The sequence below is a fragment of the Helianthus annuus genome, chromosome 8 (genome assembly GCF_002127325.2).
Source record: "Helianthus annuus cultivar XRQ/B chromosome 8, HanXRQr2.0-SUNRISE, whole genome shotgun sequence".
Lineage (NCBI taxonomy): Eukaryota > Viridiplantae > Streptophyta > Magnoliopsida > Asterales > Asteraceae > Helianthus > Helianthus annuus.
Genome location: NC_035440.2, coordinates 153247482 through 153319570, shown reverse-complemented (window position 1 = coordinate 153319570; position 72089 = coordinate 153247482). Strand labels below are relative to the sequence as shown.

At 41.1% G+C, this 72089-nt stretch overlaps 2 protein-coding genes and 1 non-coding gene across 5 annotated transcripts; all 3 read right to left on the bottom strand.

Moving 5' to 3' along the window:
• Positions 1–5813: 5813 nt before the first annotated feature.
• Positions 5814–5919, bottom strand: LOC118481428. Its single transcript, XR_004865637.1, has one exon. It is a non-coding gene; the product is annotated as a small nucleolar RNA R71 (small nucleolar RNA).
• Positions 5920–28302: 22383 nt separating this feature from the next.
• Positions 28303–35234, bottom strand: LOC110873672 (transcriptional corepressor LEUNIG). Of its 3 annotated transcripts, XR_002555321.2 has the most exons (20): positions 34980–35187; positions 34444–34541; positions 34230–34339; positions 33175–33582; positions 32931–33016; positions 32759–32837; positions 32384–32459; positions 32073–32122; positions 31727–32005; positions 31440–31643; positions 30978–31214; positions 30774–30906; positions 30560–30669; positions 30342–30491; positions 30107–30262; positions 29912–30028; positions 29638–29844; positions 29093–29241; positions 28911–28993; positions 28303–28705 (listed from the first exon to the last, which is right to left on the bottom strand). XR_002555321.2 is itself a non-coding variant. In XM_022122665.2 (19 exons), the coding sequence occupies exons 1-18, from the start codon at positions 35009–35011 to the stop codon at positions 29098–29100; spliced, it is 2676 nt and encodes an 891-aa protein (XP_021978357.1). In that variant the 5' UTR covers positions 35012–35187; the 3' UTR covers positions 28807–28993; positions 29093–29097. The 3 variants fall into 3 exon arrangements, 2 of the variants coding, with proteins under 2 accessions (XP_021978357.1, XP_021978356.1); XM_022122665.2 differs by lacking the exon at positions 28303–28705 and having other exon boundaries at positions 28807–28993; XM_022122664.2 differs by lacking the exon at positions 28303–28705 and having other exon boundaries at positions 28942–29241; positions 34980–35234.
• Positions 35235–39144: 3910 nt separating this feature from the next.
• On the bottom strand, positions 39145–54795 carry LOC110870522. The gene is made up of 4 exons (XM_022119700.1): positions 54080–54795; positions 52303–53734; positions 51222–51651; positions 39145–39224 (listed from the first exon to the last, which is right to left on the bottom strand). The coding sequence occupies exons 1-4, from the start codon at positions 54793–54795 to the stop codon at positions 39145–39147; spliced, it is 2658 nt and encodes an 885-aa protein (XP_021975392.1).
• Positions 54796–72089: the final 17294 nt, after the last annotated feature.

Below are 72089 nucleotides of genomic sequence, written 5' to 3'. Positions count from 1 at the left end.
GTGCAATCATTTACATTGTGTGGTTTGACTATAATGTTGCCAACTACATCACGGTAATCCCCCACCGGGCCCACCGGTGAGACACGTGAAAATCGGGGTGTGACACTGTTGAGAACCACTTCTAAAGTTCCCAGCCGATCGGTTAAGCCGGCCGATCGAACGAACCGTTCGATCGATCGACCTGAAAGGAAAGAACACTTTAGTGTTCTCATATACTACAACGAAAACTTCAAAAGTTCAAATCCTTAAACACAAACACACCAGAGGAAGAAACAATCCACTTGAATGGCCCAGCCGATTGAGCCTACCGGCCGATCGAACAGGACTTTTCAACGGACATACCAGCCGATCGAACAGCCCGTTCGATCGAACTTGCCGTTCGATCGACCAGCCTATTCGATCCATTCACACTTGTCTGTTTTTCCACGTTACTCATTGTTGTGCTATCGGACTATTCAGGCTAACCCTACTCTCAGCGCTCCCTTCAATCCATAATTAATCACTGTGAGTATACTCGATCCCTTTTTGCTTTTAGCACTTTTGGGTGTTACATACGTTGCTTATATCAAAATACAATCAATCACACTACTCAAACTATTTGAACGCTAACTAATATGCATGTATTACGCGACTTAATGAATGCTTGTTGATTGTGTTTACACGTGGAATATTGTCTACCTGCCTTAACGACGTAGTACTATAGTTTGGACTCAGCACCCGTTCACACAGGGGTTGTTAAGGACAATTACTTGCATGGATTACGGTGGTAATCATGTATTGCGAACCGTCTCGGACGGTCAACCCGCAGTCATTGGTATCAATAGATCCATGTCGATAATTAACATGCTTCGTTTTCCTCTGTGTACGTGCTAGTTACGCGTAAACTATTCAAACTCTATATGCTATTATCAAACTTGTATGCTCACCTTTACATTATATGTATTGACTTTATTTTAACGTGTGTGATAGGTATTTAGGATGCTTAATTGCTAGGAAAGCGAGGCTAGAATAAGTTTCTAGGAGCCCCCAACAAATGGTTATCTGCCAAGAACAAGCGTCTGGGGCATAGTTGTCTGTAGATCTTGTCCTCCGTCATTATAGCCAGAAAGTCAACAGAATAGGGGTCTAGAAGCAGATAAACAATTGTTGTAATAATATTTGAATCTGAGTTGTCGGAACAGAACTACTTGTTTGGTTGTTATCTGTAATAATATATTTGTTTATTCGGGATACGGTATGGGACGTATCTTTAACTGGATTTTATGAATAGTTGTTATGGAAACTTCTGGACAATCTGTTTCGCTCAGTGTCGCGCCCCGATGATTCCGCCATCGGTTGGGGTGTGACAGATTGGTATCAGAGCCATAACTATAGGGAATTAGGTGAGACACGACCTAGTCTGGGTCGCTGTCTTAGAGACCTAGACTATAGTTAGGAACCAACAGACCAAGTTTATGTGCCTTATTCTGCAATCCTTCGCTATCCCTGCACTCGAATTTTCAATTAAAGTCAGGCGACTCAGTCAGGAATAGGTGTGAAGACCGCAAACTCCCGACTAAATTGGCTGACTTATGATGATTTTATCCATTTACTCATGCTTATCCTAATATTTTCAATTACATATATGGAGAATTATACCAAATCAGGAGTGAAACCCTCATTTTGATGAAAATTCTCCTTAATTTTTCTTAAAACAAGGAAGAAATTGCTAAGCCAAGGGGTGAAACCCTAACCTTGGCAGTTTGTTCTGGACTTTATTTATCTCACCAAGGCCTCGATGGACTCCAACGACCTGAACTCACGAAGTATGACCTAGGGAATACGTGTTCAATGCCCAAGAATCGAGGCAAGGGCACGAGCCCGAGCGTTGAAAGTGACAACAAGTCCGTTGTGAACAGTCGAATCGCTTTGGGTAGTCGATGTCTAGTAGCCGCAGACAATCTACCTCTCGACTTTTATGTGTTTCGATTCTGAGAACCGCAGCCGCGTACTCTGATGACTCGTTGATTTTATGTGTTTCTGTGTACTTTATCTATTTACGCGTTTATATTTTGGGACATTATTCGATTTTGTTGTCATTTCGATCAACACACACAACTCGCGTTTGCTGTTCTATCTCAAATCGACATCCAGTTATCGCAAATATAGATGATATCACACTACGTTATGCTATACGATTAAGTTAGGCTATACTATACGATGCTATTCGATATGCTATCCGAACGACACGTGAGCTTTGAAGGATAGGTTTCTGTTTTCTGACTGCTTCTGTGATTAAATACCTAGGTACTTATGTGCTTCTGTGTTTTGTGCTCTACGTGCTTATGTGCTTTTGTGACCTATGTGCTCTATGTGCTTCTGTGCTCCATGATTATGTGTATCTGTGATCCTGTGCTTATATGTACGTAATTCTACGTGATTCTAAGCTTTAGATAGTAGTAGACGTGTGAGGTGAGATTCGATTTCGTTGTGTTGAGTCTCGTGACGATGTCTAATGCAGATCATGTCGTCGTCTGGATCCCGACACCGTCTGACTCGCCAAGAAAAGAGAGACCGACGCCTCGCTGCTATCATCTCCAAGCAAGTGGCGAAAGCCGTGAGTGAGGTGTATGAAAATGCCAGCAAAACGTCTGAAGAATCCCGAGCTGAAAACCCTAAGGATTCAAGCAAGGTTGCTTTCAGCTTCAAGCAGTTCAAAGCATGCGGACCAAAAGAGTTCACTGGCGAAGATGGTCCTACAGCCATGTTTCACTGGTTCGACTCAGTCGAAGTCACTCTGCGCCAGAGCAGATGTCCTAAACATCTCCGCACTCTAAATGCTACAGGCGTCTTCCAGTCCCGTGCTCTAGACTGGTGGACGGCCGAACGAAACAAGCGCGGAAATGATGCAGCTTATGAGCTAACATGGGAGGAATTGAACGCAATTATGATCGACGAATTCTGCCCTCCTCATGAACGCCAAAAGCTGGAGGACGAGTTCTGGGTAATCAAGCAGAAGGATGGAGACAACGCTGCTCTCACTGCTCGCTTCAAGCAGCTTAGCATCATTTGTCCCGATCAAGTCAAGACCTCAGATCAAGCCATCAAGAAGTACATTCGAGCCCTGCCCGACTGTGTAGCCGACTTTGTTCACGCCGCCAAGCCAGCAACGATCGAAGAAACCTACCTACTCGTCGCTGAGATCAATGACAAGCGAGTGAAGTCTGGTTTTTGGGATAAGCAAGCCAAGTCTCTGCACCAAGCCACCGCAGCATGAGTGGTGGTCCATTGGACAACCCTTTATGATGTTAAACGACAAGTTTATCCCTCATTTATGTGTGTAATTATCTTGAATTAGATAACTACTGTTGTTTATGTCTCAGGTACGGATTGGCGACTTAAATTGAGGAAAAGTGCAGCTTTGGAAGGTTTAAAGTTGAACGGGTTGAGTGCGGAGCAAAAGATGAAACGAAGAAGACAAGTCAGCTGTCCAACGTAATTTACGGTCCCACCGTAAATTACGGTGGACCTGATATTAGCCTGATTCCTACCGTAAAACAGTCTAAACTCACCGTAACATGTTTATGTCCACCGTAACTTACGGTGGAGCCGTAAGTTACGGTGGAGTCTACGATCAAGTTTGTAACTGCCATCATTAAGTCAGTTTATGGGTGTCTTTTCAGCTATTCTCATCATTGGACGTTTGTAGAACACATTGGGGGCGATTTTGGCTATCTTGGCTTGGTTTTAGACAATTCCTAACATTCGGTTTGTGTTTTCGATTTGTATGAACATTGAATTGCTTGTTATGATGATTCACCAAGCTATGTGTGGCTAAAACTTACGGTGATCATCTTAGGTGCAGGTTTCTCTTGAACTTTTGTGTGTTTATTTCTGAATTTCTAGAATGATAACTTGTGTTTGCTTGTTTATCATGGTGTATGCATAATTGTTTGTAGCGTGTTAATTGATAGTGCAATTTCTAGTCTCAATCGTACGTTCTTGGTGCCGTTGGCAATCGAGATATCACGGGAAGGGTTAGGGTTGGTTATTGATTAATTGGTCATCGGGAAACAACCTCGCGTTTATATAATCCGAGTACTTTGTTCCCTTTTATCACTTCAATTATCTATACACGAGTTATGTCTATGTAACTCTTTCTAGTTGGAATTACACACAATTGTTTAAAGAAACTGAATCCTAAGATGGTCATTGTTTTCCCTAATCTGTTAAACAACCAATTTTGATTTGCACTTAGTTATTAATTTAGTTTTCTAAAACAACAATCTAAATCATTGATCTTTATTTTCTGCAAATTAGGTTAATTGTAGTTTAATTGCAAAGCTATATAATCGACATATTTTCCACATACTCCCTGAGTTCGATACCCTCTTACCACTATCTATAGTTGTTTTTGGGATTAAATTTGCGTGTACCTACGACAGCACGTCAAATTTTGGCGCCGTTGCCGGGGAGTAGTGCGCAACGTGTGTCAGTTTGTTAGTTTTGCTTTGTTATTTTCGGGTTTACACTGGTGTGTTTAGTGTTCAGGTTCTACAGGTGCATGCATACTAGAGGCTCTCACAAAGCGTCACCATTGTCATTTGATCCGGAAATCGAAAGAACGCTAAGGCAAAACAGGGTTTTATTGCGAGAAAACCGAATCATTGGTTCACCAACTTCACCAATTACACCAAGAAACATCATGGCCGATTCACAAATTCCACCTACAACGGGTCAAACAACCTCATCATTTATACCTACTTCCACACAACCATCACCAAACACAACCATACCAAATTCCACTACAATTCCCACTCCACCTCATGACACTACGCCAACCAACACCACACAACCCATTACTACCCAAGAAGAACCAACCATTACCTTTAACCCATCCACTATTATACCACCATTGTCCCATTTCTTCCCGGGTGCGGGTCCATCATATTCAAGCCATACCATAGCACCCATTTCGACCATTGTCCATGCTACTTCAACATTTAGACCATCGAACCAAGCGGGTTTTCAATATTCAAACCTTCCATTTGGGCAATCGTCAGGAATTCAAGGAGATGGGTATGATGAAGGATTTGAGGAGTTTGAGGGTTATGATGAGGATGGGTATGCTTACGGGGGTTATGGTGATCAAGGAGAATTCGGATATGTGCAAAGTCAATCTTAAGGGATGGCAAGTGTCGGTGGAATGCAACAACAACAACAACTCGTACCACAACACATTCGGCCAAGACCACAAGGGCCACCAATGCAACATCCTATCCCATTGCAACAAATTCGGCCACAAAATGTACAACCAAATGTTCAACAATTCCAAAGGCCAATTCAACGCCCACCGATGCGACAACAGTTTCAACAACCAATTGCACCACAAGGGCAAGTACCTAGGCCAATGGGTCCTATTCCTCCAAGAGGTAGATTTGGTGTACCAAGGAGACACCTTAGGGAAAATGTGAGGGGCATCGAAGCACATTTTAGGCCGGTAATCACTCAAAACCCTTCACCGGTAGTCATTCCTCATAATGATCAAGGGCGAACATTTGAAGTGAGGACCAACTCTTTGCAAAGTTTGCCAAAGTACAAGGGGTTAGCAACGGAGGAGCCTTACTTTCATTTAGAGGCTTATGATTCGATTTGTAACACTCTTGGGAGTCAAGGGTTCTCGGCTGATGACATCAAATTGGTATTATTCCAATTTTCTTTGGAAGATAAGGCGAAAAAATGGTTCTACACTTTGCCTTTGGCATCCATATATACATGGGGGGAGATGCAACAAACCTTCTTGGATGAGTTTTACACCGCCCAAAAGACCAACGACGCAAGAAAGGGGTTGAGAAGCTTCCAACAACAACATGGTGAGATGTTTCACGAGGCATTTGAGCGTTTCAATATGATGATTAAAAATTGCCCTCACCATGGAATTGAATTGTGGGAGTTGATGAATGCCTTTCACGAGGGGTTGAGTGCCGAAGATGCACGTGATTTGATGTCTATTACCGGTGGGACTTTTGGTACAAATTATGAGAATGATGATTGGGAGTTCTTGGAGAGCATGGCAACTACATCAAAGAGGAAAGCTCAAGCATCACTGAGAGCGCGACCGGCCATTGCCCGACCTCAAGTGCATGCCATAGATGATGGTAATGTTCAAACTACTAACCAAATTTATGATGTTTGTGCTTTGTGTAATGAAATAGGTCATGCGGCTGAAAATTGCCAAGGGATGATGGAAGGGCAATATGAAGAAGTCCATGCGGTTCAAGGTCAAGGTCAAGGTCAAGGATGGGGTGGTAGAAATTATAACAACATGAACTCTAATACCTACCACCCCGGGTTGAGGAACCACCCAAATTTTCGGTATGGGAACCCTTCAAATCAAGCCAACCCGAACTTTCAAGGTAGCCAAGGTAACTTTGGTTCACGCCAACCTTACAATAACCAAGGTGGATACCGAGGCGGGAACAATCAAGGCTATCAAAGACAATATCAAACGGGTCAAGAACAAGGGGGGTCTTCGGGTGGAAACGAGATGATGGAGATGCTAAAGAGCATGCAAATGGAGATGCAAAAACGGAACCAACTCGATGAAGTTCGAATGCAAAAGGATGAGGTTCGCGACAAAAGCATTCAATCACTAACAACCCAAATGGGTCAATTAGCAACCGACGTGGCTGAATTGAAGAAAAACAAGGGTCAACTTCCTAGCGACACTAAGGTAAACCCTTCGCATGGTACGTCACGAGGTAATGTTAATGTTCATCATGTTAGTGTTTTAAGAAGTGGGAAAGAGTTTAAAGCCAATTTGTCACCCGAATTGGTTAAGGGGGTAGTTGAGGACATCACGGGTAATGATAGTGATGATGATGTTTCACCGGTAAAACCAAAAGAATTAAATGTTAACAAACCGGGTGTGGGTGAAAATAAAGAACATGAAAATAATGAAAAAGTTGAGGGTGAACCGAGTCAAGTTCCTTTTCCTTCGGCTTTACTTGACTCGGGAAAGAAAAACTTTATTGTATCGAGAGGTCCCCAAAAAGAGGAAATGTGGGACATGTTTAAACAAGTTAAAATTAACTTACCACTTCTCGATGCAATAAAACAAGTACCCGCTTATGCCAAATTTTTAAAAGAGCTATGTACGCAAAAAAGGCAAAACAAGAAAAAAGTGCCTAAGCGGGTCGATTTAACCGGGCAAGTAAGTGCAGTTTTAAATGGGGAGCTTCCTCCTAAGCTCCAAGATCCGGGCACGCCATTGATTAACATACAAGTGGGTAATTTTCAAATGGCTAAGGCGTTATTAGATCTTGGAGCTGGAGTGAGCATTTTACCGGGGGGCTTATATGACCAATATGATTTTGGTCCGTTAGCAAGAGTGGAGACAACGGTTGTTTTAGCTGATTTGTCTCATAAATTACCCCGGGGGATGGTGCAAAATGTAATTGTTAAAATTGATGAATTTTATTACCCAGTTGACTTTCTAGTCTTGGACTACTCATCCGCGGACCCAAAACAACAACAAAATGTAATTTTGGGTCGGCCATTTTTTAGCACCGCTCATGCCGTGATCGATTGTAGTTTTGGTACGGTCGACATGACTTTTGGGAATAGAAAAATGTGTTTGAATGTTTTTACTAACAATTCTAATGCTAATGGTGTTGATGAGTGTTTCATGGCAGATATAGTTGACGGATGCAACCCGCATGAGTATGGGGAGGATGGTTTGGATGTTTGCCTGTGTGATTTTTCTGAACAGGTACATGCTTATGCACTCCGGGTTGAAGAGGAAAAGCAAGATGCGATGGCGTTGAAAGAAGGTCGACCGCCATGGACCCACCAGTTCGAAGGTCTACCGGCGGAGATTGATTCGGGTACAAAACCATCATTAGAGGAACCGCCAAAGTTGGAGCTCAAAGACTTGCCGAGCCACTTAAATTATGTGTTTTTAGGGGATAATGACACTTTACCGGTCATTATTGCCTCTAACTTGGAGTTGGCACAAGAGCAAGCATTGTTGGAGGTGTTGAAAGAGAACAAGGGAGCTATCGGATGGACGATTGCCGATCTCAAAGGAATTAGTCCATCCATTGTCATGCATAAAATCATTACCACCAAAGATGCAAAGCCGACACGAGAAGCTCAAAGGCGATTGAATCCGAACCTACGAGAGGTAGTTAAAAAAGAGGTAATTAAATGGTTGGATGCGGGAATCATCTATCCGATTTCGGATAGTGCTTGGGTGAGTCCCACCCAAGTTGTGCCTAAGAAGGCCGGCATTCAAGTAGTCAAAGATGAAAGTGGTGACCAAATTGCCACCCGACCGGTTACCGGGTGGCGTGTATGTATTGACTACCTGAAATTGAATGCTGCCACTTCTAAGGATCATTTCCCGCTACCATTCATTGATCAAATTATTGAAAAACTATCGGGTCAAAAATACTATTGTTTTTTGGATGGGTACTCGGGTTACAATCAAATAGCAATACACCCGGATGACCAACACAAGACCACCTTCACTTGTCCATATGGCACCTTTGCCTTTAGGCGAATGCCATTTGGCTTGTGCAATGCTCCGGCAACTTTCCAACGATGTATGATGAGTATTTTCTCGGACATGGTTGGAGAGTCGCTCGAAGTTTTCATGGATGACTTCTCCATTATTGGCACTAGTTTTGATGCTTGTCTCAACGAATTACAAAAAGTGTTGAAAAGATGTGTTGAGAAAAACTTAATGCTAAGTTGGGAGAAAAGTCATTTCATGGTGCAAGAGGGCATTGTGTTGGGTCATGTAATTTCTGAAAGGGGGATGGAGGTGGATAAGGCAAAAATACGGGTAATATCATCTTTGCCACCTCCGAAAAATGTTAAGGGTGTAAGGTCGTTCTTGGGACACGCGGGATTTTATAGACGTTTCATAAAGGGTTTCAGTGTTATCACTAAGCCTCTATGCAACTTGTTGTTAAAAGATGTCCCATTTGATTTTACTAACGAGTGTATGCAAGCTTTCACTGTTTTGAAGGAACACTTGGTCAAAGCTCCTATCTTGCAACCACCGGATTGGTCAAAGCCGTTCGAGATAATGTGTGATGCAAGCGACACCACTATTGGTGCAGTTTTGGGTCAACGGGTTGATAGAAAGCCGGTGGTGATTTACTATGCAAGCAAAACTCTATCCGAAGCGCAACTTAATTACACCACAACCGAGAAAGAATTACTAGCGGTGGTGTATGCTTTGGATAAGTTTCGCTCGTATATTTGGGGGAGCAAGGTGGTGGTTTATTCGGATCATAGCGCGGTCCGATACTTGATGGAGAAAAAAGACGCGAAGCCTCGTTTGATTCGGTGGGTCTTATTGTTACAAGAGTTTGATTTAGAAATCCAAGACAAAAAGGGAAGTGAGAACGTAGTGGCGGATCACTTGTCTCGGATTCCGGTGGAAGGGATCGATGATGTTAGTGAAATCAATGAAAGTTTTCCCGACGAGCAACTCTTAGCCATTTGCACTTTTGTTGCACCGTGGTATGCTCATTATGTCAACTACTTAGCCATAGGTGCTATCCCAAGTCATTGGACCAAGAAGCGTCGACAACAATTCATGGTTCAAGTAAAACAATATATTTGGGATGAACCGGATCTCTTCAAGATTGGACCGGATCAAGTTATACGAAGGTGTGTGCCCGATACAGAAGTGTTGGAAATTTTGACCCATGCCTATTCGTCCGCATGTGGGGGTCATTTTAGTGGGCACAAGACAGGCTATCGGGTGATCTCATGTGGGTTTTATTGGCCCACCATTTTCAAGGATGCTTGTGAATTTGCTAGAAATTGCATAAATTGTCAAAAGATGGGAAGCATATCGAAGAGGGATGAGATGCCATTACAACCAATCTTGGTTGTCGAGATATTTGATGTATGGGGTATAGACTTTATGGGTCCTTTTCCAAATTCGAATGGCTTCCTATACATTTTGGTAGCAGTGGATTATGTCTCGAAGTGGATTGAAGCTATTGCAACACGAACAAACGACCATTCGGTTGTTTGTAAATTTGTTCAATCCAACATTTTCTCTCGTTTTGGCATTCCGCGGGTCATTATAAGTGATGGTGGTTCGCATTTCAAGAATTTCAACTTTGGGAAACTATTGAAGAGGTATAGCGTGAATCACCGAATTACCACACCTTACCATCCGCAAACAAGTGGGCAAGTCGAAGTGTCCAACCGTCAAATCAAAGAGATTCTTATGAAGATGGCAAGAATGGATAGAAAGGATTGGTCGAGTAAGTTAGACGATGCATTGTGGGCATACCGAACGGCCTACAAGACTCCTATTGGCACAACGCCTTACCGGATGGTGTATGGTAAGGGTTGTCACTTGCCAATGGAGTTAGCGCATCGAGCACATTGGGCAATTAAGACGGTAAACGCGGATTATGATGAGGCGGGGAAGTTGAGAAAGTTACAATTGAGCGAGATAGAAGAGATTCGGGATGAGGCGTATGAATGTGCATCGGCTTATAAAGATAAACTCAAGAAGGTGCATGATGCAAAACTGCGGAAGAAAACGTTTGAAGTGGGTCAAAAAGTTTGGTTGTATAACTCAAGACTCAAGATGTTCGCGGGTAAGCTTAAAAGCAAATAGATGGGTCCGTACGTCATTCGGAGAGTTGGAAGGTTTGGTGATGTAGACATCCAAGACGAGCAAACCTTGAAACAACAAACGGTGAACGGTCACCGGTTGAAGCCATACTTGGAGGGGAACGATATCAACAACTTGGAGCTTGACAAAGCGGGCTACATCTTGCGCCCGGTCGATGAGGAAGAACCATGAGAGGCCCAGGTTTGGTAGTGTAAATAGTAGTGTTTTGTTTTGCTTTGTATAGTTTGTACAATTACCGTATTTCCTCGAAATCCGTGTTTGAAACAAGTGTGGGGACGTTCGGGTCACGAATTACTCTAACATTGTGTTGAGGACAACACGGGACTTTTGAGGGGGTAGGGTGATTTTTACACGTTTTTGAAAAAATTAAAAAACATAAAAAAATCGAAAAAACTAAAAAAATATAAAAAAGTCACTCCAAAAATTCAATTTTTGTGAAATCATAAACGCCCAGAAGCTACCGTAAATTACGGTTTTACCGTAACTTACGGTGGAAATGAAAAAGTTGGGGCTTTACGGTATTTCACTACTGTTTTACGGTGAAAAATTGATGTTCAGGTCCTACCGTAACTTACGGTCTGACCGTAAGTTACGGTATGCAGAAAAAACTGGTGGGTCGTTTGGGGTTCCACATTTATCATAAAAAAATAAATAAAAAATAAAAAATAAGAAATCATACATCTGGTCACGTGAGTTATTCCCCAACCACACAATCTCATTCTATCTATCACCATCTCCATCTCTCTCAAGACCCACAAGCCATCTTCTTCCCCAACCTTCAAACCTTCATAACTTCATCAATTCTTGTCCAAACTAAGTGAAATCGGAGTCTATCTTGACTAATTTTTCACGTAGTTTCTGATTTTGACAAGAGATTTACAAGGAAACGCCGTTTTTGGGTCCGAACTTCAAACCCTAGCTTCGAAAATTTTGGGGCTTTGTGAAGTTTTTGCCTCATTTGTGTTTCTTACATCTTCACACAAGGTATGGAAGTTTAATTGTTGTATTTTGATGATACATTGTGAAGATTGAGGTTATTGTTGATGTTTGTTCATACCCACTTGCTTGTTCATAGTGTTACTTGTTAATTGTTCTTGAACATGAGTATGGTTGTAGATGTAGGATGGTTAGTAAAGTAGTGAACTTGTGGGGATCTCTACATTGTAGAGACACCATGCCCAAATTTTTGGAAAATTTATACACTTATAGTTCACTAACATTTACAACCATAGTAACAAGCAAGTGTGGGGATGTTTTGGAGAAAGGAGCCTAATTTTGTTTCGGTTGTTTGTGTTGTTTGTTCTAATGTGTGTAGGAAAATGGTTAAAACGAAAGAAAAAGCGGGATCTAGTTCGTCATCATCGAAAGGAAAAGGCAAACAAGTGGAACAACAACCGCGAAAGAGACAATATTTGGGCCGAGTGGATGAAAGTGAAAGTGAGGAAGAGATGGAGTTGGACCCGACTGAAAAGCCGATGTGGAATTCGGGTCCATTAGATGATCAAGCCGAGGAGTGGCAACCGACACTCTACCATGACAGCATGAATAAGTTGAAGAACAAGGCTGCTGCATTCATTTGTGAAAGAGAAGTTAATGAGGTTCAATTTGGCCAGTTCAGGGTGTTTGATAAATTTCGCGCTCTAGGTTGGGAGGGGGTGCTTAGTTGTTATGATAAAGATAAAAGCAACCTGTTTATGACCGAAATTCAAGAGTGGATGGCAACTCTTAAGGTTAACCAATATGACAGGCCATCGCAAATGAAGCTAACGGGTATTGTGAATGGAATTCCAGTGGAGATGTCTTTTACCACATTGAAGAAATTGGGAAAATGCGACAGTCTACCGGCTAGTGATTATATGATACCGATTCTTGATGACCTCCTGATTAAACCGGAGAAACATGTTCGATGGAATGATATGTTGGCAGCAATATTTTTACCCGGTAAATACAGTGGCATTCTATACCGGAAGAATTTAAAAATAGAAGCTAAATTGTTGTTAGCCATATGTGTTCTCAATGTTATTCCACGAAGAGGAGACAAGGAACAGGTGGGATTTCCCGAAGTACCCGTTCTTTACACGCTAATGCATGGGTCTCCGCGTTTTCCGATACGCTATCTGATCATGAACCACTTATGGATCTGCCGGAATAAGTATGGAAGAGACATCGTCCCGTATTGTCGAATAATTACGGGGTTAATGAAACAACAAAAGGCGATAACATCTGAAGATCGAGGAGCAACAAAAAGGCATCAGCCTTTTACGTTGGATAAGTTGGGGATTGGGTGGTCATATACACAATCGGAGCGTTATCACAAGTTAAAGTCGGAAGGGCAAAGGTGGAGGGCACTAAAGTTGGGTGCCCGAGATTTGTTACCAGGTGAGCCGGACGAGCCAGAAAGTGATGAAGAAGTAGTTCCAAGTGGAGATGAAGACTATGCGGACGAGCCGCATGGTGGTGAAAATGTTGGTCAAGGGGGTTATGGTAGAGGTTATGGTGGCATGTTCTATGATTATACGCAGCAATCTTATGTGCCGGGATGGGCTTATGAAGGCACAATGCAAGAAGTGATTGAGAATCAACGGCCTCAGGCATCCGTGTTTGATACGTGGTCGGGGGCGGAGAGGACGTTGTATGATCAAAACACGAGGAATAGTGCAAGTATTGAGCGTTCTGTGAAGCAAAATTTTGATCGTAATGAGGCATGGAACCGCACCTTTGCGTATTCCCAAGAGGTGGAAACGAATAATCGGTATTATGACGACCAAGAGAGGAGAATGCACGCTGATTATCATGTCGGGCGGCCGGTGGTTGTGGATCCACAACATGTGGATTATGCGTCTCTACCACCGTATGACGGTAGTGTTTCGTATCCAACCCCGCCGATCCACCACTCACAATGGATTGACCCAAGGCAACAAGAAGGAGCACAACAACAACAAGGAGGAAGTAGTAGTAGCAGCTCATTTGCATTTGGAGAATGGAAAGGCATGATGTCTTCCATCTTTGGACCTCCGGGACCGCACTACTATTAGTAAGGTTGTGTTTCTCCTTTGTATATTTTGTGCATATGTGTTAGTTTGTTTTGTTTTGTTTACGGTTGGGCGGTTGGGTGGTGTATGATTGTGTTGTTTTGTTGGGTTGGTGATTGTTGGTGGTGTCATGTTTAAAAAAAAAAGAAGAAAAACATAAAAAAAATTATAAAATGAAAAAAATCCAAAAAGAAATTTGGGGTTTGAGTGAAGAAGCTTTTTGTTGATGTTGAATGATTTTAGTGATCAAAGCCTCCTAAAACCATACATTGGGGTCAATGTATCCCAAGTGTGGGGATGGGGGGAATTTTTGAGGATTTTGAAAAATTTTGAGCCAAGCGAAACGATGTGAAAATTTGAACACCCTAGATTAGCCCCAAATGGTGCACCGGCAACCCTTGAGACCCTTTCATTCTTGGTGAGAATTGAAGCCACATTTGTATATAAATAATGCTTATCTTTGTTGAGAGTGGCTACGGGTGGGGTACATTAGAACTTGTGCTTGAATGCGGTTTGAGTCCTTAGTTAGACATGAATGTGAAAAGGATAAGGGCATCTAGGTAGCCTCGTCTTTAGTGTGTGCGAGTGTGGGATTTGGGGGGTTGGACCTCATAAGTATATATATGAGCATGGTTGCGAGAGGGGCGGGGGTTTGGACATTTAGTTGCCAAGTTTGTGCCTAAAAGCCTATTATTTGTTACCCCTAGCTACTTACTTAAAATTTTACCCAAATTTGACCCGGTCTTTTAGTATTAGTAGTAGTAGTTGTAGTAATGTGATGTAGATATGTTGATGCTTTATTGCATGGTTGTTTATTATGAAAAAAAAAACAGAAAGAAAAAAAAAGAAATGAAAAATGAAAAGAGAAAGGTTGTTTAGTTGTTTTGTATTTAGTAGTTTAGTTTGGTAAAAATTTTACCCAAATTTGACCCGGTCTTTTAGTATTAGTAGTAGTAGTTGTAGTAATGTGATGTAGATATGTTGATGCTTTATTGCATGGTTGTTTATTATGAAAAAAAAACAGAAAGAAAAAAAAAAGAAATGAAAAGAGAAAGGTTGTTTAGTTGTTTTGTATTTAGCAGTTTAGTTTGGTAGTTGTTATTTTGCTTATTTGTGTAATAAAAAAAAGACCGGGCCAAATTTTCGCTACTTCATATATATTCCATTTCCTACCTATACACCTAGCCACGTTACAACCTTGAAAGTCCCTTTGATTTGCATTCATGTTTGGCACTTATAGGAGAAGGATCGATTTAGGTACAAGCCTATGATTGTGCAACCACCCGTTTGCCTATTGTGCGTCTAGCTTATCTTTGCTAGTATTCAATTGTAGCCGAGAGGAGAGATTTAGAGAGGGGTGCATTGTTTTGGGTGTTAAAAAGGGGTTAGTAGAAAGATTGCTTGTTTTGTTTGGTTTACATTGATCACTTGTGTAGAAACTGATTTGATGAGTTGCTTGAGACAAGCAACGGTTAAGTGTGGGGATGTGATGGGTGGTCCATTGGACAACCCTTTACGATGTTAAAAGACAATTTTATCCCTCATTTATGTGTGCAATTATCTTGAATTAGATAACTACTGTTGTTTATGTCTCAGGTACGGATTGCCGGCTTAAATTGAGGAAAAGTGCAGCTTTGGAAGGTTTAAAGTTGAACGGGTTGAGTGCGGAGCAAAAGATGAAACGAAGAAGACAAGTCAGCTGTCCACCGTAATTTACGGTCCCACCGTAAATTATGGTGGACCTGATATTAGCCTGATTCCTACTGTAAAACAGTCTAAACTCACCGTAACATGTTTATGTCCACCGTAACTTACGGTGGAGCCATAAGTTACGGTGGAGTCTGCGATCAAGTTTGTAACTGCCATCATTAAGTCAGTTTATGGGTGTCTTTTCAGCTATTCTCATCATTGGACGTTTGTAGAACACATTGGGGGCGATTTTGGCTATCTTGGCTTGGTTTTAGACAATTCCTAACATTCGGTTTGTGTTTTCGATTTGTATGAACATTGAATTGCTTGTTATGATGATCCACCAAGCTATGTGTGGCTAAAACTTTCGGTGATCATCTTAGGTGCAGGTTTCTCTTGAACTTTTGTGTGTTTATTTCTGAATTTCTAGAATGATAACTTGTGTTTGCTTGTTTATCATGGTGTATGCATAATTGTTTGTAGCGTGTTAATTGATAGTGCAATTTCTAGTCTCAATCGTACGTTCTTGGTGCCGTTGGCAATCGAGATATCACGGGAAGGGTTAGGGTTGGTTATTGATTAATTGGTCATCGGGAAACAACCTCGCGTTTATATAATCCGAGTACTTTGTTCCCTTTTATCACTTCAATTATCTATACACGAGTTATGTCTATGTAACTCTTTCTAGTTGGAATTACACACAATTGTTTAAAGAAACTGAATCCTAAGATGGTCATTGTTTTCCCTAATCTGTTAAACAACCAATTTTGATTTGCACTTAGTTATTAATTTAGTTTTCTAAAACAACAATCTAAATCATTGATCTTTATTTTCAGCAAATTAGGTTAATTGTAGTTTAATTGCAAAGCTATATAATCGACATATTTTCCACATACTCCCTGAGTTCGATACCCTCTTACCACTATCTATAGTTGTTTTTGGGATTAAATTTGCGTGTACCTACGACAGCACGTCACAGCACCCACCGACTCATCTGCCCAACCCTCCAAGTCATCGAGAAGAAAGAAGAAGCACAACAACAGCTCCAGCAACAAGAACTGTGCTGTGACAACCACTGCTGCTCCTCTACAAGCTGTACCAGCTCAACAGCAGCAACAGCACCGCTCAGCTCCAGTGATCAATGCACCGCCAGCGAAGCGTGCATACACAGGCCCTCACCCAATCTGCCCACCGTGTTCGTATCATCACCCGGTGGGTCTAGCCTGTCGTTGTTGCGCTCACTGCAACCTTTACGGTCATTTCACTGCGAACTGTCGCTATGGTCCCCGTCAAGCCCCAGTTCAAGCCACTGTCATCCAAGCTCTACTCCCTGCCCCTCAAGGCCAACAAGCAGCTCAAGCACCAGCAGCCAATGCTCGAGTCTGCTTTGCATGTGGTGACCCTAACCACTTTGCAAACAGGTGCCCGAACAGGGTGGTTAAGCAAGAGCCCCAGCAGCAACAACAGCAACAGCAACAATAGCAGCCTCAGCAACAGCAGCAAGCAGCCCATGCCCGAACCTTCAACATCAATGCCCGTCAGGCTCATGCGGATAACAACGTGGTTAATGGTACGTTCCTTGTGAATGGTATTTATGCATCATGTTTGTTTGATACTGGAGCCGATAACTGCTTTGTGTCGTTTGAATTCAAGAAGCTCCTTAGTCGTAAGCGCTCTTATCTGTCCTCGTCATTCGAAGTCGAAGTCGCTACGGGAAGAACTATTGCCGTTAATTCAGTACTCCGTGATTGTACTCTCGAACTCAACAATCACATCTTTCCAATCGACCTTATTCCAATGCGACTCGTAAGCTTTGATGTCATAATAGGCATGGACTTTCTTCGCGAAAACCATGCTGAAGTTGTGTGCTTCGAAAAGATGATTCGATTCTTGCTCGCGAATGGTGATCTATTGTGTGTGTACGGTGAAACAGCGTCGAAAGGTCTCAAGCTTATGTCATGCGTCCAAGCTAACAAGTATCTCCGCAAGGAATACCGAGCCTTCTTGGCCAACATTGTAGTGGCAGAGAAGGAAAAGAAAAAGAAAGTTGAAGTCAAAGACGTCCCCGTGGTTCGTGAATTTCCTCAGGTGTTCCCTGATGATCTTCCCGGACTACCACCAAGTCGTGATATCGATTTTCGTATTGACCTCATTCCTGGAGCTAACCCCGTTGCCAAAGCCCCTTACCGACTCGCACCATCCGAAATGAGGGAACTCTCGAACCAACTCCAGGAATTACTCAAAAAAGGCTTTATTCGCCCAAGCACCTCTCCTTGGGGCGCGCCAGTCCTTTTCGTCAAAAAGAAGGACGGATCGTTCCGGATGTGCATCGACTATCGGGAATTGAATAAGCTAACCATCAAGAACCGATACCCTTTGCCCCGAATCGACGATTTGTTTGATCAGCTACAAGGCGCATCATGTTTCTCGAAGATCGACTTACGCTCAGGCTACCATCAATTGCGGATTCAAGAGGAAGACATCCCCAAAACCGCTTTTCGAACCCGTTATGGCCATTACGAATTTGTTGTTATGCCCTTTGGTCTAACCAATGCACCCGCGGTTTTCATGGACCTGATGCTTTTAATTTATTATGAGCCCAAACGATGGATATCGCGTGTGTAAGCCTTATCTTGACCGTTTCGTCATCGTGTTCATCGACGATGTCTTGATTTATTCCAAAACGAAAGCCGAACACGCGCAACATCTACGTTTGGTTCTCGAGTTACTCCAGGGGAACCAACTCTATGCCAAGTTCTCCAAGTGCGAATTCTGGTTGGAGGAGGTTCAGTTTCTGGGTCACATCGTGAATAGTCAGGGTATCCATGTCGATCCCGCGAAGATTGAAGCCGTCAAAAGCTGGATTACGCCTAAGAACCCGTCAGAAGTTCGTTCCTTTCTCGGATTAGCGGGCTATTATCGACGATTCATTGAGGCATTCTCCAAAATCGCTGTGCCGCTTACCGCTCTTACTCATAAGGACAAGCCTTTTGTGTGGGGAAACGCACAAGAGACCGCTTTTCAAACCCTCAAGCATATGCTGTGCAACGCTCCGATTCTTACGCTGCCCGACGGAAGCGACAATTTCATTGTCTACTGTGATGCTTCTAACCTTGGTCTCGGCTGTGTCCTCATGCAGCGAGACAAGGTTATAGCTTACGCATCTCGTCAACTCAAGATCCACGAGAAGAACTATACAACCCATGACCTCGAGCTAGGCGCGGTTGTCTTTGCATTGAAGATTTGGCGACACTACCTGTATGGCACTAAGTGTACAATCTACACTGATCACAGGAGTCTACAACACATCTTTAATCAGAGGGAACTTAATATGCGTCAACGCCGATGGGTAGAACTTCTCAACGATTATGACTATGAGATTCGTTATCACCCAGGCAAGGCGAATGTGGTTGCCGACGCGCTCAGCAGAAAGAGTTACGTGCTCAGTACCCGAAACATCCAAGCCCAGCCCAATCTCGAAACCCTTATCTGCGAAGCCCAACATGCTTGCTTTATCGAGCGTACATTGAAGAAAAAGAGGATCTATCACGATGGAGCTCAGTTAGTAAGCAAATCCGATGGGATATTCTATTATCTGGATCGAATTTGGATCCCTAAGCGGACCGAATTGCGAAAGATTATCATGAATGAAGCCCACAAATCCCGGTATTCTATTCATCCCGGTGCAGATAAGATGTACCAGGACCTTCGTTATAAGTACTGGTGGCCGGGCATGAAACGAGTTATCGCCCTCTACGTTGGAAGTTGTCTAACTTGCGCAAGAGTCAAGGCTGAACATCAAAGACCTTCTGGCTTACTCGAACAACCGCCGATACCTATATGGAAGTGGGAGAGTATAGCTATGGATTTCATAACAAAACTCCTGCCCACGCCATCAGGTCACGACAGTATCTGGGTTATAGTCGATCGTCTAACGAAATCAGCCCACTTTTTACTGATACGAGAAGACTATAAGGTGGAACGACTAGCCCAAATCTACACCGACGAGATCATTTGTAATCATGATACGCCTCGTGACATCATTTCAGATCGTGACGCTCGGTTCACTTCGCGATTGTGGGAAACGTTTCAAGCGGCCCTTGGTACGTCGCTTAATCTGAGTACTGCATTCCATCCTCAAACCGACGGACAGACTGAAAGAACGATCCGTACTCTTGAAGACATGCTCCGAGCGTGTGTCATAGATTTTGGTGGTAGTTGGAACAAACACCTGCCATTGGTGGAATTCTCGTACAATAACAGCTATCATGCAAGCATCCAAATGGCACCTTTCGAGGCTTTGTATGGTAGAAGATGTCGATCGCCTATTGTGTGGCACGAGATCGGTCACTCGCAATTAACCGGTCCCGAGATTCTACAAGAAACGACTGACAAAATCCACCAGATTCGAGACAACTTGGTGAAAGCTCGGAACAGACAGAAAAGTTACGCCGATAGAAGACGCAAGCCCCTTGAATTTGACGTTGGCGACTACGTACTCCTAAAGATATCCCCTTGGAAGGGTGTAGTCAGATTCGGCAAGAAAGGGAAACTGGCGCCTCGATATGTTGGACCTTTTAAGATTCTGGAAAGGATCGGAAAAGTCGCCTACAGACTCGATATGTCCACCCGACTTTCCACGTCTCTAACCTCCGAAAATGCCTTGCTGATCATGATCTAATCGTACCACTCGACGATCTTCAGGTCAACGAAACCTTACACTTCGTGGAAAAGCCTGTCGAAATCGTGGATCGCCAAACCAAGCAACTCAGACACTCACGCATCCCTATCGTGAAGGTCCGATGGGAGGGCAAACGAGGCGCGGAGTTCACTTGGGAACTCGAAAGCGACATGAAGGCCAAGTACCCACAACTGTTTGAATAAAGATCTGAAACGTCAAATTGGTAAACGACACACGGTGATGTACAGCTTCGAGCCTAATTTCGGGACGAAATTCCCTAAACAAGGGGAGGCTGTAACACCCCGTGTTTTCGAATGTCAAAGTCAAAGTCAAAGTCCAAGTCAACTTTGACTTCTTTGGCTGTTAATGTTTCTTTTTACTTTTTGTATTATGTGGAGTAAGTGTGGTCTAAATGAAATGATCGAATTTTTAATCAATGCGACCGGCTTACGACTGTGAATAGTAGGAAGTAACAATGCGATAAAGTTAATCAACCAATAATCAAGTTAATCGATTCATCAATCAAACTCGAGACTCGAATTATGTGAACTCTGGTATTGTTATACGTGTGTGTGTCTTATGTGTTACTTGTGCATGTTTACTTATATGTTTGGTGTGGCACTCAAGCGAATCAATTGAAAATCGAATAGAAACTCGAAAAGCAATCGAACTCAATCGAAACTGACAACGAAAACGTCAAATGTAGATGCTTGTATGTAGATATAGTGATTGGGACTGAAAGTAATTTGACTAGGAACTCCATCGTATTCGTATCATCGTCCATCGAAATCGAAACATCGAAAATCGTCGCGAAATACTCAAAGTGGGTCGCGGATCAAACAGGAGGCATCCTGATCGAACAGGGCAGCCGATCGGCTAACATCTTCCTAACCAATCGAGCAGCCCATTCGATCGGAGCTCCTGGCCGATCGGCTGCCAATTTCCTCTTTTGGAGCCTATAAATAGGGCTGTCATTATCACACTTTCTATTTTTGGAAAGCTCTGACCGAACCAGCCTTCTTCTTCACCTTTTCTCAGATTTCTCCCAACTCCGGTAAGTTTTCACTCTAATTCTTGTACGATTTTGATCACTACATGATTCTACACCTTTCTATCGTTCAAAACTCGATTTCTAACCGTGAAATCACCAAGATCTAAGTGTTCTTGGGTGATGTCATCATGGTGTTCTTGAAGAACACCAAACTTTGGCCTCACTCAACCATGAATAGCTTAGATCTGACCGGTTTCCACATAAACAAACTAAGATTTGTAAGAATCTTAACATTTTTATGAATGATTTCCAACTTTCTTCAACCTTTTACACTCGAAACCTTAAAACTGGTAGAAACGGAGCTTGAACTGGCTAACTAATCATTCTAACAGTTAAGAGGTTCAAGATTCGGGTTCTATGTACAAGGTTCACCGATTTCGGGTTAAACGTCAACTTACCGTTCCAAGCAGTTCACTGGCCGGATTCGGGTGATTCCTGTCCGAACCGGTGCAACAAGTAAGAACCCACGTTCTACAATTTGACTCGCCGTCAAGTTACCTTAAAAGCATGACAAATAATCAAACGGCCAAGTGTTAGACGAAAGGCCGACCAGGTCAGAAATGCTGGCTGAACGGCTAGGCTGTTTAAACAGCCCAGCCGATCGGACATACCAGCCGATCGACTGGGCCAGCCGATCGGCTAGCACATGGTCTCACACTTTTCAAACTTTACGAAGTATGCTATTGACGAGGTGATGTTCGATCGAGTATGCTACTCAATTGGTAAACATTACTCTTCAGATCATGAGATACTATGCTTCAACACTCAATTGATTTTACAACTCGTTCGTAGTAGGGAATGCCAGCCGATCGAACAGGCCGTTCGATCGAGCGACATCCTGTTGAGAACCACTTCTAAAGTTCCCAGCCGATCGGTTAAGCCGGCCGATCGAACGGACCATTCGATCGATCGACCTGAAAGGTAAGAACACTTTAGTGTTCTCATATACTACAACGAAAACTTCAAAAGTTCAAATCCTTAAACACAAACACACCAGAGGAAGAAACAATCCACTCGAATGGTGTAGGATCGGAATCTGACCCGAACGAGTCAATCAGAGGAATTCGATCAGATACAGGTGCGGAAAACAAGTACCTGATGTAGAAACAGCTAGAAATCACTTTAACTTCTTGTTTTACTGATATCAAACGTTTACAGCTCAAATCTCGCACCGGCAGCACTTCGGCACGATTTCTACCACCCTTCATTTGGGGACCTCTCATAGGGTATTTATAGGATTTCTGGTCCACTCATACGGCATGTTCGTATAAGCGGTCCAGAGTGATTGACGCTCGAGCGGTCCAGCTAGTTTGCCGCTCGAGCGGACCAGCCTATTTACCGTTCGAGTGGTTCAGCCCATTACTAACCAAATAAGCAATCCAGCAAGCCTAAAATATTTATAGGATTTCTGGTCCACTCATACGGCATGTCCATAAAAGCGGTCCAGGATGATTGACGCTCGAGCGGTCCAGCTAGTTTGCCGCTCGAGCGGACCAGCCTATTTACCGTTCGAGTGGTTCAGCCCATTACTAACCAAATAAGCAATCCAGCAAGCCTAAAACTATACAATCTCACTAATTCTCTTATTACGCGCCCAGATCTAACAATCTAAGACAATGACTCGATACAAGACGGAATCAGCAGATGTAGTGTACCAACAAATGGCCCAGCCGATCGAGCCTACCGGCCGATCGAACAGGACTGTTCAATGGACATACCAGCCAATCGAACAGCCCGTTCGATCGAACCTGCCATTCGATCAACCAGCCTATTCGATCCATTCACACATGTATGTTTTTCCACATTACTCATTGTTGTGCTATCGAACTATTCAGGCTAACCCTACTCTCAGCGCTCCCTTCAATCCATAATTAATCACTGTGAGTATACTCGATCCTTTTTTGCTTTTAGCACTTTTGGGTGTTACATACGTTGCTTATATCAAAATACAATCAATCACACTACTCAAACTATTTGAACGCTAACCAATATGCATGTATTACGTGACTTAATGAATGCTTGTTGATTGTGGTTACACGTGGAATGCTGTCTACCTGCCTTAACGACGTAGTACTATAGTTTGGACTCAGCACCCGTTCACACGGGGGTTGTTAAGGACAATTACTTGCATGGATTACGGTGGTAATCATGTATTGCGAACCGTCTCGGACGGTCAACCCGCAGTCATTGGTATCGATAGATCCATGTCGATAATTAACATGCTTCGTTTTCCTCTGTGTACGTGCTGGTTACGCGTAAACTATTCAAACTCTATATGCTATTATCAAACTTGTATGCTCACCTTTACATTATATGTATTGACTTTATTTTAACGTATGTGACAGGTATTTAGGATGCTTAATTGCTAGGAAAGCGAGGCTAGAATAAGTTTCTAGGAGCCCCCAACAAATGGTTATCTACCAAGAACAAGCGTCTGGGGCATAGTTGTCTGTAGATCTTGTCCTTTGGCATTACAGCCAGAAAGTCAACAGAATAGGGGTCTAGAAGCAGATAAACAATTGTTGTAATAATATTTGAATCTGAGTCAGAACAGAACTACTTGTTTGGTTGTTATCTGTAATAATATATTTGTTTATTCGGGATACGGTATGGGACGTATTTTTAACTGGATTTTATGAATAGTTGTTATGGAAACTTCTGGACAATCTGTTTCGCTCAGTGTCGTGCCCCGATGATTCCGCCATCGGTTGGGGTGTGACATCGAGCTCCTTGAAGTTGATTGAATAGATCATCGATTCTCGGTAGTGGGTACCGATTTTTAATCGTAATCTTATTCAATTCTCTGTAGTCAATACACATGCGCATCGGTCCATCTTTCTTCTTGACGAATAAAACAGGTGCTCCCCACGGCGATGAGCTAGGTTGTATATGAAACCTTTTTCCAATGGTTTGTCTAATTGCTTCTTCAATTCCAGCATATCCGTTGGCGCTAGGCGATAGGGTGCTTTGGCAATTAGTGCAGTTCCTGGTATTAGGTGAATTATAAATTAAACCTCGCGATTTGGCGGTAGTTCAGGTAGCTCTTCTTGGAAAACATCTGAGAAATTAGATACTACAGAAATATTCTTTTAATTCTTTTCTCTTAGTGCTAATGATCGCAAAGATCATATACACCATTCCTCCTTTACATGTGTAGCTTGCAGCTTTCATCACCGAGATGAACTTTGTGGATGCTGTCGGCTTGTCTCCTTGAATTGTGATCCTTTCTCCTGTTGGTGTACTAACTTCTACTGAGTTTTGATCACACAAAATTCGCGCATGATTGGCTACCAACCAATCCATCCCTAAAACAATATCGAATCCAGCTAGATTCATTGGTAAAAGGTTAGTGGTGAACTTATGACCTAAAAATTCTATCTTTCCTTTTTGAAGGATTTCGCTTATGCTGATAGAACTTCCATTTGTCGTTTCCACCGTACAAGCTTGGCAAAGTTTAGTTAGTGGTTGGTTGAGTAATTGACAGAAAGTAGTATTTATAAAACTTTGGTTTGCACCAGAGTCAAATAATACTTTAGCATAGACATCATGAACGAGAAACGTACCTGTAATCACATCCGGAATTAACTCGGCTTCTTTGGCTGTCAGTACGAAGGCTCTAGCGTTCTTCTTGGGTCCTTCAGTTGTCTTTGCCTTGTCTTTTTGTTGGTGTAGCTAATTTTGGGTAGTTTGGTCGGATTTGTCCTGCCTCTCCGCAGTTGTAGCATATTCTAGCGCTAGCTTTCTTTCTACACTCTTCTTCTTTATGTCCCAGTATCTTGCAGAAGTTGCAAAACATCACACATTTTCTTGAATGCTTCTTTTTACATGACTTACAGAAAGGCGATGAAGAGGACGAGCCTATTCCTTTCTTACGGTAGGAATTACCAGAATGTAGTTCCTGGATAATTCTTTGGGCTATATCCTTTTTCTGGTTTTCTTCTTATGTGCGTATCAGTCCATCTGTTAGAGTGTTAGCAGGCTCCACTGTTTCTTCATTGTTTGTGGTCTAGCTGCTTTGACCATATCTATGATTTCACTAATTAATCCCCAGATGTAACGGGAGATTAATACTGGTTTAGGCGAAGCCAGTGTTGGTACTATTCTTGCATATTCGAAGAATTTGGTAATAAATTCCCGACAATTTACCCTAATCATTCTATCATTTAGGAATTTATGGGCTATCTACTCCTTTTCGTGAGGATGACAAAATTTCCTTTCAATTATTTCCTTAAAATCATTCCATTCCATATTATAGACCATGTCACTTCCTTTTGATTGAAGAATGGTATTCCACCATTCTAATGCTTCATCCTTGAAAAGCTTAGAAGTATACATGATTTTATCTTCTTCAGCACATTTACTAATCTTTAAAATCACTTTAGTCTTCTCTAACTAGCGTAAGGCTGAAATGGCTCCTTCATTACCCGAGATTTGATTGGTTTACCTGACAGGAACTCTTTGTAAGAACAACCATAAGCGATGGTTTTCTTTCGTTTTGGAACTTGAGCTTTGACAAGAATGCCATTATCTCCATTAACGCTGTGACTTGGCTCGATGTGCGTACGTTTACTGCCTATAATAGTATTATCGTTTACCGTCTTAGCTTTATTAATAGCTTCAATAATAAATGGCATGGCATTAATTATTCCTTGTGCTACTATATGTTCTATAGCAGTTTTATCCATGGGGTTTCCGTTATTATTATTAGCCTGAACTCCCTGATTTACTTCGTTCGACATCTGGATTGTAAACATTATCATTTATTAATATCACAGAAATAATTATAATAAAACAATTATTCAAACACATTTAATCAAAACCGTCGATCATTCTGACGTGTTACTCTTCTTTATACAGATGCTGCATCAATACAAATTACAACTAAAATTCTACACGTTAGTATTCTAATATGCGTCAATACATATATATAAGTGATATATATATATATATATATATATATATATATATATATATATAGGGGACCGCTAAAATGAAAACCACCTCCAGTTGTAAGAACCATGAGAACTACACCATACGGGGCGAGTTGGACCAAAAATTTATTTCATAAACATAGATACGTGTATTATAAACACATTTGTAAAAAAAATTCAAAAAAATGCCGTGTGTGTAGTTTTGAGCACCACAAGTTTGTGTTTACGGGTACCGTAAATTCTAAATAAAATTTACGGTACCCGTAAAAACAAACTTGTGGTGCTCAAAACTACACTCACGACTTCTTTTTAAATTTTCTTTTTTTACAAATGTGTTTATAATACACGCATCTACGTTTGTGAAAAAAAATTTTGGTCCAACTCGCCCCGGATCAAAAAGTTCTCATGGCTTACAACTGGAGGTGGTTTTCATTTTAGCGGTCCCCTATATATATATATATATATATATATATATATATATATATATATATTAGCATATTAGGTTTGTCGTTTTCAGAATTGCATCTCCCTCTCGTCGTACTTCTAGACGAGATTTTCTCCTATAGCACGGATCCTGTTTCTTTCGTCTATAAGTTCTTCGCCATAATGACGACGTTCAGCTACATTATCAGGATTCATAGGAGGGAATATTGCTGGTATTGGTTCATTGTACGCATGTACTGGTTCTCTGTATGGTAAATAGGGATTGGGCTCATTCATCATGTTCTGAAATTCCCAGTCGTTTGTCCACCATTGTTCCAGTGGATCTGGTGCAGGTATCCTGAGTATGCTAAAAGGAAGAAAAAAAAGAAATATACTAAAACTACTCTTGAAACACCAACAAAAGTAAAAGTTGAACCTTCCAAGAATTCTAAAAAGCGTAAAGCTTCAAAAATTCTGCAGTCATTATCCAAACCCTAGTTAATCAAATGACTCCTAACCAAGTTGCTCCACCACCCACTAGAAAACCATATGGTGGAAGTGCACCCCTATGCAACCATCACCACCAAGCCTACTTCTCATGCCATCAGTGTATAATTTGTGGTCTTCTGGGACATTTAGCCACAACTTTTCATTTTACTCCTGTCCAAAACCAAGCTACCCCTGCTCAACTTACAGCATCACCTCAGCTTGCCTTTCAAGCTCGCCCTCCTTACCCAATTGGGACATGTTTCAATTGTGGTGATCCAAATCATTTTAGACGCAATTGCCCTAGGCTTGCAAATGACAACCTAGTCTATGGACGCGCATTTAACATTAGCGCTAACGAGACTCGTGCCAATAACGATAAGCATATAAACGTTTAAACCTTTATATTTCCCTTTTGTCATCCAAAAATAGTGAACACCTCTTAGTCACTTTATAATGACATATCTATCTTAATTTTTCCCTTACTCCATCTTATTATTCTTATTTCATTTACAAATCCAATATGATTACACGCGTGTGTAATATACATATACATACTTGATCCTAGAGATTCAGTTCTCTACAAGTTTAAACTACTCCCGTAATTTCCTTTATTTGTGATCACACCCCGTGCAACCACACATTCCTATCAATCCGACAATCCCACCTTCTATGAACCTGGTTACCTTTATGTTGCTACGTTATTGCTATGTTAAAAGTTATACTGCTATCATGAAATTCGTGTTACTGTGAAACTTTTATGATATGTATATGTGTAATATACATATACATACTTGATCCTAGAGATTCGGTTCTCTACAAGTTCGTAATTTCCTTTATCTGTGATCACACCTTATGCAACCACACATTCCCTATCAATCCCACCTTATATGAACCTGATTAACTTTATGTTGCTACGTTATTGCTATGTTAAAAGTTATACTGCTATCATGAAATCCGTGTTTTATTGTGAAACTTGTATGATTTAATTGTTTTCTTTGAACTTGTTTGCCCCCCCCCCCCCACCCACACACACACACACACACATCACAAGATGAACTATGCGGACCATGCAACAAATTGAGTTATTATGGGTGCACACGTAATTACAACATTCGGTGCATGGAAGTCATAACAAGTTTTGCAATGTGTTGTTTAATAGAACCCACAGTGATACGAATAACGAAACAGATACAATATAATAAGGGCATGATGGATACGTCGCTGGCAATTCTTATAAATAAGTTTTTTTATATTGTAAAACGTAGCGTTATTTATAGTCATTTGAAGTTCTTGACCGTGACCAATGTTAATAAGCTATATAATCTAGTGATACTTATTTAACCTGCTTACAAACAAATCATAAACAACTTATCCTCATTCCAACTCCACAAGATGCATCTCATCTTTGGAATCCAAAACATACATCGTTAACTTTACAAAATTTTTCCAACAGTTAAATCCTCTATCCTTCATCTTCAACTTTGGACACACACATTAATTCCTTATACAAGTGGTCCTCATCATCATCTTCAACTTTGGACACACACGTTAATAAATTTTTCCAACAATTAAATCCTCTATCCTTCATCTTCAACTTTGGACACACAGTAATTCCTTATACAAGTGGTCCTCATCATCATCTTCAACTTGGACACACACATTAATTCCTTATACAAGTGGTCCTCATCAGCTATCTAGAAAATCTCTCGAAGCAACCTTTTCCCGTTCAAATCTATTGGACCCTCTAAACGTCATAACCTTCAACATTTACAAACATTCACAACCTTATCCAACAGTCTCCTACGAATAAATTTCAGGACAAAATTTCCTAAAGAAGAGGAGACTATAACAATCGCAAAAATTTCAAACCTTTAATCTTTATATTAAATATTCGTTAACCGACATTCGAACATAATAATTTTAACCTAACATCACCACCGGAACAAATCTAAGTATCACATACCTTGAAATCCTTCCTAAATTTAATTGAGGGATTAGAGTCGTCAAAACACCGAATGAGATTACTGAGGAACAAAAACTCCATTGCTGACAAGTTACAAAGTTGTCGTGATTAGATTAAGTTTGTTTTAATCTCTAAAATACAAGAAATAACACAAACTACATCATCATAATCCAGGCACATACATCATTCACTTCCAAAGTTTTATGATCTTATCATGGCTAGCCGAGGCTACCAAACCTGTAACCGTCGACAAGGCCAAACCAGCGATTAGCCCTTCATGTGCTGACAGTGTCATCGTCTTGTTCTCAGACATGTTCCATAGCTCAAGAGACTGCATCCATTAACAAACACAAATAATCAGTTATTTTTATGTGGAGATTCCGCTCACTGTATCGGGTTGGCAGGTTGAAATTGATGCCCATATATTTATTGATTCGTGTCAAAGACACCAACCTTAACATGGACACACTTAAAACTACGTAACCCAAACAAGACCCGTGTAATGCATGGTCAAACAGGTTGTAATGAAGTTGTAAATGGGTTGACCTTATTAGTTATTTACTTTTTTACTTTATTTTAAACAAGGACGTAGCGCAACCTGAACACAACCCCTTTTTAACTAAAAATTCCAAACAGGTTAGATATCTTCAAGCAAGTGGAAGTGTAACATTTTCAATTGCTTGCTTGAAAAATGTGTAGTTGAGAAGAAGCAAGAAAAGGTAACAACCTGGTAACAGCCGATGACCAATAAGGAAGCATAACTAGGATGAAAAACACAAGAATGGAACTTATTTCCGTTACAGCTAAGGTCATGTATACACTCCCCTTCATTTCCAGACATAAGAGACCAAACTCTGACCGAGTCCTCACTAACAGATGCCAAATACTCCCCTTTTGGGTCCCAGCAAATGGAATGAATTGGTTTTGTATGCCCCTGCCATACAGAATTCGTCATCAATGTTATAAAGAGAATAATAAAAAACGAGTTGACAAAAACAAACCTGCAGTGAATGCCTGCAAGCTTGCGTCTCCACGTCCAGTATTGACACGATGTTTTCTGCAGCTGCTGCAAGATATCTTCCATGGCGAGGCTGGAATCTCACTTGCGCCGTCCCACCCTGATGTCATCCATCAAATATTTATGTTTGTTTATATGGACTAACTAACTAGCTGAGCTTGTAAAGTGATATATATACCTTGAATACACGTGCACAGCTACCGTTAGTTATGCTCCAGTACCTTATTTCCCCATCCCCATCACACGAGCAGATGAGGTCATCTTTATTCGGGTGGAAATCTAATGACATCACAGACGCAGAATGCCCAATGAATGTTCGCAAGGAAAACCCAGGCTGCATGCATCGTAACAATAAAAAATAAGTAAAATATATATAAGTGAATAAAAAACTAATTGGGAATTAATTAACACACATTATCAGCATCCCAAACACGGACTGTTTTATCAAAAGAAGAGGTTGCAAGGCGTGGCATGCTCGGGCTGAAACGCACATCCGTGATCAACGATGAATGTTCTTCAAGGGTGGTCTTTGGCTTTAGAGAATCAGTGTACCACAGTACAGCCTGCAAAACAAAAGAATCATCACACCATACACTCTTCATCTCAAGTATGCAGTCTAAATAAAACTTACCTTCTTATCATGACCACCACTGGCTACAAGTTTACCATCCGATGAGAAGTGGCAGCAGACTACCTTGCTTGCACTAGCCCGAACCGATCTCACCTCCGTAAATGTGAACTCTTAGCAATACAAAGAAAACGATGAGAACTCAATATATGCTTTTGCCACCTACACAACGGCATCTTTGAAGTAGTAGTAATATGTTGGTAGAAATGCGATTCACCTTTGCTTACATCCATACACCGACCAACTGCATCTCTGGGATCATTATCATCATGGGATAAAAAAGACTCGACATTATCATCATCCTCTACAAAATGATCCATATCAGCCTGCACAATGTCTTTATCATCCCACTGCAAAAAAAAATATTATATTTATCATCAGTAAGAACAAACATGTGAAGCGCTTTTGTTTTGACACTCACCAAGTGATTTGATGGGGAGGTAAGAGTTGCAGGACCATCTGTCCCAAACATCATTAAAGGCTTGGAAGAAGTGGTGTTGTTGTTATGTGGAAGTGCAGGCATTGAGATAACATCTCCCGGTGTATGAGTTGATGGTGTTGAAGGTGCTGAACTTGGTGACGGTCCTGCAGTGTTCCCCGTTCCTGAACTGTTTGCAGGTCCCGAAGATGACACTGGCTGCTTTCTCTTTCTTCCATTCTGCTTTTTTACAGGATAAATGTTTTATTTCTTCTCTTTTACATCTTTAGGGGTGTTTGGGTATGTACACGTGATCTTTTACAAAATGGGTTGTAGGGGATAGTCTAAAAGAGCTTTTTTTTTTTAAATGTGTTTTATCTAAACTGTGAAGTGATTCCGAATGATTAAAGGGATTTCCAAACACCCCCTAAAGCTCATGTTCCAAAAGCAAGTGAAATGTTGTACCTGATCGTTTCCTCTAAAGGAGTTTGACATGCTCCCGTCTGCAGTTACGCTGCTTGTCCCCAAGATTTTGTCTTGCTGGAGATTGAGATTTGAATTTTGAATTAGGGGGGCAGAAAGAGAGTGCTGGAGATGTGGCTGCTGCTGCTGCTGTTGTGGGTTACTATTTTGCTGCTGCTGCTGCTGCTGCAGCTGAGCCATTTTTAACTACAAAAGAGACGAGACGTATTTGAGTTTGCTTACAAGACATACAACTCTTTATTCCCATGTAAATATGAAAGAGAAGGCACCTTGAGTAACATATCTGGATCACCGCGAGGTAGAACAGGCATAGATGATCCGAGATTTGGAACATCACCCACTGAATCTTTGCCCATGCTCATGCTCCGATTATTAAGAAGCATTCTGAGCCGTCTGCTTTCATCATTAGCAGACTGTGATGTCATGTTTTGCTGAGCTAACAAAAGTTGGTGCTGATGCTGTGGTGTCAGCATTTGTAGCTGATGGGAACCCCCCTGCATGTATGACTTCTGCTGCTGTAGCAGACCAGACCGTAGTTGATCCAAACCCTGTTGAAGGACTGAAGGTTATAACTACTTATATGATGAAAGTGCAAGAAATCATTCGGGAACTCACTGTGAGAGGCCATCCTTTCAATGTCAAGTTGTTACCCCCTTGATTTGATCCTGTACAATGGATCATAGATAAATGAGTTTAAACATCACTTGCATTTTCTGTTTTATGAATGCTAATAATGTAAACCGACTTGCGATTCTCTATGACACTCAAATCTAAAAATGTACACAATTAAGGTACACTGTTATATTTTCAGTTGCCAAACATTAAAAAAAAAAAAAAACAAAGTGTTGGTAAACAAGCAGCAAGCGGTGATTGGTTATCAAATCAATAAAATAAATGATGCATTAATGACACAGTTTGAAAAATACCAGGAACTCCAATCAATGACCCCTCAGGTCCTGCAGCTCGGGGATTCAATATTGGATTCATCTCTGTCTTTATCTCCTATTCCACAAAGATTATGTGTAATGCAATTACAGTATAGCACATACTGATCACTAAATGTTAGGTATCAAATAGTAGAGGGGGGTTAATTGTAATAACAGTATAGTATGAGCTATGAGGGTAGTAAGTGTAGCTAGTCAATTGTTTGAGTTCTTAATAAGCGAACTGGTTACGGGAATGATTTTGAGAGTAATCTCCCTTCTCTGTGTTCTCTTCTACTTTTTCGCTCTTTGTGCTTGATTACCATTTTTACACGTAACACTAAAGTCGATATCTATACGGGGTGTACCAGTACTCACCGAGGCAGATCCTGGAAGTTGCGGGTGCCGACCTTGAACTTGAGGAGACATACTGCCAGATGTACCATGCAACAATTGCCTGGAAAAACATGGTTTTAAATTTCCAATTTCTATTATACAAACTTTCAGTCTTTTTCGGATTTCCTTTTTGAACAATAGAAAACAACATTACCCTGAAGGTTGCCCAGCTGCAGCAGATTTCAATATTGATGCGTGTTTTGAGTCCAAAAGCTGCCCTACATTCTCCCCATATCTTTGCTGAATTAGTAGAAAAAAAGGCAAGAATCAGATATTCAGATCACAACCAATAACTTATCTTAGTTGCCGATTGTGACATTTCATGTTGAGAACAACAGAAATTTCTCACTTTGGCCGCAGAAGAAACATATAACGGAAAGAAGTGATAATAGATGTACCTTGATAGCTGCTGCATCATCTAAAGAGTCCCTTGAAAGTGGCACTTTTAAATTCTCCTCGTACATCTTTGTAGCCATGGCATTAGCAGTTCCAGGATTTTGCCTCATAAGCGGCTCATTTCCAACAAGCCCATTTGAAGTTCCATTGAGTAGGTGGGCCCCATCTCTCCTCTGCTGCTGCTGCTGCTGCTGCTGCTGTTGATGTTGTGCTTGTTGTTGTTGCTGGTGTTGTTGCTGTTGCTGCTGCTGTTGCTGTTGCTGCTGCTGTGCTTGTTGAGCCTGACGTTGCAACATCAGTTGCTGCATTTGCATCTGCTGTTGCTGCTGCTGCTGCTGCTGTTGTTGTGGATGAGGTGATTGTTGCGGTTGTTGTTGCTGCTGCTGTTCCCTTGCTTTGATTAACTGTGTCTGAAATTATGGAAACGAAGTGAGCCAAACTGGTTAGACAATAATCAATATGAAATTTCGGCCAAAGTATATTACTATATTTATACCATAGTTGTCTATAGCGACAAGCTACCTATACGCTACGTAGCGATGGCGATCAAATAGCGGGTGCCATTTCATGTTTAGCGATACACTAGAAGAAAATTTTAGAAATATTTTACATGTATATTTTATTAAAATTCCTGTAAATATGGAAGAAATACGCTTCTTTTTTCATTCCTAAAATAAAAAACCCTAAATAAGCTTCTTTTTTTCAATCTCTATCCGCTATTTATAAAAAAAATCTCTATCCGCTATTTATAAAAAAAAAAACCTAAATCCGCTATGTTCACGCTATTTAGGCGCTAAGCATCATTTAGCGGGAAACTCATGCTTCGCTACAGTATTCGCTATAGCGATTAGCAAGCGCTATGCTCGCTATTAAGTATTAACAACTATGATTTATAACATCCTAAACTGCTCGACTCAAAAATAGAATTCATTTCATTGTGTTAGTATATAGATCTCGTAATCATATCTAACATCTAATCCAAACTGCCCATATTGACGCCTTTAGTAATAAAATGCAGGTTTAATTTAATAAATAAAAGATGAGAACTCAAACCGACTTCAATATAGGAAGCTGCAACTTCTGAGTGCTTCTCATTAGTCCTTGCAATAAAAATGTCCCAAAACACAGACCACCATTCAAAAAGAAAGCCACCCGGGGCGTCGATAGCTGCCGAAATTACACACCATTTATATAATTTAAAAACTATATGAACTAAAAAAATCGTTCTTTTTTATATATAAAAAATAATAATCTTTGCAAAAAAATCTTACCAACAGGGTCAGATGAGACTTTTCCTTCAGCTTGAAATGCCTGAGCAGAAGCTTTCAAATCTCTCTTTACCAAATAATCATGTATATAAACATCTAACCTGTTAATCAAACCAGAAACAACAAATTTAAAGACTAAACCAGCCAAACAGTTACACAAAATTTAAACATTTGATGAAGAGATTTAAGGAAAAAAATAATTAAAACATAAATTAGAAATCTATTTATTTGAACCATATGTTTTCCTTCAAAATGCAGCAATGGTGAATCTACCAAGTAAAGATAACTTATTAAATAAAACATATTTTAAGTAAACAGAAAGGCAAATAAATGCAAAAACCCTAGAACAACAAAAGAGGCAAAAACAAAGAGAAGAAGATAAAACTGCTAAAAAGATTCATAAAAGAACAAAATCAACAAAAATGAAAGATACCCACAACCCAAATCTAGCAAAAAGATCAAGATTACTGCAAAAACAACATGAAATATCAAACTTTACCAAGATTAAAAAAAAAAAAAAAACAAAGCAAAAGGCTTACATTTTATCAGCTTCCCAGTTAGCCTGAGACATTTTCCCTGGATCAGGTATTCCTCAAGAAAAAACAAGTGTTAGATCTTCATACAATAAAAATATGGGCTTTTTAACAAATTCCAGAATATTTTTAGGTAAAGACAAGATCCCCCAAGCAAGCAAGAGAGAGAAAAGGGTTACTGACTGAAGAGAGAATATCAAGGACTGTTGTGTATAGTATATATATGACTGCACAAAACAATTGACAGGAAAGAGACGGATGGAGATGGCTACAGCCTAGTTACTTTGTGTATATATATATGCCCCAAAATCGGATGCAAGAAAAATACACGGTCCGAAACTAAATTATTAATTAATAACTAGAGAACAGATATAACTATACAAGGTAAATATTACTTAAAAAATAATTAAATATAAGGTCTAAAATCACTGTTTGATCAGTCAAAATCACTCTTGGTTAATCAAAATCAAATTCGGTCACTCATTGTCAATAACAAACAAAATTTTTTAAATTTAAAAAATTAAGACCGAATGTGATCAGATAAGGCTTTATTAATGCCTTTTGCAAGATACGATGCTTCTTAAAAATCATGTGGGTTGTAAGTCGAGTTTGAGGCATAAAAATCGTTATATTAAATTAGGGAAAACATAAAATAGAAAGTTTATTTTGGTTAGAAAGTTTATTTTGGTTAGAAAGTATAGAAAGCAATAGGATTATGACATGTGGCAATATTTAAAATAAAGAGCAATGGTATTTTAGTCAATCGTATACTTTCTTCTTCCTTCTTCTCCCCAGTAACTTCAAAACCCACCATTTTCAAAATCCACCATCTTCAACCTTTTCTTCACTTTCTATCTCAATAATTGTTTTGGTCAAAATTACCGAAGCAATTTAGTGATCAAATTAGTTAAGTGAGGTAGTGTGCTAAAAAGTGTGTTGAAAATATGTTGGTTATGTTGTTTTGAAAAACAGTGTTCAGGATACGGCTCATGATATTGAGCTGTATCTATGATCAAACAATGAGCAAAAAGTAAAGGGGTTGACACGAGATGTACGAGGAAAGCCCTTGATCAATCTAGATCGCCGGCATAAAACCTCGGGAGCTGACAATCGCAGCTGCCTAGTTCTTCTATTGCTTCAAATATCAGGATACAGTGCAGGATATTGACCAGATCGCTAAGTGTTACAATGCTTTGTGTGAGAGTACAAGTTGCGAGAGAACAAGTGTGTAAGTGTAGTGAGTGTAGCGGTGATGTCCTATTCGATCTGGTATACCCACATATTTATAGTAATCAAATACAAACTGAAATTCCTACAAATACGGGATGCTTCCGAATATTCCATTGTTAACGTTGTAGTCCGGGTAATGCGGCTTCAACGTCTTCATTTGAACGACCTGGACCGAGTCTCTTGGAGAAAGAGTCTTTGTGAACGTTGGGCACCTGTACGCGTACTCCTGCACTCAACACGTTAGATCTTGAGGATACTATTCAGGATATTATAGACATCCTGAATGAGCATCTCGGATATAAGCAGATATCATTTATTCAAGATATAACCCAAGATATTTCCCAGGATATGAGGAGCTCATAATTTTACCCATAACAATTGTCCCCAAAAATGTTGCCGTTAAGGATCCTGAGTCCTAACGGTTACATTTTTTCACAATAACCGAGGCAATTAAGAGATAGGACTTGATGTGACCGCTTGTAACCGTTCAGCCTATTTCTACTCATTACTCCCCTATATCTTCTCTCGTTCGCCCCATTTAATCTTTATCAAAAAGAAAAAGGTAAAACCCTTCTCTCTCTCTCTCCCTACTTCTTTCCTCTATACTATTCCGGTAAAGATATGGCGAGACAGACAAGGTCAAGCTCCGGTGACTCCGCTCCTTCGTTTATTCACCAAAATATTCTCCAGGATCCGGAGAAGGAAATATGCACCTTTGACAGCGCACATCTGTCGGCCCTTAAAACCTCCGGCATCTTCCCGGAAGGGACGGTGTTCCGGCCATTTGATCGGGAAATCCGATCAGACATGGTTTCCGACGAATGGATATGCTTCAACGCTTTTCCTTTTACCTTGGGGCTACAGTTTACATTTCCTGATTTCATCACCGAGTTCTTCGATACCACAAAAATCTGCTTCAGTCAAACAATGCCAATGCTATGGCGAGTCCTGCTCGTTCTTGATCAAATCAAGAACAACCATATTCCTGACCTTTCCGTTCATGACCTCCCCTTAGCATATCGGCTTAGATGCCATGGTTCCTGCCGTTTTTTGTTCTACTCTACCTCCAGCGACCCACTGGTACTTCGTGCCACCAGGAATGAGGAGGAATGGAAGTCCAAGTTTTTCTTTGTAAAAAGAGACTCAATCCCTGGTGGAACGGAATATCCAGTGCAGTGGTTGAGAAAGGGTAGGATTTAGGGCTTTAGGATGATCCTGTTTTGTATCCTGTTTCATATCCTGAACTAATCAACTTTCTTTTTACTGTCTTGTTTGCAGCTGATTTTAGGAAGCTAGCACCTCCTCTTGCAGACTCACAGAAAAGGATTGACGCTATCAGACTCATTCCTGAAGCTGAAAGAAGTTTTAACCCGTCTCCACCAACTCCAAGCCCTCTTTCCAGTGTTAACATGTCTGGTAAGGATCCTGCTCAATATCCTGCATACATGTTCTTATTTGAAATATCTTAGGAAAGAATTTTTACTCCCTGTTGTGCAGACTCCAGCAAAGTTCCGATCCTCCTTGACCTTGATGAGCTTGACAGTAATCCTACTCCTGTCATGGTCAAGAAAGAGACACCTGCTGCTACCAGCTCCAAGCCACTGCCGGCCCCCAAGGCTAACCCTAGGACCCGTGCTTCCACAGCAAAGAAGAGGAAGGGCTCTGAAATCAGTGCCCCAGGCTCCGAGGGGTTCTCCTATGATGAACTCAGCTTTTCTGACTCCTTAGAGCCAATGACATCCTTCCTCAACAAGGTAATATCCTGCTACATATCCTGCATATATATCCTGACAGGATATCCTGATTAATATATTCTAACCCATACCTGAATTTAATGTGCAGGGTCTTCAGCATCTGCTCCACCTGTATAATGATGCCTGCGGTACTGTTGCACTCCACGAAGCCAGAATCAAGCAGCTTGAAAGCACTGTTGCTGATCAAGGTGCCATTGCCGAAGCAAAGTCCCGGCACTACGAGAGCTTGATGAAGAAGGTCACTCAAGAGGCTGAGCTTAAACTTGCCACCGCAGAAATGGATCACGAGCAGGCCATGGTTTCTTTCCGGGAAGGGATCAAGGCCTCTGCCATCGTCTCCTTGCTACAAGCCCGCATCAAGATGGCCTACGAGGCCAAGGAGACAGGCCTCGTGTGCCCAGCTTGGCCGGTTGACTCTTGGGTGGCCAAACTAAAGGAGCTTGGAGGAAAAGCTGTGCCACTCCCTATAGAAGCCGGTGAGTCCTCTAAGTCTGCAGAGGTGGTGGATCAGGCTGGAGACAAGAAGGATGCTGGAGCGGATGCTGGTGAGGATGCTGGGCAGGATGCTGGTGCTGAGAAGCCGGTGAAGGCTGGAGAGGATGTCGCTGTGTGAGGGCATCTGAGTGGGCGATGATGGATATTGATGCTTAGGCCGGAGCCCACTTTTTTAGATTCGATGGTTGATGTTTTGAACAATTTACTCTTCTTTTTTGTTGAACAATTTTAATTTCCTGCACGTAGACAATATGATGGCCAAAGGTGGAGGGATCCTGAGTTTCAGGACGAAGCCCTTGGTCATCAGTTAGTATGGTTTATTTTGAACGCTTTTAACAAGTGAAGGTGGAGGTATCTTGGGTTCCAAGACGAAGCCTTCATTTGTTAAGTAAATATGTTGGAAAACTAACCCTGCTTTTGGTGGATGGGTCTCGGTTTGAGACGAAGCCAAAAGCATAATCTTTTGCTATGTTAATAATATAACCCTTTTTTGGCTTTATTCCTTCCATTACATGAATTTTACTTATGAAAATTGTTTTGTTTGAGAACTCTTGGAAATATTATGGGAACATCATCTAAGAATATCCTGATAAGTATCTTAAGAGATATCCTGGTCAGGATATCACCATATAACTTAGAAAACTTAAGTCTTTTGAGAAAAGGAGAGATCATACCAAAGACTCTTGGAGAGTCTAATCTTCCACCTTAGGAATGTCCCCAGTGCATAGTTGTAATCTTGGATCCAACCTTTGAGTAGTATAATATATGTCCCCTGCATGTGACACAGAAATGCAAATGTACTCATGTTCTGGCTTGAATAAATTCCAAACACCTCGAGGCAAAAACCTTGTTATCCTGAAATGAATCCTCAACATACTGGGGTAAACCCTTAATATCCTGGGGATAAACCCTGAGTTTCATGCGCTACAGGCGGGAGTGTATAAACTCCAAGACTTAGAAAGGTGAAAACCTTTAAACCTTAGAGAGTATGAAAATACCCTTTCGTGAGAGAGGGTGATCAATCCTCATATACCTTTAGGATTCAGGATATAGCCAACAGTAACGAAATTGTCAGCCACTTTTACATGGACTGGTCCCGCCACCTTGAACTATCCCTGAATAACTTGCGCTCCAGGCGGGGTGTTTAAACCCAATTCAGAAGAAAGGTGAATACCTTTAAACCTATGAAGGGATCAGTATCCCTTAAACGTGAGAGAGGGGGCCAATCCTCTAATCTTTCGAGTTATCCTGCTGTATCCTGAAAAATATCTTGCAAAACAATTGTAAACTAAGGTGGGTGTTAGCTTGGCTAACACCCCTCCGATGCTTAAGTCAGTATTGGGTTACAAAGAACAAATTAAACCAAACATATTTAAAAAAGGTAGAATTCATACCATCTTGAGTTAGAAATTATATTCTAAACTCACTTGAAATAGAGCTTAAGGTGTATAGCATTCCAAGACCTCGGTAGCATATCCCCCTCCATATTCTTGAGTCTGTATGCTCCTTTCCCTGCCTCTGATTCAACTTCGTATGGTCCTTCCCATTTTGGAGCTAACTTGCCATCGGCAGGATTAGTAGTATTCTGAAAAGCCTTTCTTAACACCCAATCTCCAACCTTAAATCTTCTGGTCCTAATGTTCTTGTTATATGCCCTGGATATTCTCTGTTGATATGCTGCCATTCTTAGCCTTGCCGCATCTCTCTTCTCATCTATAGTGTCTAAATCCTGACTCAAGGCTTCAGGATTCTGCTCAGGATCACTTAGGGTAGATCTCGCAGTGGGTATCGTCATTTCTGTCGGAATCATTGCTTCTGCTCCAAATACCAAGGAAAATGGGGTTTGGCCTGTTGCATTCTTTACCGTTGTCCTATCAGCCCATAAAACAAAGGGTAATTCTTCTGCCCATCTTCCTTTTTTGGCTCCAAGCCTTTTCTTTAAGTTATTGACAATTATCTTGTTTGAGGATTCTGCTTGTCCATTCGCTTAAGGATGTACTGGAGTAGATGTTACCATTTTGATTCCCCAACTCTTGCAAAAGTCAGTAGTTCTCTTGCTTATAAACTGAGAACCATTGTCACAGATTATTTCGGCTGGTATTCCGAATCTGGTCAGGATATTCCTCTTTATAAAGGATACTACTTCTTGGTCTCTGACTTGAACAAATGCTTCCGCTTCGACCCACTTAGAGAAATAGTCCGTCATTGCTAGCATAAAAACTTTTCCTCCCGGGGCTTTTGGTAGCTTTCCCACTATATCCATACCCCACTTCATAAATGGCCAAGGGGAAACAATAGGATACAATGGTTCAGTAGGTTGATGCAGTATGTTACTATGTCTCTGACATGCGCCACATCTTCGAGCATATTCTGCGGCATCTTTCCTCATTGTTGGCCAATAATATCCTGTCCTTAATACTTTTGAGAATAACGACCTGCCCCCAGTATGGTTACCACAATCCCCTTCATGTATATCCTGAAGTACTTCTTTGGCTTCAGGATCCTCCAAGCATCTCAGGTATGGTCCTGCAAGAGATTTCTTGTATAAAATATTATTTATAATAGTGAATCGTGATACCTTCATCCTAAATGCTTTAGGATTTTCATCTCCGGGGATATGTCCTTCCTTGAGATATCTCATGATTGTGGTCGTCCAGGATTTAGGATCCTCTTCAGGATATACCGCTCCAGGATCCTGAATACCTGCTACTTCTTTACCCTGAGGATTCGTTGCAGGATACAGGATATGTAATATCGGTATTGGGGTCCCTTCTGGTATCCTGATTGATGATCCCAAGTTTGCCAATGCGTCTGCTTCGGCGTTATCCTCTCTTGGTACCTGTTCAAGTGTAAAAATATCGAAATATCCTGCTAATTTTTTAAGAATACCGAGGTATTCAATTAGTTTCTCACCCTTGACTGCATAGGATCCATTAAAATGATTAGTAATTAACAAGGAATCAACATATACTTGCAAATTCTTGATATTCATATTCTTAGCCAACTCTAATCCTGCAATTAAAGCTTCATATTCTGCCTCATTGTTAGTAGCAGGGAATTCACATCTAACAGCCTGGGGTATTATGTCCCCCTGTGGCGATTTTAGTAGTATACCTAAACCTACACCCCTTACATTAGATGCACCATCAGTATATAATATCTAGGATTCTAAGTTCTCTCCTAGTTGTTGCACTTCTAGGTCTAATTCATTTTGAATATCACTACTGAAATCAGCCACAAAGTCTGCTAGAGCCTGAGACTTTATTGCATTTCTAGGTTCATATATTAAATCATAGGCACTTAATTTTACCGACCACTTAGCCATTCTTCCCGACATCTCCGGTTTCCTAAGTACATTCTTAACAGGATAATTAGTTTTAACATGAATCCTATGTGTTTCAAAATAATGTCTAAGCTTTGTTGATGCCATTACTAGAGCCAGTATTAGTTTTTCTAGGTGAGAATATCTAGTTTCAGCATTTAACAAACTTTTGCTAACATAATAAACAGGATACTGCTGACCTTCGTGATCCTTTACGAGTACTGCACTTACTGCATTCCCTGATACTGCCAGATACAAGGATAATGGTTCACCATCCTCAGGCTTCATCAATAGAGGCGCGGTTGAGAGATACTGCTTCAAATCCTGCAGGGCTGCTTCATGCTTCTCGCCCCATTCAAATTTCTTATTCTTTTTCAGGATATCATAGAATTCTTTACACTTTTCCGAGGATCTTGAAATAAACCTATTCAAGGATGCCACTCGTCCTGTTAACCGTTGAACATCCTTTATATTCGAGAGTGACTTTATATCCAAGATAGCTTTGATCTACTCCGGGCTTGCCTCTATCCCTCTTTTTGTCACCATGTAACCTAAAAACTTTCCTGCCCCCACTCCAAAATGGCACTTTGCAGGATTAAGTTTCATATTATACTGGTCCAGGATATCGAATGCTCCTTTAATATCCTGAAGATGATCCTCAGCTTTCTTGGATTTGACCACCATATCGTCAATGTACACCTCCATGGTGTCCCCCAGTTTGTCTTTAAACATCATGTTCACCAATATCTGGTACATTGCACCTGCATTTTTTAAACCGAAAGGCATAGCAGTATAACAGTAAATACCTGTTGGCGTCATGAAAGCTGTATCCTCCTGGTCCGAAGGTTCCATTTGAATCTGCTGGAATCCTGAGGATGCATCCATGAAGGTCAACATTTCATGACCGGCAGTGGCATCCACCATCGAGTCTATATGAGGCAGAGGGAATGGGTCTTTTGGACAAGTTTTGTTCAGGTCTGTGTAGTCTACACAGACTCTCCACTTCCCATTCTTCTTTTGAACCACTACCACATTTGCTAGCCATCTAGGGAATTTGACTTCTCTAATCATCCTGGACTTCAATACTCTTTCAACTTCCTCTTGGATAATTGCATTCCGCTCAGGGGCGAATTTCCTTCTCTTTTGTTGTATAGGCTTGAATGACCTGTCAATTCCAAGCTTGTGAGTAATAATGTCTTTAGATATACCTGTCATGTCCTCATGCTTCCATGCGAATGTTGACATCCTGCATTTCAAAAAGTTAGTTAACTGCTCTTCAATATCCTGAGGGATATTGGTCCCTACGAGCACCGAGATATCAGGATTATCCTGATCCAGGATAACTTTCTTCACATCCTGCTCCGGATTCTCCACAATATCCTGGGCCCGCATCTTTAATTGCTATGCTGCACTCGGTTTGGTCGAGGATTTCATTGAGGATGAGTAACATTCTTTCGCCTCTTGCTGATCACTATCGATCTTGACAACCCCCCAAGGGGTAGGGATCTTGATGCATTGGTGATATGTCGATGGTACGGCCTTCATATCGTGAATCCACGGTCTTCCTAGGATGATGTTATAGCAGGATAGAGAATCCATCACACAGAAACGTTGCATCTTGTTGACTCCTTCAACGTATACTGGCAACTTTATCTCTCCAACTGTGTTTCTAGCCTCTCCGCTGAACCCAACAAGCACGGTAGACTTTGAAGTGATATCCATTGGAGACACATTCATTCTCTTCAGAGTTTCTAGTTGGATTATGTTGACGGAGCTGCCATTATCAACCAGTATCCTGCGTACAAAATGGTTAGCCACATATAATGTTATTACTAGAGCATCATGGTGAGGATCCTGGACAGTATCCCTGTCATCTGCATCAAAAGTGATCACTTTGTCAGTTGTGAGGGTAGTCATCCTGACAGGTTTGTCTCCCCTTTCGGCCTTAGCTTCTTTTGCATGTCTCTTTGCCGCCGAATACGAAGTCCCACAAATGTCGGATCCTCCCGAAATGAAGTTAATTATCTTGGCATCCGCGGGAGGTGATGCTGCTCGCTCAGGATCCTTCTCAGTATCCTGACCTTTATTCTTCTTTCTTCCCAAGAGATCTTTCAGATATCCCTTGCTTAGAAGATAGCTTATTTCTTTCCTTAGAGCAATGCAATCCTCAGTTACATGTCCGAAATCTTCGTGGAAAGCACACCATTTTGACTTATCTTTCCAATCAGCCTTTTGTTGATTCTTTCGAGGCCACCTAGCCTTGTCTCCTAGACCCTGCATGGCATACATGAATTCGGGAATGTTAACAGAAAAGCAATATTCAGACAACTCAGGATACTCTTCAGGATCCTCATCTTCGACAGCATTCACTCTCTTGTTTTCATTTCTACCATATGGCTTAGGCCGATATGACTTGAATGAGGATTCTGACTTCCTGTTAGTTGACTCATAAGTGTTAGATGAGTTCATCCTTTCTTGCATCTTCCTGTCATCCTCCAGACGGATATCTCAAAGCCCTGTTACGAGCCTCGTCGAGATTCCTGCAGGGATTCATTACCAGATCCTGATAAAACTGAGAATCCTTCTGTAATCCCATCTTGAAAGCTTGCACAGCTGTTGCAACATCAAGATGTGGGATATCCAAGGATTCTCGACTGAATTTGTTCACATAATCCCTCAAGGATTCCTAAGGCCCTTGAGTTATCCTGTAAAGATCACTGGTTAGTTTCTCAAAACTCCGACTACAAGAAAATTGACTGTTAAATAAATTAACCAAATGAGCAAACGAAGTAATAGAGTGAGGAGGAACGTTTAACAGCCATTTTAAGGCTGGTCCTGTTAGAGTAGAACCAAATCCCTTGCATAAGCACGCTTCCTTGAGCTCCGGGGGGATAGGGTTAATCTCCATTCTCTCCCTATACTGAGCAATATGCTCCTCAGGATCCGTAGTTCCGTCGTAAAGCTTCATGTTGGGGGTTTGAAATCTCTTTGGGATTTCGGCATCACAGATAGGATGTGCAAAACGAGATATCTTATGGCTGTCTTGGGACACTTCCGGGATCGGCTGGACCACCCCAGGTACACTGGATATCATGTCCTTCAACTTTTGAAGTTCCCTAGTAAGTGCTGATGTCACACCTGTATCCTGCAAAGATCCACTATTGTTAGTAGCATGAGTATTATTATTATTTGACACGTTACCCGTTGGAGGATTTTGCCCATATCCTGAAACATATCCTGAGCTCCTCATGGTTGACATCCTGACCGAGGAGGGTATTTCAGGAGTATGATTCTGAGAAAGACTGGGCACAATATTCCCCCTGTTATCCTCAGTATACACAGCTGAACTAAAGTTCAACGCCCTGGGGTGTAATGGAGTGACATTATCCTCAGCAGATCTGCTCGAGCCAGACTTCAGGAGTTGTATTTCCCTTAAAAGCATTTGGTTTGTTTCCTGTTGCTGCCTCATTTGTTCCTGCACACTTCCAAATAAAGTAAGAATTTCATCATTAGAAGCTAGAACGGGAGCAGATTCCTGAACACTGCGGGTAGGGATAATATCCTGAGGTCGTGAAGAGGCTGGCGTCCTTGGAGGAGGTGGTGGAAGCACCGAACCAGTAGTAGCAGAAGTCATAGCAGACACAGTAGAGGAACTCATGTTTGATCTTGAGGCCATTATGGACAATGTGGCAAAAAGTTTTGAAAATAGAAAACTGATTAGCGATTTCACAAAAATTTTTAGTAAAGAGAGCACCACTTGCCCCACGGTGGGCGCCAAATTGTTTTGGTAAAAAATTACCGAAGCAATTTAGTGATCAAATTAGTTAAGTGAGGTAGTGTGCTAAAAAGTGTGTTGAAAATATGCTGGTTATGTTGTTTTGAAAAACAGTGTTCAGGATACGGCTCAGGATATTGAGCTGTATCTATGATCAAACAATGAGCAAAAAGTAAAGGGGTTGACACGAGATGTACGAGGAAAGCCCTTGATCAATCTAGATCGCCGGCATAAAACCTCGGGAGCTGACAATCGCAGCTGCCTAGTTCTTCTATTGCTTCAAATATCAGGATACAGTGCAGGATATTGACCAGATCGCTAAGTGTTACAATGCTTTGTGTGAGAGTACAAGTTGCGAGAGAACAAGTGTGTAAGTGTAGTGAGTGTAGCGGTGATGTCCTATTCGATCTGGTATACCCACCTATTTATAGTAATCAAATACAAACTGAAATTCCTACAAATACGGGATGCTTCCGAATATTCCATTGTTAACGTTGTAGTCCGGGTAATGCGGCTTCAACGTCTTCATTTGAACGACCTGGACCGAGTCTCTTGGAGAAAGAGTCTTTGTAAACGTTGGGCACCTGTACGCGTACTCCTGCACTCAACACGTTAGTAATCCTGAGGATACTATTCAGGATATTATAGACATCCTGAATGAGCATCTCGGATATAAGCAGATATCATTTATTCAAGATATAACCCAAGATATTTCCCAGGATATGAGGAGCTCAGAATTTTACCCATAACAATCCCCAGCCCACTGCCCGGGGCAAATTCTCTTTCCACTCCCATACTCACTGCCACAATTCCACCACAAACAAAACTTTTGTTGGAAGCACTTGATATAACTCAAATAGCAATCAGTTCCTATCAACCACCTATCACTGAGAGCATGCCACAGAAAGTGACTGAGTCTGAGCTCCCTATCATTGCTAACCCACCAACAACACCTGAGGAGGTTACACTGCAGGATGTACAATTACTTCCTGTTAGTAGTTCAAGTGAGCAGCTACTACAAGTGTTGAACCCACTGGTTTACACTTGGATAGTAGTTTCATTAATCAGACTTCCTTGAAGGCAATTTCTTCTATGGGAACCTTTCTAAACACTGGTGTGTATCCTGTATTGACTGGTGAGCTTAGATTGGTAACCTCTGCTGAGGAAAGAAGTCCCCAGTTCCAAGAAAAAGGGGCAACAGGGGATGACTTTTGGGAAAGGTTTTGAAAAACTGATTAGGCCGTCGATTTTAAGCTTTCTTAAAATCCTTGTGTCCCCGGCAACGGCGCCAAAAACTTGATGTGTGCGTGGTGTGTTATATTTTAGGTGTATATTTTAAGCCCTTTTTACACTTTTTAGCCAAGTTTTAAATTTATAAAACATGATATTTACTAACACTAAACACACATATGGGCAAGTGCACCCATTGTGGACGTAGTATAGTGTTGGTAAGATACCGAGGTCGTCCAAGGACACAAGAGCTTTTAATACCGGTTTATCCTCAACGTCTAATCAAATCAAAAAGTTAGAAAAAGATTTTTAAACTAGAAAAATAAAACTAACTAAAATGCTGAAAAATAAAATAAAAACAGATAGACAAGATGAATCACTTGGATCCGACTCGTGTGTAGTGTAACCTTTGATTATTTTTGCACTTTTGCACTTGTTTAAAAGATTATCTTAGTTATTGTAGTAGGCCCCTCTTTTGAAGGCGACGTTACCCTCAACCCAGTAGTTTGAGTTAGCAAGGATACAATCCTAAAGGGTCGGATTATTGAAAGATAATTAATTAAGTTATTAATGCATAATGTGGTAGGCCCCTCTTTTAAAGGCGACGTTACCCTCGGCTAAGTAGTCTGAGTCAGCAGGGATACAGTCCTAAGCAGCCGGGTTAAAGTTTTAATAGTAGTTTAACTTATGAGGGGGTCAAAAAGTTTGGACCCCCGCCTCCAATACCGTTGGGTATTGAAGGAGGTCCTACTAAATTTGACCCAGGTCCTTTGCAGGATCTATACACTGAACAATGGCAAGACTCTTACCAAACCGTTCTCTTAACCGCCGACCAGGTAGCCAACATACCTCCATATAGACCGTGGAGATATGAATGGTGAAAATCTTTTATTTTATATAGACAGTAAAATAATGCCAAGACACCACGGACAAACGATAAGGAAGAATCACCTCCAACATAAGAAACTAGTTATTAAAGTCATTAATACATAACCAATTAAAAAGTGCAAAAGATTAAAAATAAAAAGTATTACACTAAACACTTGTCTTCACCAAGTGATGTAAGAGACTTAGGCAAACATGGCCTTTGATTGTCAAGAACTCTTACGATCAATCTTGGATCCCGAGACGACTCACGCGCTTTATGATGGACAATGGATGATGGTGGTGGATGATGGTGTTGTGATGGTGGTGGGTGGTGGGTGAAGTGTGAGAGAGGTGGTGTGCCAAGGGATGAGTTGCAAGAGCTCCAAGCACTCCTATTTATAGGCTGAACAGAAGCTCGGGCATGGCCCCATGTCCATTGGGCACGGCCCCGTGTCCATCATCCTCTCTTTCTTCATTAAATACAGTTTGTCTGCATTAGTTGACCACGCCCCTGTGTTCGCTGAGCACGACCCCGTGTGCAGAAGCATATCTGTACTATCAAGATTTGCCTGGATTCCGCGAATCTTATAGTTGACCATGGCCCCGTGTCCGCTGAGCACGGCCCCGTGGTGGGCGATGGAAACTTCTACAACTTTGTCTTTTCTGCTGACACTTGGGCACGCCCCCGTGCTCATTGAGCACGGGGCGTGTTCAGCCCTCTGTTTCCTTGCTTTCCTTGGGAAGATGCTGTTGGGAGGCCGGGCATGCCACGTTTGTTCCTTTTCTTGTATTTATGTTAGATTTAGCTGCCTTTTTGCTTCTTTTGTTTATTTGAGCTCATTGAATCCTGAAAATACAAAAGGAAGACAAAAGCACACTTTTTCCAACATTAGTACTAAAAAAGGGTTAGTTTTATGCCACAATTAATGTAATTTACATGTTGCATTTTGTGCACATCAAATACCCCCACACTTGAATCTTTGCTTGTCCTCAAGCAAAACTCTTTATAATGTGGCTTTTTCACTCCCAAATGGAATGGGTAGAAGAGAAGGTTTTTGGGCTTGTCATAGAGTGTCGGGATTTCCAAGATTCATTATTAAGTTTTATTTTTATTTATTTACAATCCTATTCGTCATGATTTATTAAAAACGTTTCATAAGATAAATTACTTATTAGGGCATAACATGCCTCTTTAAAATTCCATTTATATACAAGTTCACATACCTCACGGGGGATCACTCAACACTCGGCCGAAGGTGTATTTTTAGTGAATCACTCGAAAGCGGCATGGAACTTACTCTTACCATAAGCTTGTCAAGCAATCAATCCTCCTCCTTTTTAACTATATACCTTTGTAAATATCAAGAGGACTTTTTGGGTGAAGGGTTAGGCTTGGGCTAAGGTGAGTGGTTGGGTTAGTGGTTAGTAAAATGGCGAAAAGCGTAAAAAGCGTCGGTTTTTTTTGAAAGACTTTTTATTTTTGACAATTTATTTTATTTTGATGAACCATTTCTTTCAAACAAAGTTATTTTTGATAAACTTGTTTGTTTATTTAGTTTCATCATAATAATTTTTTTTTTCATAAGTCATAAAAAAACCGAGCTTTGTTACTAAAAGAAAGGGTTAAAATAAAAAAAAAGGGTTTAGGTGGGTAAAAAGGGTGTTTGTTTTGAGTTAAGAAATGAAAAGGTTTAGGCTCAAAGGGGTTAACTAGGGGGATTTTGGGTAGGTGGTAAAAAAGAAAAAATAATGGTGTAGAAAGAAAAAGGGTTAGTCCTAATGCCTCCATCATTTACTTACTCGGGTTTAAGTTGGTAAGGACCGGGAATGCATTGTCGTGGCAAGTTCTAGAGTCGTAAGAACCAAGCGGCTATTCACACAAGAAACGAAAAATGAGCATTTAGTGTAAAGATATGTATTTGTATGCTCAATAAAGGCTCAAAACTCACTTTTGTGGGAATGAGTTTTTATGTGATCAAGTATATATAATCAAATTTTAACTAAGTTTGTCATGCCGTTTCATAATTTTCTTATGTTGGTTCTTTTTATCACGGCGCTATCGGTTGTAAATTTGTAAAAATATAACCTTGTTAGAACTTGAAATTCCCAAATTAAACCTAGACAACTAAAAAGAAAATGAAAATTTTTGAAAAAAATTTGGGGTGATTAGCGGTTCCAATAGAGTTTTGTGTAAGGCTTGTTAATTAGGACTTGCAAGATTCAAAGTTTTAGCATCCCCCCCGACACTTAAATTACACATTGTCCTCAATGTGTCCCAAAAAATAAGTTTTTAGGTTGATTGAATGTGTAAAAGGGTGTTAAAAAGCAAAATTTTATGTTAGTGGTATTCCTCCGTGTCGGGTAGACACGACCCCGTGTTCAGGTGCTAGTAATGAAAACTTACAGAAGGTAGACACGTGGGCGTGTTGGCTGGACACGGCCCCGTGTCTGACAAAAATGTGCAAAAATAAACAAACAGCAGGTCTGGGGAAGTGGGCACGGGGGCGTGTCGGCCGAACACGACCCCGTGTAGACAATCTGCAAAGGTGAAAAACAGGTTTCTGGCTCCGGTTTTCCTGTCTCGGCTTTAGTAGTACTAATGTTTAGTACTCTAAGCCTCGTATGTACCTGTTTTATCAATCAACACCACACCAAACAATAGCAAACATCCTAGATTACCAAGTTCAACATCCATGTCACAAAGTTAAAAACAAATGCAGAAAAATAAAAAGAGTTAGGGAAAGTAAATTGTTCAACACTCGGCACGCAGGCCGGAAATTGTTTGATAGAAAAGAGGGGTTAAGCTGTGGGATTACCAACCAGCTGCTCCTGCTCCTACTCCACCCGCCTAGTCCATGTCTTCATCCTCGTCATCGCCTCCTCCTCCATGCCCCGCCATGTACTCCCGGATATTCCCGATGTCATCTTGGATATCGAAGATGTTTCTTTCAATGGCTCCGACCCGGTTGTATGTGTTGTTGGCGAGGTTATAGGTGTTCCTGGTGCACATAAGGTTTTCCTGCAACAGATCATGTAAACTTTGAAAGTTAGGAAAACCACCTCCTTGTGAGGAGGATTGGCTCGGATCACCGTGAGGCTGGTACTGGTAATGGGGAGGTTGTTGAAACTGTGGAGCGTGAAGGACTAGTGCCTCTTTCGGGTTCCATGCATGCCCCTGCATCCTCTGGAAGCTAACCGACCCGTCTTCCGCCTCATAGATTAGGTTCATGGAGCGGCAGATGTGTACATCCACTCTTGCCGACCATGGGCCCCTTTCGAAAGACCTAGGTATCTTCACGAAGTGCTTGAAGAGACGGTGTATCCATCCCTCGAAGAAGACATGGGTTGGTGCACTAGCAAGCCGGTTCCAGTGCATGTTTCAGAGCAGGAGATAAGGAACATCGAGGGGTCTTCGGGTATGAATGCAGTGAAGGACTATCAACTCTCTCAACCCAACAAAGCCACCGCTATCATGCCTTTGGCTAAGAGAGTAACCGAGGACCCTATGGATGTATCGGTAGAGGGGTCCCTCAACTTGGTACTCTTTGTGCTGCTTGAGTTGTAGTGCCCTTCACCAATCTGAGCCCACGTGGCTTGGCGTTCGTTCTCATCCAAATCTCGCACCCCTCCGGTGTTCTCTTCATTACCCGAATCTTCCTCCGTATACAGCCTAACTATTGACCCAAATTGTGCCATTGAGATCGAGTACCTTGTTCCACCGCATCGGAATGCCACCCTATCATTGTCGAAAGGGTCGCCCCTTGAATTGAAAGTGAAGGTGCTATAGAACTCCATAGTGCACTCGTGGACGGAGCGAAGTCGAGTGGTTAGGGCAATCCTTAGCGGGCCAGTAATGAGGTTGTTGAACCGGTCAAGTTGGTTCACCAGTGCTAACAGGTCCATACATGCTTGTCTCGGGTATTCTTCCGGTCTTGTTTGAAGTACGTCGTATCTTGCTCTAGCATCGAGCTCATTGGCGTTGAACCTTGTGAACTTCTTCGATATCTGAAAGGATATACCAAAATGTTAGCACGAAACGGTGAAATTTTCGGAGAAAACTGAAAACAGTGGGCTGGACACGGCCCCGTGCTCAGCGGGCACGACCCCGTGTCCAGGCGTCTGTTACTCAAAATTTCCATTTTTCGACCCGGTCCCGAAAACTTGAAAATTTTTGGTCAAGTACGTGCGGTTTCCCCCAAAAATGAAACCCCAAGTGCCGTTTTTCCCAAAACAAACCGTTTACCCCTTCAATTTTATCTTTTTCGGTTCAAAAACAAGGGTTTGGGGTTTTTGTGAGAAATCGGGCAAATCTATGAACAACACAAGTGGATTTACTTCCCATAACACTAATCTAAACTAGTGCTAACAGATTTATGCAAAAATTTGAGGTTCAATCCGGATGAACTTCAAGAACCCTAGATTTTTCCCCAAATTAGCACTTCGAATGGCCAAAATTTTCCTCCAGCCCCAACTAATGCTACCTCGAGGTTGGATATCCCACAAGCTTCTACCATTTAACTTATGCGAGTAGATCCATTGAACCCAAAGGGACTTCCGTTTAGTGAGAATACTCCAAATATGGTTAGTCATTAGAGCTTTATTAACATCCGATATGCTCCTAATGCCTAACCCACCTTCCTCCTTAGGCAAACAAACCTCAGCCCATGGCACCTTCCCTTTAACCCTACCCTGATTATTAGCGTTCCACAAGAACCGACGCATTAGCTTCTCCAGATCGTTTGTGACTCGAGCCGGAATGATAAATACTGAAGCCCAGTATATGTGCACAGACGACAAAACCGAATTGATTAGCTGTAATCTACCAGCAAAAGATAGCGACTTATTCAACCAACTATCAATTTTCTTCTCCATTCGGTCAAGCAAAGGCTTACAATCTTTAGACATCAGCTTAGTCGATATTAACGGCACCCCCAAGTATTTAACAGGCAACGTACCTTGATTAAACGGCATGACTTGGAGAATTTCCTGTTTCACAGGATGCGGCACATTGTAGAAATACACTGTACTCTTGGCTGGGCTCGGCTTCAGGCCCGAAGCATTGGTGAAAAGCTCAAGGGCATCTCTTACTTTCTTGAACAAAGTGACATCCCCGTGCACAAAAATGAAAAGGTCATCCGCAAACGACACATTAATAATCTTCTGTTTCGCACAGTGAGCATGGAACTTGAATCTCATAGCTGGACATGCACCCCGCTGAAGGAGTAACGAAAGAATTTCCATGACCAACGTGAACAGGTATGGCGACATAGGGTCACCCTGTCTTAACCCCCTCCTACCTTTGAAATACCCATGCAAATTACCATTGAGACTTATAGAGTAGGTGACCGAGGTAACACAAGCCATAATCCATGCAATCATCTTCCTATGTAACCCGAACCCATGAAGAACACTCTCCAAGAATGACCAGCTGACCGTGTCATAAGCTTTTTGGATATCTATCTTGAAAGCACATCTAGCCGGGCCCCGATTCAAATGATAGTTATGCATTAATTCCTGAGTCAGAAGGATGTTATCCGAAATTTTCCTACCCGGAACAAAGGCCGATTGATTTATGCTAACCAGAACACCCAAACTACCTTTTAATCTATCCGTAATGATCTTGCTAATACATTTATACAAGACATTACAGCACGATATAGGCCGATAATCAAGAACCGAATCAGGAGTTTCCACTTTAGGAACAAGAGCCAGAATCGTGTGATTTAGTTGCTTCAAAAGTTTACCATTATCAAAGAATTCTAAAACAGCATTAGAAACATCATTACCCACAATATCCCACGCATTCTTGAAGAAAGCCGAAGTATAACCATCAGGACCCGCGGCTTTATTCTCGGCAATACTAAACATAGCGTTCTTCACTTCCTCACGAGTAACCTGACGAACCATGATATTCGCATCATTAGAGCTCAAAACATTCATATCCAGATCCTCCATATTAATGCTCGACACTTGGTCTATGTGACCCAAGAAATTTTCGTAGTGATGAACAAGGGCACTGGGCACATTATCTCCTTCAAACCGATTACCAGCTACATCTTGAATCGTCTGAATTCTTCCTCTAGCATTCCTGCATTTAAGGGTATTGTGGAAGAATGCCGTGTTTGAATCACCAGCACACAACCACTCCACTTTTGACTTTTGCTTTAGAAAACATTCTTCATCATAGGCCGCAGTTCTAAATTGATTATGACACTCAGTTTCCTTTTCCCTCAAGCCGACATCTAGCGGGTTTTCATCCACTAGCTTCTAAATATCATCCAGCTGCTTCCTAAGCTCCGACACTCTATCATGCAGATTTCCTTGTTTGAACAAGAGTTTCCGCATTAAAGGTTTCAGATTTCGAAGCTTTTTTGTTACCGAGAATATTGTGAAACCTTGGACATTTTTCGTCCACTCCCGCTCCACAAACAACCTGAATTCTGGTTTGGAAGTAATGAAATTTGCAAATTTAAAAGGTTTCGGCTTCTCCTTAGTCGAGTTCGGCCATTTGAGAATGCATGGAGTATGATCCGAGATTCGAAAAGGAAGATAACACACAAACGCTTCAGGAAACATCTCTAAAAACTTCAAGTTCCCCATGACACGGTCAATTTTTTTTAACAAGCCAATACCCTGCTTAGGTTTCTGATTCCACGTATAGTGCAACCCATGGCCATTAATATCTACAAGCTCCGTATATTGAACACAATCATGAAACTCTCTCATGCCAATAGAACCCGTAGACGGACCATATAAAGAGTCTTCCACATGAAGGGCCGAGTTGAAATCCCCCATAACTACGCAAGGCTTATCATGACAAAGGCTTTTATGAATACACAGAGTTTCCCATAAGCGTCTTCTCTCCTGATACGAATTCTTTGCATAGACAAAAGAACAGAAAACAGCATTATTATCATGTTTAGGACATATTTGTGTATGAATAACCTGGTCCTCCTGAGATAAGACCATGAGATCCACAACGTCCGAGTTCCATCCCAAAATGATTCTAGTACCTCGCTCACACAAATCCCCATTCGACGTCCAAGCCCAATTACGGAAAACAACTTTACACACCTTATCTAAGTTTTTAACATCCACATGAGATTCTAGAACAGCACAAACAGCTAACCGATTTTCAGACACAAGCATACGAACCTCCTTTTGTTTCAGGGGTTGGTTCAAACCCCTTATATTCCAAGAAGCTATGCTATCCCTTCAAACCGACAATACCGGGAGTGCTTGCCCCCTCAGAAACTTGGCATTGTTCATGCCTCATAAAATCAGCGGTTTCCGTTGGAACTGTTTCCACTACCTCTTCATCAGAACGCGTATACTTCCCATCATGTTTCTTCAAGACTGGCCGCTTCTCATTATCATTCCGTGTACCACCATCCGTGACTTGTATATCATCCGTAGCTAGAACCTCAAACGAGTTTCTGGTTTTCACACTACTACCCACCTTGTTATCCACTTTATCATCCTTAGTACCGGAAGTACTCGGGCCAGGTTTGTTAACTTTCGGCTTGTAGATAAACTTCGGTTTTGGTTTCTTTTGAACAACTCCTACCCTAGCCGTCTTCCTCTTCTCCGTTATAAACCCCTCCTCATCAACAACCACATGTTTCGGATTATTGTTCACATTCTTTACACACGTATGATCATTATGGCCAAAAACACAACAAACCGAACACCTTTGCGGCTTCCATTCATATTCCACCTTAACTCTTTCAGTAATATACCCATCCTCATCCAACTTCGGGATAACAACAATAATATGATCCTTCAGCTCATTGTCAACATTAACTTCGATTAAAGCACGAGCAAAACTACTCCTCCCCCAATTATCCGAACACATATCAGTTGTATAACCATCTAATCTTTTTGGGGTCCCTATCTTGGATGCCAATAAACTTAGCCCATCATCCGTATAGACCGAGATAGGAACATTATGTAACTTTACCCACACCGGAACCGACTTAATACCCTCTTTTTTAAGGCTCACAGACGGAGACCAAACATTCAAAAACAACGGCACTTTCCGGATCAGCCATGCCCCCCCCCTCCAACACTTTTGCCATCCCCTCTTTAGTATCAAACTTAAAAAAGAAAAATCCATCCGAGTTCATCATGATTTTAGCGAATCCACACTTAGACCATACATTCTTTGCATAATATTCAACGATCGGATATGGCAAACGATTACCTAAAAAATAACCATAAAGAACATTTTCAAACTTTTCCTGAACCTTTCGGATTACCTCACGAGGAATCACAACATCAGCATCCTGAATAGTCTCCTTCGAATCCAAACGTCTGAAGTTAACTTCACGTTTAACCGGATTAAAATTCTTAACCTTTTCCGCATACGAAAGTACTGAAGTGTTCTTCTCAGAATCCCCTTCCAGCTCATGATCCCCAGTTTCAGAGTTAATCGGCACACTCACCTTTTCCAGCTCATCTATAATATTAATCATCCTGGGTTCCGTATGCGTGACACCACGTCTGGGAAGCAGCGGATTACCATCAATATTGATTGACCTAGCATCATACCCCTTGCCAAACATCAATGTTTTCCCTAACGCCTCCTGGGAACTCGTCGGTTTAACATTGCTCGATTTAGAAAAACATCCTCATGCAGCTTTTCAGAAAAGGATTGAAACCCTAGATCCTCCAAACCCCGATCCCTATTTCTCTCCATGCACCAAACAACAACGTAAATCTCAACCAAATGACACAAACATGCAACCAAGTTGAAAACCCTAGTCCTTAAACCTAATATCAATCTTCAACCCTTAATCAATTAAAACAGTGTATCAATCTAGCTAAATTAATCTCAGTTAACCGCGATCAATACAACCAAGTTAATCAATCAGGGTTTCGAATTAATGACTAAGGCGGCAATTAATAAAAGAAGAACAAAACCCTAGATTCAAATCGGTCACACCTGCTAACTAGTTCGTTATAGAGATTCAAGAGATCAAATCTCTAATCACAGACTGTTATACAAATGATTACAAGAAAAAACTAGGGTTTCAAGAAGGAACCAAAATCGCCTAAGGGGAGAGAGAAAGGGTTTTTCCCCGCACCTTCATATTCCGATCCCCTTTATGCAAGTTTGATCATGATTCCAGAGATCACTTGTTTTTTCAATGTTCCTATGCTTCAGAGGTTTGGAGATTGGTTAGGAATATGGTTGTATTACAAACCATGTTGTTTAGCATTAATTATTATAAAGGAAACATGATCTGATCTTAATGTAAGACACACTCAACTGTTAGACATTATTGCGATGCATGCATGAGAATTAGAGGTTTGAATGAAATTGTGTAACTGTTGTGTGCTAGTTGATGATCTCTGATTGAATGAACACTATGATTCTTAATTGTACGTGGATCTTGTATATGTGAAACTGATCATGCAAACGTGAATACTGTAGGCTTTGACTGATTTAGTGTGTGCGAGTGACTAATCTTACCGAGTAAACCAAGGTGAGTTCACTTCCCTCAAAACAAGCATGCGTCCAGTAGGGATAATCAAACAAACAAAACAGTTAAACGGGTTTTCATAAACCCACATCCTTGCAGGGGATGTGAGGCAGTTTTTTCAAACCCATATTCTTGTAAAGGATATGTGGCAGTTTTCAACAAAGGTTAACGTCGGATAATACACTCACTTTCTATCACTTAAGTCCCATCCTACCATTGATAAGTTGCTTGTAGGGCAACGGGTTATTAGTTGATAGCACTATTAGGTTTGGCACCCTCACGACGTACCTGGAGAGGACGGGCGTGAACTAATAACTTAAACTGACCAATGTTGATAGAGCATTGGAGAAGGGCAAAACGGGCCGTCTTGGGTATCGAGTTATTATCAACATAACAGTCATAACAGATCATACACGTTACTTGGCATTAATCGGTTAAACAAACTGTGAACTCACCAGCCTGTCTGACACACTTTTTCTGCATGCTTGGAGGACCTTAGGTACATGGATTGGAACTTGCCATCTGGGAGCGTTGGAGTTGTCATGGGTCGTAGCTTTTGGTCACAAGTTTAATCTTTATTGCATACATGTTTTGATACACTTGAAAACATTATTTATCTTATGCTTCCGCTGAACAAACTTGTTTTGACCATGTTGGATTTTACTTTATGAAATAAATGGAAACTTTTATGAAATTCTATATTATGGTTCAATGTGATTGGTGACTAGATCCTGGTACGTCACATGCCTCGCCGTGTTTCCGCATGTGGTATTTTGGGGGTGTGACAGTTTGGTATCAGTGCCACTGGTTATAGTGAACTAGGTTTTAAAACGTTTTCGTAAAACCAGACTATAATCGAACAACTTCGAAAATCAACCATGACACTCAGCTCCAGATTGCAAGGTTTGTCCTCTGTTTACTTTATACAATATATGTTTAGTAGATTCACACACTCACAACTTGCATGAAACGATATTTGGATACTGTGGTGATTTGACAGCATGACACTACTCTTCTACTTTTATGATTCGTAATCCTGTGATTCCTTCGCTTGCTATTTAAATGTGGGAGAAACTTTGAGCACGAGTTAAGAGGCACTGAGATAAGCATGCAAATTGCCTTATTATTGTGGGTGCACACATAATAATAACGTGAGGTGCATGTGAGTCCCAGTGAGGCTTAACAAGTGTGAGAAGGGATCTGCCCTGTTATTTGGTGTAAACTTCGTAGTTTATAGATGCTAACGTGAGATTTGACTCCTACCTTATTTCGATTCTTAATTTGTTCCCACTCCTTATATAGAATCATGAGTGGACGCAATGGTGGATGTAATGGTGGCCGCAACGGTGGACGTGGCCACATCGCTATGACACAAGCCGAACTAACTGACCTGATCAACACACGAGTGGCTGAAGCCCTAGCGGCTTATCAGGCTGGTACAGCGCGTGCCAAATACTCCTTATTTTCGTGTCACCCGTATGTTGTATTTTCTTACGCCTTAGGTCTGCAAGTGAATCAAAATCATAACAACTTCCTGCTTGTACATTCAAGATGTTCATGGATTGTAAGCCACAGACCTTCAGTGGGACTGAAGGGGCTATAGGACTCCTGCATAGGTTTAAGAAGGCGGAATCAGTATTTGCTATGTGTAACTGTCCTGCGAGGGACAAAGTGAAGTACGCTACGGGCACACTCGAGGATGGTGCCTGACATGGTGGAATGCCCAGGTTCAGCTGTTGGGCATCGAGGTGGCAAATGCCACTACATGGGACGATTTTAAAGAACCGATAAGGGAAGAGTATTGTCCTCGGGACGAGATTCAGAAATTAGAGAATGAGTATTATGATCTGAAGATGGTGGGATCCGAGATTGAGGCATACGCGAAGCGGTCACATGAGTTGGCGATCATGTGCCCAAACTTGTCCCGACCTCCGCATCGGAGAATTGAACTGTTCATCAATGGATTAGCTCCTCGAGTGAAGGGCTTGGTTACTGCACCGAACCTCAACAACTTAACTCAGATTGTCCGTCTGGCTCACAAGATCACCGATCAAGAGGTGGAGAGTGGTTCGTTGCCACCGCGTGTCTCTGTTACTACCACTCCCACTGCTACTACCGCTACCTCTACTACACCTGCCAACGACAACAAGCGTAAGTGGGGTGACGCAGATAAGGCATCAAATTCCACTCAGTCACAGAAACAGCCAGACACCAGCAGTCATTGTAGTTTCAGCCAATCGTCATCAGTCAATCAGAATCAAAGTCACAGCCAAACTTCGGGCTCTTATGCGGGAAAACAACCCAAATGTAACAAGTGCAGTCTCCATCATTATGGCTCGTGTGGCCGTGCATGTCAACGGTGTGGCAGAGTGGGTCACATGGCGAAAGATTGTAGAGCTCCACACCGTGTTAATCAACAACAATAGTCCCACCAACAGCAGCAGAGGCAGCAACCCCAGTAAAACCGGGGTAATCAAAAGGGATGCTATCAGTGTGGCGGTGAAGGGCATTTCAAGAGGGATTGGCCACAGTTGAATCAAAATGCCAACAATAACAATGGGGGTAATCGCCATGACAACAACAACAACGCTGGAAACAACAACAATGGAAAGAACGGTGGGAATGGCGCTCGCGGTAGGGCGTTCACTATTGGGGCAGGCGATGCAAGGAACGATGGCAACGTCGTGACCGGTACGTTCTCTATTAATGGTATTATTGCTTCGGTATTATTCGAGTCTGGTGCCGACTGGAGTTATGTGTCTTTGGGATTCAGTCGTTAGTTAGGGTTAAGTCCCGCGCCTCTTGTAAACAAGCACGTAGTAGAATTAGCTGATGGCAAGACGATAGAAGCCACACACGTATTCTTAGGATGTAAACTCGATCTTCTAGGTCAAGTGTTTGACATTGACCTCCTTCCCATCACTCTTGGTAGCTTTGATATAGTTATTGGTATGGACTGGTTGTCCAAACTCGGGGCAGAAATACTTTGCAAGGAGAAGATCGTACGTGTACCTCTCCTTAGCGGGGAATTATTATCTGTCCAGGGTCATCGAAGCGGCGCAACTATCAACATCATTTCATCTATGAAAGCCCAGAAGTGTTTACGAAAGGGCTACCCTACCATTCTGGCACTTGTTACTGATACTCAGCATGAAGAGAAGAAAATCGATGATATACCAGTCGTACAGGAATTTCCTGATGTTTCTCCCGAGGAACTTCCAGGCCTACCTCCGCATCGACAGGTGGAGCTCCACATTGATCTTGCACCAGGAGCAGCTCCGATCGCTCGCGCACCATATCGTCTTGCACCAGGGTAGTTGCAAGAGTTGTCAAATCAGCTTCAGGAACTGTTGGATAAGGGCTTTATTCGACCCAGTTCTTCGCCTTGGGGAGCCCCAGTGTTGTTTGTGAAAAACAAAGATGGATCCTTTCGCATGTGTATTGATTATCGTGAACTCAAAAAGGTGACGATCAAGAATCGTTACCTTTTACCTTGCATCGACGACCTGTTCAACCAGCTGCAAGGGTCGAGCTATTATTCAAAGATTGATCTAAGATCGAGCTATCATCAGATGAGAGTCCGAGAGGAGGATGTCCCAAAAACAGCTTTTCGCATGCGTTATGGTCATTACGAGTTTCTGGTCATGCCATTCGGGTTAACTAACGCGCCAGCAGTATTTATGGATCTCATGAACCGCGTATGTAAACCTTACCTTGACGATTTTGTCATCGTGTTCATCGACGACATTCTGATATATTCTAAGAGCAAGGAGGACCAAGAACGGCATCTGCGCCTTATTTTGGAGCTTTTGAGGAAAGAGCAGCTTTACGCGAAGTTTTCTAAGTGTGACTTCTGGATTCGAGAAGTACACTTCCTCGGCCACATCGTTAACAAATTGGGGATACACGTGGATCCTGCTAAGATTGATGCCGTCAAGAATTGGGCTGCACCAAAGAATCCTTCGGAGGTGCGACAATTTCTTGGTCTCGCTGGTTACTATCGAAGATTCATTGAGGGTTTTTCAAAGATCGCTCAACCTCTCACTGCTCTGACACAGAAGGGTGTAGTATATTCTTGGGGAACGAAACAGGAAGACGCCTTTCAGCTCTTAAAGCAGAAGCTTTGTAGTGCACCGATTTTATCTCTACCTGAGGGTACCAAAGATTTTGTTGTATATTGCGACGCCTCTGTTCAAGGTCTCAGTTGCGTGTTGATGCAACGCGAGAAAGTCATAGCTTACGCCTCTCGACAATTGAAGGTCCATGAAAAGAATTACACGACTCACGACTTGGAGTTGGGAGCCGTGGTATTTGCGCTCAAAATCTGGAGGCATTACCTGTACGGTACTAAATGTACTATTTATACCGACCACAAGAGCCTTCAGCATATACTCGACCAGAAGGAATTAAACATGCGACAGCGACGTTGGGTAGAACTTTTGAACGACTATGATTGTGCCATCAGGTATCATTCGGTAAGGCTAACGTTGTGGCTGATGCCCCCAGTTGGAAGGAAACGAAACCAAAGCGTGTTCGCGCTCTGCAGCTCACCATTCATTCTAACTTACGGGATCTGATCCGTTCTGCACAAACTGAAGCATTGAAGGAGGAAAACGTCGAAGCAGAATACTTAAGGGGCAAGGAAAAACAACTTGAGAAAAGATCAGATGGCATCTATTATTTCATGGAGCGTGTATGGATCCCTGTATTCGGCAATCTTAGGGAACTTGTGATGGATGAAGCACACAAGTCTCGATATTCCGTTCACCCAGGTTCAGATAAGATGTATCAGGATCTCAAAGTCATGTACTGGTGGCCGAAGATGAAGCTCACATCGCGACTTACGTGAGTAAGTGTTTGACATGTTCGAAGGTTAAAGTGGAATATCAGAAACCGTCCAGATTGCTTCAACAACCAGAAATACCAATGTGGAAATGGGAGCAAATCGCAATGGATTTTGTCACTGGTCTACCTAGAACTCAAAACGGGAATGATACCATTTGGGTGATCGTTGATCATCTCACGAAGTCAGCACACTTTCTAGCAATCAAGGAAACGGATAAGTTCTCATAGTTAGCCGCCGTTTATTTGAAGGAAGTAGTGTCTAGGCACGGCTCAGCATGAGTACTGCTATTATCTCTGACCGTGACCCGCGTTTCATCTCGGATTTATGGCAGTCAATGCACAAATCGTTTGGCTCACAGCTCAGCATGAGTACTGCTTATCACCCACAGACGGATGGTCAAAGTGAGCGAACCATCCAGACTCTGGAAGACATGCTGCAGGCATGTGTTATCGATTTTGGCAAAGGTTGGGAGAGACATTTGCCCTTGGTTGAGTTTTCTTACAATAACAATTATCATACCAGCATCAAGGCAGCCCCGTTCGAGGCTTTGTACGGGCGGAAATGTCGATCTCCTCTCTGCTGGGCTGAAGTGGGTGACAGTCAAATCACAGGCCCGGAGCTTTTGCTCGAGACTTCTGAAAAGATAGTGCAAATCAGAAATCGTATGGCTACGGCGCGTGACCGTCAGAAAAGCTATGCTGATGAGCGTAGAAAACCTTTGGAATTCAAAGTCAATTATTGCGTTATGCTGAAAGTTTCACCCTGGAAGGGTGTGGTGCGTTTTGGGAAACACGACAAGCTTAACCCCCGTTATATCGGGCCATTCAGAATTCTTGAATGAATTGGTAAGGTGGCATACAAGCTCGAGTTACCTGCTGAGTTGGGTAACGTTCATGATGTGTTTCACGTTTCCCAGCTGAAGAAGTGTTTATCGGATGAAACACTTGTAGTACCATTCCAGGAACTGAAAATTGATGATAAGTTGCAATTTATTGAAGAACCAGTTGAAATTATGGATCGGGAAGTCAAGGTTCGTAGGCAAAGTCGTATTCCAATCGTGAGAGTTCGTTGGAACTCAAGACGTGGACCAGAGTTCACATGGGAACGCGAGGATCAAATGAAGCTCAAATACCCACATCTATTTCCTCATGATAAGTCCAAGTCTGGCAAGTCCAAATCTGATGCAACTAGCGAATTTCGGGACGAAATTCCCATTCAAGTTGGGGATGATGTGGTACCCGAGGAAAATCCACAGTCATCCTGATCCGACACTTCGTCATTGCCAAATTTCGGGATGATATTTCTTTCAAGTTGGGGATGATGTGACAACCCGAGTTTTCAAGACTCTTACTCGACACGTTATTCGTTTCGCATAGTGTTTTGTATTTGATTAATATGACTTGTTTCGTTGTAACTCGTTCACCTTTGATGTATGTTTGTGGTGTTATGATATTGGTATAATATTGTGCAAGTATATAATGAAAGTACATGAACTGTTTAGTACCTATATCTCTTGTTTGACGAAACTTTGGACCCCCCATTGCTAATCGAACCCGACGAAACATAGTTACGTTTCGTCATCACCTTCACCCAACGAAACTAGAGAGTTTCGTCGTACCTAGATGTTTCGCCAACTTCGCTTGGGCTTGAGGCCCAGGTGAGGCCCAAGAGTGGATCAATGTTATAAATTCCCTTTAACTGCTGGTAACGTGTATCCTAACGAAACCCTAAATTCTCGATAAGTGGGAGACGGCAATCATCATCATCTTTGAAGCCTTCTGATCCCTTGTTCCAGACACTGTACATCTCGATCAGTAATACCATTACTCATTGGCCAATACTCTATAATATTGCTTGTGAAATGCCTTGAAAGTGTAGCCAATTGGATAAGGAACACCCCATGATTGTCGGCCATTGTGTTATATTTGCATGTGATTGTTATAAGATAATAGTAATGAATCGGTCCACTACATAAATACTAAATAAATCGGTCCAATAACATCTTGAAAGTGTTAACAGTTTTCGGCCATTGTTGATTGTTTTGATAATAGTAATGATGATGTGAGCCATTGTATAATGATTGGGATCCATGAGAGGTCTTGACTTTTGAGGGATAATTTATGTGAATATTACTTTGATAGTGACGGCATAACATAAATAGATGAGTTTGTCTGCATGTTGTAATGATGATATTCGGTGTATAAGACTGGAACTGTTAGGGTATCGACGAAACTCATTAGGGTTTCGCCACACCCCCATAATCGATGAAACTCACTGGAGTTTCGCCATGCACATGTGGTCGACGAAACTCAAGGGAATTTCGCCACCTGGGGTTTCGTCGCGAGTGGGTGGTTTGAACGGTCTGAGGTAGGAACCTGGGTATGCATGACCTTGTGGAGGAATGATTTTTATTATTACAAACCATGTTGTTTACCATTAATTATGATAAAGGAAACATGATCTGATCTTAATGTAAGACACACTCAACTGTTAGACATTATTGCGATGCATGCATGAGAATTGGAGGTTTGAATGAAATTGTGTAACTGTTGTGTGCTAGTTGGTGATCTCTGATTGAATGAAAACTATGATTCTTAATTGTACGTGGATCTTGTATATGTGAAACTGGTCATGCAAACGTGAATACCGTAGGATTTGACTGATTTAGTGTGTGCGAGTGACTGATCTTACCGAGCAAACCAAGGTGAGTTCACTTCCCTCAAAATAAGCATGCGTCCGGTGGGGACAATCAAACAAACAAAACAGTTAAACGGGTTTTCATAAACCCACATCCTTGCAGGGGATGTGAGGCAGTTTTCTTAAACCCATATTCTTGTAAAGGATATGTGGTAGTTTTCAGCAAAGGTTAACGACGTTGGATGGAAACTTTGAATGATTATGACTGTGAGATAAGATACCATCTTGGCAAGGCAAATGTAGTCGCCGATGCCTTAAGTAGAAAGGAAAGGGTAATGCCTATAAGAATCAATGCCAAGAGCATTGAATTAAAGAATAGTTTGAATGAAAGGTTGTTAGCTGCACAGAAGGAAGCTGTGTTGGAAGCTAACTTTCCTGAAGAAAAGTTAGGAGTAACTGCTGAGCAGTTATCTCATGGCAAGGACGGAATTATGAGATTAAATGGACGAATATGGGTTCCAATTTATGGAGGACTTCGGGATGTTATCCTCCAGGAAGCCCACAGTTCTAAATACTCCGTTCATCCTGGAGCTGATAAGATGTACCAGGATTTGAAGGCAATTTTTTGGTGGATAGGCTTGAAGAAGTCTATAGCCACTTATGTGGCCAAATGTCTGACATGTGCTCAAGTTAAAGGTGAATATCAAAAGCCGTCAGGTTTGCTGCAATAGCCTGAACTTCCCACCTGGAAGTGGGAAATGGTGACAATGGATTTTATCACCAAGTTGCCAAAGACAAAGAAAGGAAATGATACTATTTGGGTGATAGTAGATAGACTGACTAAGTCAGCACATTTCCTACCCATCAAGGAGACTCATAGCTCCGACATATTAGCCCAGTTGTACGTAGATAAGATTGTATCCCTGCATGGCGTACCAGTGTCTATTATCTTGGAGAGAGATACTAGATACACGTCTCATTTTTGGAAAAGTTTCCAACAGTCTTTGGGCACGCGCTTGAATTTTAGTACGGCTTACCATCCTCAGACGGACGGGCAGACTGAGCGTACCATTCAAACTTTGGAAGACATGCTTCGTGCATGTGTGATTGACTTAGGTGGTAGTTGGGATAACCACCTGCCATTGATCGAGTTCTCCTATAACAATAGCTACCATACAAGCATTCAAGCTGCGCCTTTTGAGGCATTATATGGTAGGAAATGCAGAACGCCTATTTGTTGGGCAGAAGTAGGAGAAACTCAGTTATCAGGACCTGACATAGTCCTTGAAACAACGGACAAGATTGTCCAAATTCGTGACCGCCTGAAAGCTGCCAGAGATAGGCAGAAAAGTTATGCTGATAAAAGGCGAAAACCTCTAAAGTTTGAGGTTGGTGATAAAGTCTTGCTTAAAGTATCACCCTGGAAGGGGTGATGCGATTTGGTAAGAAAGGTAAGTTAAGCCCAAGGTATGTAGGTCCATTCGAGATCATCGAATGTGTCAGATCAGTGGCTTATAAGTTAAACTTGCCTGAAGAGCTCAGTGAATTCATAATGTATTCCACATCTGCAATCTGAAGAAATGTCTAGCTGATGAGTCGCTAGTCATGCCTCATACAGATGTGCATATAGATGAGAACTTGAAATTTGTGGAAAAACCTTTGTCGATTAAGGATCGACAGGTTAAGAAGCTTCGAAGGAAGCAAGTGCCAATTGTAAAAGTTAAATGGGATGCCCGCAGAGGTCCCGAGTATACGTGGGAGGTAAAGTCCACAATGAAAGAAAAGTACCCTCAATTGTTTTAGTAAATCTCGAGGTCGAGATTTCTTTTAAGGGGGTGAGGATGTAACACCTCGTAAATTCAAGTCCAATAATGTATCGACACGTGTCATGAGCTTTAAACGTGTAAAAGATCTCATATGAAGGACTAAAGTTGACAAACAGAGAAAGTATGTGAATAAAAGGGTTCAAAGAGTCAACAATGGATAAATATACTTTACAATAACCCTACACGATGTTTATACCCTTAAATGAATGAATCATGGATCATACGAAGCTAATTGTGAAAGAAAGTGAGAGATTACAAACTACAGGGGTTAAATGTGTCAACATGTTTAAAGTATACCTTTGAGTGATCTTTTAGCAAACCCGAAGCTTTGTAACGATAAATTATGCTCACTAGAATATGTAATAAAAATTTCACAAGGTTTCGATAAAGTTTGAGAAAGTTATGACGATATTCGTATACGAGGGGTTAAAAGCATCAACGTTGAAATTTAAGGCTTTACGGGTGATCACAAAGTTAACCAAGGACTTAACAGTGTTTGGTTATGTCTTGGAGCCTTTAAAAGTCAAGTTAGAGGGTTAAATATGCAAAATTGGAAGTTAAAACCACCTTTAGAAGGACCAGGGACCTAAAATGCAATACTTGCAAACTTGTTGACCGGAGCCAACCTTGACACGGGCCGCGTAAGACCAGGCCCAAGCCTTACGCGGGCCGCCTGAGTCTACCAGCATCAGAAAAACATGCCAGGTGCCTGTTTCAGCAAGTTACACCGACTTTAAAGCATGGTTTTCGATTCTAGGGGCTTGTTTGATGGTTTAGAAGGGCCTGGGGACACTTGGGATGATCAGGAATCATCCCATAGACTTATTTGTCATGATCTTGTGCAATCAAAGTTCCTATATAAGAAACCCAAAGTTGCATCATTTTGATCATTCACTTGAAAACTTCACAACTCATTTTCTGGAGGTTCCTGGAGCTCAAGACCCCTCCCTAGTGATCATTAGTCGTGCATAGGACCTTTATTAGGAGCCCGGTAAAAGCTACGTGCACTTGCTGTTTTTGATTTATACATTGCTCAGGTAAATACTCTTAACTTATTTTCCCTATACGGGCTTGGGATACGGTATTATAATAATACCGCTTGGTCGGGTATGTAGTCATTTAAATCGGATTGTGATTAATGCATTTACATATCTCGTTTAATCTGTATTATTTAGTGTATGGCCCTTGGGGGTTAAATGACCATGTCCTGGATATCCTTGGCATCATTCAAAGAAATGGCCACGACCTAAGCACGGGGTGTAGGCGTACACCTGACAGTTGCATTATGTAAAAACTGGTAATCCACTTAAAGGAATCAACCTTGTGGGCATTATACATGTGGCGTGTCAGTTAATCTTGTCCGGCCCTACAAACCGGCCCTGACGGACGACAAATAAGTAAAACTGTATACAAGATTATTTTTAATAATTGTCCCACGTTATAAAAGAATTTTTGTGCCACGTGTATTCAAATCAATTTTCTAAACCTTTTCAAAATGAGTCAGTTAATTGTATTTACCAGTGTAAACTGACGTATTTTCCAAAAAGACTAAGTGCAGGTACTAGACGAAATAGGCTGGCTACTCCTGGCATCATAATTAAGTCTTGCAAGCTCTAGATGCTAAAGTCTGTTGAACTATGTTTTCTTTTATTTGATCCGCCTGTGGATCCGTTACAATCCGTTTTGTGATACTTTTTTATTACTAAATATTCGATTGTAATATGATTCATCTTTTGCTTCCACTGTGCATTTGAATTTGTGTTGTTTGACTATGATGATATCAACTATGTCACGATACTCCCCACCGGTAATACGTGGAAATATCGGGGTGTGACAGTGTGACAAAATAGTTGTAATTGGATTAGTTATAATGATTTCCAACACTCCATATATTGGACTTTTTACTGCAGTTGGTGGCGTATGCATGAATTCTGGAGCATAAGTGATGGAAAAGTCTCTTTTGCATCATAAACAAATGATTACTTTTGTAATTCTGCAGATTGGTGGCTGATATTGTAGCGCTGACATGAACACGTTTTTGTGAGTTTTCATTTTTCATCTCATATACAAAAACCCTAGATCTGATTATATATTTCACGTTGTCGATTCTTCTCTCAAAGGATTCAGGTCAGCTAAGGTTTCCTCCACAACTGGTGGTGATGGCTGATGATAATAGAGATGACGGTGGTGGTGGTTCTGGCTACGATTATGATGATTGTCGGTACACTGTTAAAGGTTAAGATGTTTTGATTTGAAACAAATATTTTTATGACTCTAATTTAGAATTTTGAAATCGGAGTTCCATTGCATTAAATTTTTAATTCAAACCAGGGTTTTTTTAGAATGGGAAATATGATGAATATTTTATGTTCGGTAATTTTATTTGAATCTGTTTTTACAATGTTTGTGCAAGTAATTATTGGTTGTATTATATATTTTATATTTGAATCTATATATACAAGCCACATTCACAAACCCTAAAACAGAAGGTTGTGAATAGAGGTTTAAGCAAGAAATTACAAAGGTGAGAGTCGGAGACGCTGATTTAGGCAAGAGAGAGTCATAGCGAGAGAGATATGATTGTTACACAGACCAATCAGATTCACCAATGATTTGCGAGTGTCGAGATCGAGGGGTATGAAGATCTGAAACTCATTGGTGGAAAGAAGATCGTTTGGGTGTCAGGGACCTCAAAGCCTAGCGCGACGACTAGGGTTTCGATGAGATTCTGGCCACTCTTTTTGCAAAACACATTCCATAACAGTGAAGGCCAGCGACATTAAGGTATGTGTTAACCATCTGACCCGTTTCTGATTAAGGTTTTGCATTCTTCGGCGGTTCGTTTGCTTTCGAGTATGAGACCATCTGTTTCATTTTCTCTGATTTCCATTTTGTTTCAGTTACATGACAGTTCGATTTCATTCCCCCTTTTTATATTTGATCGTTTATTCTATTGTTTGGACATGTATGTATTGGTGTAAAACTGCAATTGAAAATCGTATTTTGGTATTAGTGTTTGATACTGATTAGAAAAACCCTAGGTTAACGTATGGATCAATAATGTGTTTTGGAAACACGCAATGATACCTTGACTGATGAAAAATTGACATGATATTGTTCCTAATGCAATGATGAAAATTGAAAAGCTCTTTGTGTGAGTGTGTAGATAACTTTAGCATGCTACAGAGAATTTGCCTACATTGCAGCCTAGCTCAAGCTATAGTGTTGCAAGTAGTGGAATGAGATATGTCTTTACCAAATTTCTTAGGAATCTATGGAAATGGTAGTCAAATGCTTGGATTTGTGGGATGAAAAGGGACATGTAGTAAAGCAAATGGTGGTGTGAGTAAGAGTGGCCATGTGGGAGGGATGGGTAATGGTGGCAGTTTGACGGTCGGTTAGATTATAAAGATCCCACATATGCTTCTTTGTTTATTTGAAAATTGATTGTGAACTTGCCTTCTTATTTTTCATAGATTAGTTATATCATTCTAAAACATAAATAAGTTGTCTACTTGCACAAATTTGACTTAATTTGGTTAAAAAGGGAACATGACATTTAGAAAAGGGAAGACTTTCTTAGTCGGCTCGCGACAGTTGGCTAACTAATTTGGACACATCCAGTCATCTATGTGTTTTATGATACTAACTGAAACGGTAATGACATACTACATGTGTATAAAAAAGTATGCTATGATTAAAGGATTATTGCTCTATAAAAAGTTATTTAGGATTATTGGTGTAAAGTAGAGTAGGTGTAACTTTTGTGGTTTGAAAAAATTGAAGGATTTTGGGTGGCATTTTTTTATCATAACCAGCTATTTATGCTTTCTGAATTAGTATTCTATTCTAATATTAATTATTAAAGTTACCAAATGTTGTTGGCTGAATTAACAAATACCAGCAAGCATTACCTTCTAACATATTTATCTCAGCTATAAGTTACATAAACCATTTTCATTTCTTCCAATTAATGCACCAAGTAGGTACTAACTTGAACACTTAATGTACATGTGTGTTGATCAGTCTTTGGTTTAAATGAAGAAGTTTCATGGTTTTTCAAACCTAAGTGATAAGCATGACAAAATTGAAAGTGATTGTATGTTCTTTTTTTTTTTAATTTCGATGCTGCATGTTTCAACTTAAAGAATATTGTTAGATTTTGCAGGATGATGAGAAGTTCTAATCTAAAGAGTACTATTTCTGCTTATATGTCACAAATGTTCGAGTTGTAATATTTGTAATACTTCTCCCTCTTTCATTCTTTGAACTAAATCTACTTTAGATCACATCTGTTAGAAGTGTCTGTAGTAGTGTTTGTTTGTATCTATATCCATATAGTTACACTGAGATCTCACTTTCAATGATTTTGGTGGAGATCGATATACCAGATCTTAGCAGACTAAAATAAGCTAGAAAAAATGCAAGAAAGATATCCTTTTATATGCGTTTTACATGTTTTCAGCCCTTTTCTACTCTGAAATATATGTCATCCCCTTTTTCTTTACAAAATTACAAAATAAAAAATGGAAAATGAAAGAAAGGAGACAATCATAAACGACAGTGTTCCAGGCTTGCTCACAAGTGAATATAATAATAAATAGTGTACTTTATAAAGCTTCCTTTAATATTTGGTGTTCACGAAACCGGTTTTCAGACACACAAATGCTAAATGTTGTAAACCTTTTTGTATTATTGAATTTAAATTATTTTTAACGATTCCAAGCATAGCTTTCCAAAAACAATTTGCCCGTATGTTGTCTTAGCATACGTGGTACGCGATTTTCAAGAACACCCTGCTTCGTATGCTGGCTTAGCATGCTTAGCACAATAATTTCAAGGATCCATTTGCTTCATATGTTGACTTAGCATATCTAGCACCATGATTTCATAAACGCTATACTTCGTATGTAGTCTTAGCATACCTAGTACAAGATTCCTAAACACTTCCCGCTATACAAATTTCAAATCCTTATAGGATCTTCTTCATAGTTAGATCCTTGTGGATATTTAAAGCGCAAAATCAAAGTCCTTGATTGGATTCCTTGTGTGCTTTAATACGAATGTTACGATTCAATGAGAACGAAACCGAATCCTTATAGGATTATCCTATTTTTTATAAGATAGATTCTCGAGGATGTTTAAAGTACTAGTTGAAGTCCATTGATTGGATTCCTGGTGTACTTTAAATGCACATGGCAAATTGGCGAAGAGATAACAACACGATTAATAACAAGTTGATAACGATTTGATAACCAAGTGGACAATTGTGTGACTATTATGTGCTTACGTGTTTTATGTGTTGACCTAATCAAAGAAACTCTATGGTAATCTAGTCAAAGTTATCACAAGGTTGTTTGACTGATTCTATCCCCTACACATTATAAAATAAACTGTGCGGACTGTGCAAGGAATTACGTAATTATGGATGCATACATAATTATGGAATTCAATGCACAGAAACCACAACAAGTTTTGTCATGTGTCAACAATAAACAGGAAACTAAAGTTAACTATATTCATTTCCGTTTCTGATGAAGTACCCACTGAGGAAAAATGAACTAGCTATTCATTTTTCGCTTCTAAAAGAGATATCCACTGGGAAATGAATAATCTATTCGAGAACCATATTCATTTTCGTTTCTAATG

Coding starts and splice junctions, on each gene's coding strand:
- LOC110873672 (XM_022122664.2), bottom strand. CDS start 35,011: ATGTCTCAGGCTAACTGGGAAGCTGATAAAAT. Junction 33,017..33,174: donor ATGATGCAGCAGCTATCAAG/GTACATCTATTA, acceptor CTACTAATTCAG/CAAAGATATGGGGAGAATGT. Junction 30,492..30,559: donor GTGGTGGTCATGATAAGAAG/GTAAGTTTTATT, acceptor TTTGTTTTGCAG/GCTGTACTGTGGTACACTGA.
- LOC110870522 (XM_022119700.1), bottom strand. CDS start 54,795: ATGCTTGTGTCTGAAAATCGGTTAGCTGTTTGTGCTGTTCTAGAATCT. Junction 51,652..52,302: donor GGAAGGTGCCATGGGCTGAG/GTTTGTTTGCCT, acceptor ATATCCTTTCAG/ATATCGAAGAAGTTCACAAG. Junction 39,225..51,221: donor AGCCACGTGGGCTCAGATTG/GTGAAGGGCACT, acceptor TGTCACATGCAG/GGGACATATATTATACTACT.